Here is a 72,089-nt window from a genome sequence, read left to right as displayed (position 1 = left end):
CTGTACAATGTTCTACCCCATGCAATGCATTATTTCATGGTTTGTATTACAACAAATCAACACTAGTAAAAGACATGTGACATGTACTCAATTCATCACTAACACTTAACATGTTTATCATGTTCTTCGCCAGGCGCTAACAATATTATCACTTTCAATTTAACAATTTCACCTTATCAGAGAACACATAACGTTCATGTATCATGCAATGTAATAAGGGCACTTAAGGAATTAAACACAAATTTCATAATTCACCCAACATCAGGGACCTAACTAAGCAAGGATAAACTCTAAAAAGAATTTAGGGAATGTACATGAATTAAACTAAACATATCATACTTTAACATAATATTAATAATTTCAATCAATCAATCATGTATTCTAGCATTAATCATTCTGTTAAGGACTTAATTAAACAAAATAAAAAACTAAAAACATTTCGGGGATCAATCAGGTATTAAACTTAGCAAATGACAAAATTTTAGACAAAATTGTAAAATCTAAAAAATAGGGGCACATGGCTGTGTGAGATGCCTTAGGCCGTGTGGAAGGGTTACATAGTCGTGTGGTCAGGTCGTGTTGCAACACCCCAAACCGGCCAAGATGGTCCGAATCGAATCCAGTATGTCACATTAGCCACCGGAGTGACTCTCCATTTCATCTCCAACCAAACCTCCAACACACCATCATACCATGTGAATAAGATAAATGAAATATGAACTTTAAGATTTGATTCACCATACTTAACTTAGCAGGAAAAGGGGTTTACAAGTAGTAGTTCGCTAAATGTTAGGGTTCGCACCTTGCACAGTTTGACGACTTTGTCATTTCACAGCAACTTTGGAAAGCTCTATATAAATTAGTTTGTTTTAATCATTTCATTCTCTAATTTATGGAAAAAACTCTGTGTAGAAATTAAATACTTAAATATGAACTCATAATTTAAGGAAACATGAAACATAGCTTCGAGTGCTATTCATACTGACGAATAATTAACATACTTAACATTCAGGTATATATTTAATGTTTTACTAGTTCGCAAGCTTTGGAATAAATATAATGTAAATAACTAAGTCTTTAAAACAATTAAAGAGGTCAATCAAGTAGAAAGATATCTCTAAGCCCAAGTAGAATCCTACATTGCCCATAAGTCTAGAGTTCATTTGTGTCACCTATTTAGTATTTATGCCTCGTCTAGATCACTCGCTTTGTCGTTACACATCATGCAATCTATCTATCTACAGTGTTTAGTAAAGAATGTGTAAGCTCTTGCAAGCTCAGTGAATGTCCCAAAGAACCACATAGCATATAAAAAACATATGTCACACAATGAGTTCACCATTACATTCATACATTTATCTTCCATACATATAAGGGTTTGCATATAAACAATTTGCGTATAGATATTTCTTTGTCAATTTGAAACATAAAAGTGGACTTAATCACCATATATTGGATAAGTGGATCTTCATCATACCTTGAAACTTAAATAGTTGAACACCTCCTATAAGTGTAGCATAAAGCTAAACACTTTCCAAACGCACCTCATATATTCCCTAAGTGTAGCATAAAGCTAAACACTCTCCAAACACACCTGACATATCTTTAGGGTCTCACGCCCAAATTACAAAGCATAAAGGTGAGTACTCACAAATCCTATGGCATGTCAACGATATCCAATGGTTTTAAGGATAGCAAAGTCAAATCTATATGTATAAGCAGATCATATCATACTTACTCGATCATGTGCCATATATAGCTCACAATGCACAATACATGCTTTCACATATCATAATTCATTCACATTCATACTTACCGCGAACACATATAGGTCGCACTTGGAAAACTCACCATAAAAATATGGTTTGCACATACTAATGGTAACCCCATAACACTCACCTGTCGAGTTCGAAAGATAGTATACGAGCTTCTCTTTTTCTTTTGCTTTGTTCGTTGATGATTCTACTAGGTTCGCAATTTCACAAATATAATCCACACAACACATACATGTTAAACACATAAAAAATCAAACAAAACATAGAAATAAGCCTAGCTCACTTAAACCTATACTTCGCCAATTTGGCGGACCTATTAGACTGACTTGTTCTTATAGCTTACTATCAGTTCTCAACTTTTAATCTCTTCAGAATTTGTTGGAAAATTCTTTAAAATAGCAATTTAATTCAAGAATCTAGATTCCACCATTAACGACCTTAATTTTAGCTAAAATATGAACTTTTTGTTTTAGCAAGATTAAAACATGCTTCTAAAACGCTAGAGCTCGCCAGAAATACTAAGGAGAACTAAACCTTACCTCACACTTAGACAAAACAGTGAGTTGGTATATGCTTTTGCAAAAACTCGATAGAACAGGATGAAGAAATTGATCAAAGCTCTTTAGAAATGTAAGAGATTTTTCAGAGGTTTAAAAGTGAATAAATTATTAATGAAATGATCTGTTTAAATAGGCTATTAGAGTGATTGGGTGAGGAAAATATTTTCAAGTTCCATTAGGAGTTTAAAGGTGAGTACCTGTTTTGTTCTAGGAAAACTAGGTTGATTTTAAAACAAAAGTATAATAACTTTATGAATACTTTTAATTTTTCCCTTTTAACAATTTAGTCCTCTAAATCACTTTTCAAAATTGATTTCTTTTTTAAAACTCGTTAGTAAAATACTTTTCGAACCTCACTAAAGTCTTTAGTATTCAGAACTAATTTCAGCCCAAACCGTCTAAACTCGATTTGCTAAATCAAAACTTCTAGGCCCAATTTCGGGATGTGACACATGTAACAGACTAAGGCCATGTGGTTTATGAACTACACTAAAGTTTCCAAGGTACATGGTCATGTGCTCCACATGCTTGTCTGGCAGACCATGTGGAAAGGTTGTGCCCGTGTGAGAAGCAAACTATCCTAGGGTTTGTAAGAGACATGGTCGTGTGGTCTACCCGTGTGGTCAACACCCCTGTATGGCCCTATCCTAGACATGGTTTTACCCCTATTTGTTTGTCAAAGAATACACACCTTTCACCAAAAGACCGGGCGACATCCCTCTCATTCAAATTTGATCCGAGGTACTAAAAACGGGTCCTTCAACTGACAATTACACAATTATTAATGGTTTATTTCAAGATAAAACAATATGGTCGAAAGTTTAAACGAAAAATTGAGAAAGATCATTTAACCGATCGCAAGGTTAACGTTAGATAGAAATTTTATAAAAATTTTGAATCTAATCAAGGGAAACGAGATGTACTTACTGGTTCTTGGCAAGAATCAAGATTTTATTAATGATATTCTAAAATCGATGGAAAGAACAATTGAATGAAGAAAGTTTTAAATCAAGAAAGCAAAATAATTATCAACAATTATGATAAATATATAGTGTAAAGAGAATAAATAGAAAGATGGAAAGAAATTCTATTAGGAGTTGAAAAGGGCAATATAAAAATCTAATTAGGAAAAAAAGGTACAAAGATGGTGGAAGTCTAGTTCAAATAGGATGGGAAGGACTAAATAGTGAGGGTTTTCAAACTTTGAGGGGCTGCATGGTAAATTGCCCAATTTGGCCGAAATTAAGATGGAAATGGGAAAGGGTGGCATGCTTTGAACATGGAAAAGCAAGAACATAAGAAGAATGCTTAACCATTGGGCTGCTATCCACACTTGTTTATTTTCTACTATATTCAATATATATTCTAGAGTGACTTTCATCCTAGTTTGTTGAAAATTAAAGGAAAAGAAATGGGAGAGGTGTGGATTGAACCTAGGATCTCTAAGAAGTATACTAAACACTTAACACTAAAGCTTAATCATTTACTTTGTTATTCATTTCATCTAACCCCCTATATTTTAGGGTGTTACACTATTACTTTAATTGGAGCATATTATGATAAATACCTACAATATCAAGCATCAAAACAACAGTTTTCTTCTTAAATAACTCTGGTTGCACAACTTATTAATTCATTTGCTTGCCTAACAAAGTCTCCCTCAAATGGTCCTTTTATATTTAACTCAAGTGCTTCAAATCACATCTTTGGTAATAAAAACATTCTCTCTACCCCTATTTTTCCTTTAATCTCTTCTATAGTTACTTTAGTCAATGGTACTCAAATTGTCATTAAAAGGGTAGGGGAAATCCATCCTCTTCCATCAATTCCATTAAATTTAGTATTGTATGCCCCAGCATGTTAGTACAATCTAATCTCTATTGATAAACTCTCTCACCAATAAAATTGTAAAGTCATTTTTCATTCTAATTCTATTTTTCTGTAGGATCAAAGTATAGGGAAGATGATGGGTGAAAGACGTGAGTCACATGGTTTATACTATCTCTCTTGTGTTGCTACTCCAACCATCTTGTCTTACAATACCTCTTTTGGTCTTATTCATTGTCGCTCAGGTCATCCATATCAAGAAAACTTAACGGTCAAACATGGCCAACATTAACAAAGGGGATTGATTGATTTTTTATTTTTATTTTTATCTTTAAGGGCTCAATTGGGTGCTAAATTTTGTTGATGGCTTAACTAAATTTTTTTTTCATTGAGGGCTTTTTTTACTAATAAGCCTTTAAATTTTATTATAATTCTTAATTTTTTTTTTTAGAATTGAGACCAAATTAACCTAATGCATAAACATTGAAGGCTAATTTTTTTTTTTAGAATTAAGAATTATATTTGTTACTATATCAATTTTTAGATTATCACTACACCTAATTAATGAAAATGAATAAAAAGAAACAAAATTAAAAACATGAATAAGTATTTTATAATTTTTGATAGTTTACCATAATTAAATGATTATGGATGTAGTGTACATTAATATATAAGAAATTTGTGAATGCATTTTGTATGACCGAAAGAGTTATGGCTCGTCAAAATTAGGTATAATAATCAATCAATATATGCTTCATTAATATATTTTAAAGGTCTCCCACAAGTCTTACCATCTGGTACATCACATTTATAAATATCACTTTTTTTTTCTTAATTTAATTTTAGTATTTTCTAAAAAAATATTTGTATCTAATTTTTATAAATATAATATAAATTATAAACATATCAACATTATAAAAATAATTTAAACATATCATATTAACTATTTTTAAATTAAAATTATAAATAATAACATTCAAATAATTATAATTATAATTGAATTCAATCATTTTAAAGCACAATTAAATTAAAATTTAAATATTTCTAAATTAAAATTAAAATTAAAATTAATTTAGACATAATTTATATATAAAATTCAAATTTTTAGAAGTTCTTAAACTTCAATCTCATCCTTAAATAATTAATTTATGGTCATTAAATATATCGTGTTTGTGTGATATTTGCACACACAGTCCGAGATGACAACGTTGTAAGGTATTTTTGGGTTTTAGGTTTCATTATACGTAGAGAAACCTAAACACAACCAATTTTAATATCTGATGACCACTCATTTTTCCCATATTTTTAGTTTAGTTTTTGAGTCAAAATACCTAAAATAATATTGCCCAATAATATATATTAAATGATAATTTTACATTCAATAAGGAAAAAAATGCATAAAATTACTAATGAAAATAGTATAATAAATATGCATAAAAATAATGCAATAAATATTTAAGATTTGGACCGTAAAATGAAAAAATTGTACATGAACTGAAATTATTTACATTTATAATAAGAGATTAATTCACTCTTTAACTTATGTTGTATAAGGACCTCAACCAGTTTAATTTATATAAATATGAATATAGAGATATAACTGATTAAATATATAAAAATTAATAAAAATAAATATATTTTTATTTAACACATATTCATGTCTAACATTTACACCTGAATCCAAATAACATAAATTAAAAAATAATTAACATCACTACATTTAGTATATCATACTCTTATTTAAAATTTTAATAAAATTAATAATTGCGAAAATTACCCCATATATTTCAATGACGGAATATAAAGTATCTAGATCAAACAAAATAATGTGCACAGATATAACATATACTATAACAATTAATTACGTTAAATATGAATATATTTATTTTTTACACCTATACTTGTAAAAAAAAAAGTCAATTCTCCAATAATACCTCATTATGAAAATTGAAATGGTGTATGATGACCTAAGTTGGATCCAATAGTAGTTTAGATCTTGATTTTGACTTCTTCTTCCTGATTTATAAATGATAGCCAATGGGTTTTAAAATCCAACATTGCTTCCATATCAAAGAAGCATTATTTATCTGGCCCTAAATTAAATCATAATAATGAAAGGCGGATAAAATTTAAGGTTTTTTCTTCTTCTTTTTAATGACATATATGATATTAATATATATTAATTTGTCTGCAAAATGGCATCCATCTCATACTTTCATAAGCTAATAATGCCGTGCTCCAATTTGCCTATATCAGACCTATTCATGGTCAGTTTTAAGAAATTTTCATATTTAAACCCAAATTGAAGTCGACTTATTCTACTACTCAAATTATAAAATATTTTAAATTTATATTAATATTAATATATTTTATAATTAAATTTAGATAAAATTATTCTTTAATTAATTTAAATTTGGGCTAATTAAATTTGTAACACCCAAAAATTATAGGGTTAGAATTAAAAAACATATCAAGAATTGAGTCTTAGGCTTAGTTTAGCATTGTTTTTCAAAAGTGTTTTTAGGAAAAAGAAAAGCACTTTTGAAAAGAAGCTAGAATTTTTAGCTTCTGAAAAAAGTGTTTTGGGGCCAATTTTTGGCTTGGGAAAAATACTTTTTCTCTCAAAAAGCATTTTGTTCGTAAATGTTTTTGTCTCAAAAGTGTTTTGTGTCTCATAAGTGCTTCTTAAAAGTAATGCTAAACACTCCCTTAGTTAAGGAGAAAGAGAGCTTAGTAAACTTCCTAGAGAGTCAAGGTTTAAGTCCCACTCTTTTCACTTTTCCTCTTCTTTTATTTTTCTGCAACTAGAGAACAAACTCATGCTAGTATATATATATTTAATGTAGTAGAAAATAATCAAGAATAAGGTTGTTGGTTTAGTGGTAAAGCTTTAGCATATATTCCCCTTGCACCCAGGTTTAAATCATGCCATTTTCCTTCCATTTTTATTAATTTCGGTAGAATGGTTTTATTATCAAATCAACCCTTTAAAGTTTCCTTAACCTAGCCATTTAATCCCTTCCTAATCATAACAGAATTTTGATTCTCTTTTTCAGCCCTATTTAAAATTTCTTTTCTCTCTTCGTTAAATACATCTTTTATCTTTTATTTCCCACTTTTCCTTTTCATAAATTTTCATATTCTTTTGTTAGAAATTTATTTTTTGAATCTCAAACTCGAATTCCACCCCATTCAAACCGTTCTTCGCATCGTTTTAGCATAACACCATCAAAATTCATTTCTAACGTGCCAAGATTGGTTAGAACTCCTACTTCTAATTTCCTAGAACCTTAGAAATCTGGTATAATATCTTCCTTGTCAATTTTCCAAAATTAATTCCAAATATTTTATGAGTTTTCCCTAAAATCTTGTTAAACTTGATAAATCTTGAACATCGATAATAATTCTTGCGTTTTTTCCGATCGAAAGACTCGTGTAGGTGACTCGGATCAGATTTGGACGTAAAGATAGTCGTACAAAACAATAGAAGTCAGATGTGTGTTCTTTTATGAGAAAATTGAGGCAAAATCGAACCCAACCTGGACCACACAGCCTGTCACACGGGCGTGTCAGCAGCCTATGTGGACCATACGATCATGTGCCACTGAAACCCTAGGATTTTCACTTCTCACACAACCTAGACCCTTCCACACAGCCAGGCTACTTGGCCCTGCCTCCCCTGTAGCTTAATTTTTGTATTTGTGCATGACCTCAATTTGTTACACGGCCATGTAATGTAACGCCCTAAATTTTTTATTTTTGACTTTTTGTGATTTTCGGGCTTAAAAGTGTCTGAATTTGTGGTTCGTGTTATTTTGGCTTAAATGTATGTTGAGTTAAGTAATTATGAGCTCTGGGGTGTGTCTTGGAGGTCTTAAGTTCAAGCTGTAATTTGGGCTAAACTTGAGTTTTATTGGAATAAAGCCTGACTTGAGATCAGTGGGCTTTTAAGGAGTTGTTGGTAAAGCCTTAACAAAATGGGCCTGCTGGTCTAGTGGTTAAGTGGCAAGGGATTATGCTTAGGGTCAGGGGTTTGATTCCCTGTAGTAGTGATGAGATTATTTTTGCTGCAAGTTCCAGTAAGTGATGGGCTTTAGTAAATTTTAAGTTGTGGGCTTAAGGGAAAACCTAGGGTTTTTTTCTTTTCCTCTTTTCTGTCAACAGTTGCTTTCTCTGCCGTTTTTCTCTTTTTTTTTCCCAATTTCCCTTGTGCCGAAAATTTTCTGCTTCCTTTTCCCTTCTCTTTCGTTTTACTTTTCTTTTTCGATAAGCTTAGGTGTGTTCAAGCGGTTCTGTCGATTCGGTAAGTAGCGTTTAAATTAAGTTAAGTCTTTTCTGTTAGAGATTGTTAAGAGTGACTTTGATTGTTGTTTAGGGATTAATCAAGGCTCTATAGATCAGTAATTGAGTTCTTAGAAAATGAGGAAATACCGTTCTTCGGCAAAGGTAAGTAGATCTCGCATTTCGGGATTTGTTCATTCTTAGGTAAAATGATTTAAGTGATTGATTTGGGCTCGGTTTTGTCAATCTTAGGCTTTAAAGTGCTCGTGGTTGGATTAGCAGCAAAAACAAATCAGGTGTGTACTCCGATCGATTGGAAAATAAGTTTCAGTGAAAGCCGAAAAACTAGTCGTCGATTCCACACGGGCGTGTGGTTTGCCCGTGTGCTAGCTTGCGTCATAAGACACGGGCATGTGACAGACGATCCAGGCCGTGCGCGAGCCACACGGGCGCGACGGACATGGGCGTGTGAAGCTGGCGAGGCCGTGTGCGAGGCACGGGCTCGACCATTAGGGCTGTGTAGGCCCCACGGGCATGTGGGTCACACGGGTGAACCACACGGGCGTGTGGGTCTTAGGCCAGGCCGTGTGATCCACACGGGCAAGGCTAACTTGAGGCCGTGTAGGCCACACAGGTGTGTGAGCCCAATTTTCGTAAAATGTTCTGTAAGGTTGCACGGGTCACCTAAGTCGACTGCAACTTGCCTGTAGGGTCGATAAGTGTTATTTAGACCCGATACTATGAATGATTACTGTGTTGTATGTAAAGTATGTTACAATAAGCATGTATATCTGTCTGATTTCATATATCTATTCTGCTATGATATGATCTGATATTTGCATATAAGCATGCCATGATATTTATGATGCATTGCATTGGGTTGGGTTGTTGTGAAGAGAAGGAAGTCTGAGAGGCGATTAGCCTATTATCGGGCAGCTCACTGCATATATCTGTTATGTACTGTTTTACAGTACCACTTGGTGTGTAGGGCTGGATGGGTCGATTTTATCCCTATACTTGGTGTGTAGGGCTGGATGGGTCGATTTTATCCCCACATGGTGTGTTAGGTTAGATGGAGATGGTGTGCAGGGTTGGTGGGCATGATTTCTGTTCTCTTGTATCTGATTTGATCTGTATGCGATATCTGTATGGCTAAGGCTGAATATTTGTATTTTGTTACCTGTTTGTATACATGCTGTTTGGGGGGGATGTACACACTGAGTTTGCGAAAACTCACCTATTTATTTATTTTATGTCAGGTAATCCTCAGCAGTAGATGGATCGGTGCGACGAAGGGCTCGATGGTGACCTCTGTCGGACACTTTATGGATTTTGAGTAACATTTATTTTATCTGTTTTATTCTAAATATTAAATTTTGGGATTATCATTATGTCTTTGGACTTGAACTTTTTTTTTAGGATATTTTGGGATTTTAAACTGTTGAATTATCGTTATATGAATTAATGATGTTTTAGCTTCCGCGTAAAAGAACTGTTTTCAAATAATTAATGGAATAAAGATTTCACGATTTAAAAAAAAAGTAATAATCTGAATGATTTTGACTTACTAAGCTTTTATTAAAGCACCCTCGTGTAACGCCGCCAGATTCGGCCATAACGTCTGGGCCGGGTTTGGGGTGTTACATGTAACCTTTCCACACGACCATGTGCCATTGTTTCTTAAATTTTATAGTTTTACCCAGAATTTTATACTTTTTGCAGATTAGTCCCTGAATGGTTTTCGACCATTTTTAGTGTTTAATTTATGCAATTAAGTCCCTGATGGTATGAATAATGCTTGAATCATTAATTTAAATGACTGCATTAATATTAAATATATACTCAATTGCATGAACTGTGAGTAATCATGTTTATTATATTTGTACTTACGATTTTTCGTATAACATGCCTTAAGACACCGCTAAATTGAACAGTTGAAGAATATGTGATTTTGCCACTAAATTAATTGATTGAAAGCATATTTATTGCTGCAATATTTGATTATTTTTAATCATAATATCATAGTATTTTTTCTATTATGATATGTTTTAAGCATGTTTTATTTTGTTGCATGGGTTGAGACGATTTGTAAGGAGGAAGTTCTTGCAGACTATAAATTTGCAAATTTGGTGTTCATCCACATATTTTCTATCAATTTTTATCTACAAAAATATTGTGTATTTACAGCCATCTAGCAGCGTATTAACTTGCAATCTTGGTTGTTCGCCCACCCATTATTTGGCAACTTTTATCTGCAATTATATCGTGTATTCACAATCGTCTGGCAGCGTATTAACCTACAACATTTGGCGATTCATCCACAACCCCATGTGTAGGATGGACAAGTTCTAGGGAACTCGTATGGTGTGTAGCAGTGGGGTAGGATCTTATTTGTTAAACCGAATCTGTTTGCATCCATAAAGCATGTGCTTGAAATTCTAAGAATTTACGATATGATATGGTATATGTGTTTTTGCTTATACATTGTGAAAACTGTTATGTAATTTGAACCAATATGCTTATCGGTTGTTTTGGTTGTCTTGTGATAGAACCCACGCTGAGTTTTCATAGCTCACCCCCTTATTTTCCTTCTTTTCAGATAACCCACAAGGTTAGGACACGGACTCGACATTCAGAGGGCTCGGCTCAGAATATTGGTTTATATATAAAAGTATTTTAGACTGATTATCTTATAATTCTGATTTTTTGAAACTATATTAATATTATTGTGGCATGGGACTTAGTTTACAGTTTTTCCTTAGGCGTGCATAACATTTAAATAATTTAAGCTATTAAAATATGAGTTTTATCTAATTATGCATGAAACATGGGTTTTATTAAAATTATGTTAATATCACTTTTTCACCGCTAAATTGTAAATTCGTTTTTTTAAGAAAGTAATTTAGATTTTCAACTAAGTTTTCAATAGTAAACACCGTTATAATAAAAATGTTAAACTTAAATCATTTTTCATAAAATTCCTGAGTTTTTCTAAAAAGACACCAAAACTTCCTTCTAAAATATTTTACATGACATGAATACATCTGTGCATATTTATTATAAATTACCGAACTCTCATGATCAGTTTGGTGGTCAACGAATGTTCACCTATAGTACGCACCTAGATTTAAGCCCTCAAGGAGTTAAGTGGTAGACCTTTATTTGACAACTCTATTTAAATGTAGTGCATGTGTGTGTGATGTATGGCTTTAATTACTATGTGTGAGTACCCTATTTTAATTGTAAAATACCATAAAAATGCACTATAAATTACCAATGTTTTTAATATTTTCTTTTGTGTTCACACTTTTTTTTTTTAGATTTTTATTCTTGTTTTGAATTTTAAGGTTCCTTATTTTCATATTTTTAGGGAAAAAATAGTTTTATTTTGTTGAATTTCTATGTAATTTTTTTTAGAATATTTTTAAAATATATATTTTGAATTTTAATATAATCTGCTTACCCAATTATTAGCACATATTTGTCTTACTAGCCTAACTATGAAAGCTTTTCATTCGGTCAATATTGTTATAAAAATCAAATTTCTTGTAGCACTCAGTACATTGAACATCTATGTACCTAAGAAAAAACAAAGTTGGTTAAATATCTAACTTAATGCTGATTTGGACAATTGGACTCTTCTTTTTCTTTTATAGCATTGAATTAAAAGACAAAAATCTTAACCAAGGAGTAGCTTTAAAAATTGCTAATCTTAGGAAATTTGATTGGGAGCTTTAAGGCTTAAGTGTATAGCAGACCAATAAAGCATGGAGGAATTGCATGGATTAAAAGAGAGAGAGTCGTGGTGTAACTTGCTCTTGTTTACTCTCTTAACAAGCAATGAAATCTCATTTAGAATAAATGTAGTTAGATCGGTTGATTGTTAATCGGTTAAACTAAATTTTTTTAATGTATTTTATTTTTTATAATTTTTAATAATTTATTTAATTTAATCTACCCAGCTGCAATGAATTCAATGGCCTTAATCCACACGCTCATTTCTTTGATGCAATGATTTGTATCTTATGGACATGAAATGGGAGGATGTATATTAGTCAAGCAAGCTATGATTGAATTTTTTTTTTTTTTCATATTTGATATGAAAGTACTGCAACTACATATAAAAGTAATCCTATAAGGCTTTTGGATGGGCTTTTGGTAAAGCAAGCTTGGGCTGGATCATATTCTCCATTCTAGAGTTTTTTCTTTCATAAACATTGTCTTTAACCTAAAATTATTAAATGTATTAAGCCTTATCTATGGACTTAAAATAGTATTATTTCTTTGTTTGAGTTAGTTTGAGTTACCCATCTAATTGTATTCCAACACAAGTCTTTTGTTACATTCAATCAATTTATGTTTATTTTTATTTTTACTTAGATTACTTAAATTCCATTTCGCTTTTGAAAATATTTCTTTTTATTTTTTAAAAATTTAAGGCTTTTGGATTTATCTCTATTTTTTTATTTGTATTATGTATTTTTTAAACATGTTTCTATTATGTATAGTTTTGAGGTTTATCTCTATTTTTTTATTTTGAATTTTTGAATTTTATTTTGAAAAAATTGGTTTTTTTAAGGCTTTTGGATATAAATTTATAAAGCTTCAAAAAAAATTCATAAATATTTTTAAAAGTAAATAAAATAATCAATATTTTTAAAAGTCAGTTTTATATAGGGTTTTTTTATTTGTTTTAACAATTTTAAATATAAAATATTTATTTTTACATTATAAAAAATTTTAAAATTAATTAAAAAATAGAAATAAATTCGCCCCCATAATAGTGGTTTTTTTTAACTTATCAACCATAAAATGTGGAAACACTATAATTTGAATTAGTTTTCAGTTTCTCAATTTATTTTGCTCAACCTTAGTAGGATGTAATCAAATTGTGTTCGAAGAAGTTAAGTTTTAATTTTAAATTTTAAAATGTGAACTCAATTCAAAATGAAATTTTAAATGATTCAAGTTTATTTAATTAGTCTAAACTAAACTTGTTTACACGCTAAAGTTGAGCTTTAATTCTCATGCTACACTCGAGCTTCAATTTGAACACAAACTTCTAAAGTCAACTTTTATGACATTCGAATCCAATTCTTAATTCTATAATAACGAATGAAATTTGAGTGTTTTTCCAAATCAAACCCAAATAGCTTATGAACATAAATGTGTAAATTGTCAACTCCGGTTTGATTCTTATTAATTTAAGGTTAAGATTTAGAGTGTCGGGTTTAGAAAAATTAGACTAAATAAATTCATATATTTTTAAGTTGTATCTAAAATTATTTTTAGAAAAACTAAATAAGACGTTCTAATAATAATATTATTATATATATTATATTTTCATTTTATACCATGTAAGTATAATCACAATACATTACATAAGTATATATTTGCCCATTGTTCGATTATGAAGAAATGGTTGACAAGAACAATGATTCTGCAACTTGGAAACACAGGTGAAAGACAACATGCGAAAGGTTCCATCTGCCCCAAACCCCATTGGGAACCGCCATCCGCCATCCGCCATCCAAACCATGAATATCAAGGATTCAACCCTTTGATATTTGCTTATTTTGATCAACAGTTTTGCATATTGTGATAGACATTTCCATTGCTTAATTTTTCCTGTATTTTGCATTCTATAAGGGCTTCAGTGTATAATATAGGTGGTTCTATTTCAATGAATACCATTGTTTCTCTTTGCTAAACTCTACTTCCTTGTTACATATGCTGAATGGATTCAATTTTTTCTTTAGATGTTAAATTGAAAATCTAGTATAATTTAAACTAAGGGTAAAGCCCAAAATTTACTTTAGGGCAGTTAGAAATGAATAATAAATTTTTGAGAGTACCAAAATATAATTTTATCATTATACGAATTTATGATTTCACAAACTTTGAAGGGTCTCTATAGCAAATTTACCATAATTATGGGGTCCAAGATCGTTGCGTAGCCCTTGTCTTCTCCTCTAATCCAAACAAAGGAAAGGATGTTACTTTCCTGTACTTTTCTTTCCCTAGTTTTAATGCAATCTAAAACATAGTATAAACAAATAGAGTTGAATTTGCCAATTGAGTCTTAGTTCGGTTAACATTGGTAATGTTATCAATACAAAAGGACATGAGTTCGAACACACTAAAACGCATTTATCCTCTTATTTAAATATTGGGAGGGATTATAGGTAATTCTAAATAATGTATTAAAAAAATAGAGTTGAACCCATATTATTATAGAACTTTTATCCTCTAGTGGTAAGACTCTTAAAATATTTTCTTTTAAAATTTAGTCAATAATAAATATAGGTAGAGTGGGACTAAATTGTCCTTAGATTTGTAATTTTTTATTTTTTTATTTAAAGATAATGTAAAAGTATAAAAAGAAAAATGTGACACTATAATAATATTAAGAGTAAACTAAACAATTAGTCACTAAACAATAGGTAAGTTTTCGTTTAGTTCACTTGATTAAAAAAGTTACAATTTGGTCAATGAACTATTCGAAAGTTTTTGAATAGTGACTTAAATAAAAGAATTTGAATAGTTCAGTAACTTAAATGAAAACTTTCGAATAGTTCAGTGACCAAAACGAAAACTTACCCATAGTTTAGTGACTAATAGTATAGTTTACTCTAAAAATCAAAAAAAAAAATAGTATAGTTTACTCTGATATTAATTATAATTTAAAATATAAAGTATTATTATAGTTTCATAATTGAGTTGGTATCTCAAATAAATGTATAACTAAGTTGACATCCCGATTAAAGTTGACACCAACTCAATAAAATGTTTAAATCTAAGTGTTAGATTAAATACGAAACTAATCTTTAATTCTCTATTCATATTATACTTTTTTAACATTCAATTGTACTCTATACATACAAGGAATGCCCTTTAGCTTTTCTCAATGACACGTGTCAAGCCCAGTCCATTATAAGGTAATAGTCCATTCTAGTTTGTCTTTCTTTTCTGTGTTCACATTTGAAATTTAGTCTTTATATTTTAATTTGACATTATGTGGTTCTCTACTTTTAGAATAAAATCAATTAGTCCAAATAATTAGCATTCTTAACTATTTCAATTAAAATGATGAAGTGAAATTTTCTTTAAAAAAAAAATTCTAACACGCACATAAAATAAAAATTTATTTGGTGTGATTATTTAGACTAACTAGTGATATTATAAAAATACATTAACTAAATTATATCAAATTAAAATATCAATGCTAAATCTTAAATTAAAACATAGTAAAGGGACCATAAACATAATTCAACCTAAACTATATATATAGAAGAAACTCCTAACCTACATGATTACTTGCTTACAACTCCATCCTTTTCTCTCTCTTTTTAGGTGTTACGAGATAATGTTCAAATTCAACTTTCTTTATTTATTAAGGTGTAAGTTATATTTTAATTTGGTATAATTTGATTATCCACTTTTACAATAATATTAATTAATCTAAATAGTTAATATCTTTAACTATTTCGGTTAAAATGATTACATGAATTTTTCGTAGAAAACACATTTCTAATAATAATAATAAAATCTACTTTGGCAAGATGGATTTTTTTTTTAAATTCAATCCAACATTATAATCAAAATAATTAAGGGTGTCAATTAAAAGGACTAACTAAATGTATAACAAAAATACAATAACCAAATTTTATCAAAGTAAAATAATATAAATCTATTTTTTAAAAGAGAAATTCATTAATTCATTCAATTAATGAGACCATACAATTGGGAGAAAATAACAAACATCTGTTGTACACACTAAAGGACAATGTCCGTCAACACAACAAAAGGTTTAGTTTTAGCATCAATAGAATATTATGGCACGTTGGCAATTGGCTCTGTCATAACTCAAGCACAATATATCAAAAGTAACTATAAGAACTTAATACAATAAGGAGATTAGCCCTGAATGGTCCAAAACGGCGAGTATAAATCAGCAAAAGAACCAAACATCCAACAAACTAAATGGGATAACAACAAAATCAACCCTAAAATTACTCACAAAAGCAAGACTACATCCATAAGTAAGACTAAAAAATGTACTACAAGCATACACAAAAACTTCTAAAAGTGAATTATTAAACAATGAAAAAATAAACAAAAAAACATATAAAACTTTAACTAATACGGTCTAAACCAACTCGTGAAATAATTTATTATTCTAAAACTTTCAAAATTTCAAAATAGAAACAGGTTAAGAAGTCAACAAAGAGTTAATGGAAGACTTTATAACACACTAGGAATGGAAAGAGCGGATTCAACTAATTTATTCATATTTGAATATTTATATTATATAAACATTTTTTATTTCTTCGAGAACTCGAAATATATATTTTTTTTAGCTCCCGGGTCCATCGTTTACCAGATGAAACACAATTTTCCACCACATTTCATGTCAATAACATTTGTAACAGCCAAAGACTTGGTGTTGTAACGATTCAAGGAAGAAAAACAACATATAACCTAAAACACAATGATGAAGATAAAACTAAACATTAATATAAAGAAGTTGATATAATTCTTAAGACGGGGAGCATTCATTACCTAAAATGGTAATGTTCCCAAAAATAAACCAGATTTTTCGAGACATCAAAACATAGGTTGCAGAAAAAATAAAATATAGCACCAGCAGAAGCTGTTAATTTAGTCGACTTCCTCGATCTTAGGTCCGGCACTGCTGCCACCGGTAGGTGGGGCATCCTCATCCATGCCACCACCCATGTCAGCCCCTGCACCTTGGTACATCTTGGCAATGATAGGATTGCAGATGCTCTCGAGCTCCTTCATCTTATCCTCGAATTCATCGGCCTCGGCTAGCTGGTTGCCATCCAACCATTGGATTGCTCCATCAATGGCATCTTCAATCTTCTTCTTGTCGGCCGGGTCAAGCTTTGAACCAATCTTCTCATCCTTGACAGTGTTCCTCATGTTGTAGGCATAATTCTCCAATGCGTTCTTGGCTTCAACCTTCTTCTTGTGCTCCTCATCCTCGGACTTGTACTTCTCCGCTTCTTGAACCATCTTCTCGATTTCTTCCTTAGACAACCGACCCTTGTCGTTTGTGATCGTAATCTTGTTCTTCTGGCCAGTAGTCTTGTCCTCAGCAGAGACATTCAAGATACCATTAGCATCAATGTCGAAGCAAACTGTAATTTGGGGAACGCCTCTGGGTGCTGGTGGAATGCCAGAGAGCTCGAATTTACCCAACAAATTGTTGTCCCGGGTTCGAGCTCTCTCACCCTCATAAACTTGGATCAAGACACCGGGTTGGTTATCAGAGTAAGTTGAAAACACCTGCTCCTTCTTGGTGGGAATGGTAGTGTTTCTCGGAATCAAAACAGTCATAACACCGCCAGCAGTTTCGAGTCCAAGGGACAAAGGAGTGACATCCAAAAGCAATAGATCCTGAACCTTCTCATTTCCTTCACCACTCAAGATAGCAGCCTGAACCGCAGCACCATAAGCAACGGCCTCATCAGGATTAATGCTCTTGCAGAGCTCCTTCCCGTTGAAGAAGTCTTGCAACAACTGCTGCACTTTAGGAATACGAGTGGAACCACCAACAAGAACAACATCATGGACACTGCTCTTATCCATCTTAGCATCCCTCAAACACTTCTCAACTGGCTCCATACACTTCCTAAAAAGATCCATGTTGAGCTCCTCAAACCTTGCACGAGTTATCGTGGTGTAAAAGTCAATACCCTCGTACAATGAATCGATCTCGATGGTAGTTTGAGCTGTCGATGAAAGAGTCCTCTTTGCTCTCTCACAAGCAGTCCTCAACCTCCTCAATGCTCTGGGGTTCCCACTAATATCCTTCTTATTCTTCCTCTTAAATTCTTGAACGAAATGGTTAACCATCCTATTATCGAAATCCTCACCACCCAAATGTGTATCACCAGCAGTGGCCTTAACTTCAAAGATACCTTCTTCAATAGTAAGCAATGAAACATCAAAAGTACCACCACCCAAATCGAAAATCAACACATTCTTCTCACCAACACTGCTGGCTTTCTTGTCAAGACCGTAAGCAATGGCGGCGGCTGTTGGCTCGTTGATGATTCGCATAACGTTAAGACCAGCAATGACTCCAGCATCTTTGGTAGCTTGCCTTTGGGAGTCATTGAAATAAGCTGGGACAGTAACGACAGCGTTCTTAATCGTCGCTCCGAGGTAAGCCTCGGCGATTTCACGCATCTTGATTAACACCATAGATGAGATTTCCTCGGCAGCAAATTGTTTTTCCTCGCCCTTGTAAGTAACAACAATCATGGGCTTATCACCAGGACCGGCGATTACCTTAAAAGGCCAAAGCTTCATATCGCTTTGAACCGACGAATCGCTATATCTTCTGCCGATTAATCGCTTAGCATCTGTTAATTTCAATAATTAACAAAAAAAAGTAAATAAACTTTACAGTCAACAAAATTACAGCAGGGAAGTCAAACTCTACTAAATTCGGGCAAATCATATAATGACGTCATAAATAGCATATAAAAATACAAAAAAATGAATCTCCTCGTAGAAGCAATTTCTAAAGGCATACAAAGCCTCAGATCTAAATCTAAAATGCAATTTTTTTACGATAAAAGGGGAAATAGAGATGTACCGAAGACGGTGTTGATCGGATTCATGGCGACTTGGTTCTTAGCAGCATCGCCGATTAAACGCTCGGAATCGGTGAAAGCAACGTAGGACGGCGTCGTTCGGTTGCCTTGGTCGTTGGCGATGATTTCAACTCGGTCATGTTGCCATACTCCGACGCAAGAGTATGTCGTACCGAGATCTATACCGATCGCCGGTCCTTCTCCTTTTCCGGCCATCACTCTAAATTCCAGCAAAAATCAAAGAAACTAGAGAGAAAAAAAAAGAAAATGAAGAACGAAGAGTTGTTCTTTAGAATGAACTGTGTGGCTTAGTATTAAGGGTTAGTGCTTTTATATATTTTAAATTAGGGTCATTAGGGTTCTAGAATGTTCGGGGGGAAAATGGGGGGTTTACGGCCGTTGGATTTTATAGAATGAATGGTTGAGATTTGATTTTCGGATTTGGAAAAAGAAGTCGTGGGCTCCACCACGAGTTTTTAGTTGCGTGTTTCGGGCGGGTGAGAATTTTGATTTTTCTTTTTGAATGAAGTCGGCTACGCGCTTATGACGGGTCTGGTCTTTTTCGGGTTTGGATTCAAACTCAACTCGAATTACACATATGGACCTTCATTTTATTTTATTTTTGGTTGAAAACTTTGTTATTAAGTAAATATATTTTTAAGATGCCCAAAATAAATAAATAAATAAATATTTCTATAGTGATATACAAACTGTTTTTTTAAACAATTTTATTATAGATTTTGATCATATTTATTCTTTTTGATATAATGTCTAGAATTATTTATAGTCTCAACCCAACCTATAAATAAAAGGATAATATGTTTCAACGCACTTGAACTCACATTCTCTTGCATTGACAATAATGTCCATGTCAATCGAGTTAAAATTCAATCAGTTGATATACAAAATATTTTTAATTTCACAAGTAATTTGACATGCCATGTTTTTTATTTTAATTTTAATTTTAATTTTAATTTTAATTTTAATTTTAATTTTAATTTTTCTTCATTAGCAATTGTAATATATATTATGTTGTATGAGTCAATTTGACACCAATTCAACTGTGAAATTATTAAAATAAATTTACTTTAAAGAATAATTAATATTATTATAAGAATATTTTCATACTTTTATATAATTCTCAAATAAAATAATTGTGAAACATTATTTGAAAATTAAACACAAGATCAACAAATTCATATAAAAAGATATTGTCACTCAACTAATAATCTTTCATCGATATATTTTTATAAATATATATTTTTAATATAAAATATTTTCGCTCATCATATCGTGAGTGTAATAAAATCTAATATTTTTTATGTTTTTAAGGATTATTATTGTTTACATCTAGGTAAAGTTATACCATCAGTTATTTTATTTTGATAACTTTTTTTGTCAAATTTTGTTACCATATTTTCGTATCATTTACTTCTAAAATTAATATGATTATATGAGTTTATTGATAACAAATTTCAATGAAAAATATATCAATTTTAATTGTTAACATTTTTAAGTTAAAATATTAAAATTAAAAACTTATTTAAATATAAAGATTAAATCTCAAAATTGGAGCATAATTTTATTTCATATTTGTGGCTTTTTATTAAAATGGCCTCGATTTTTTTAATAAATTACGAAAATAACCCAATTTCTTGATTATGTATGTAGATAACTTGAAATAAATAGTAAAAGTTGGTGGAGCCAAAGAGAACGGCACCACCAACATGCCACGTCAGCCATCACAATAAAAAATTTAATTTTTTGTTGGAGTCAAATAGAATGACGCCACCTATATATATATACCAAGAAATATTGAGATTTTTTAATAATTGAGGGGCCAAGAAATAAACAATGGTTGAGGAGCCATTCTAAATGGCGCCACCACACGTGTCAATGGACTTTTTTTTTAGTTTTTATTTTAAATTTAAAAAATTGTGGAGCCATTCTAAATGGTATCCTTAATGTAATATATCACTTTTTTTTTTAAATTTTATTAGTTTTTATTTTAATTTTTTTTTAAAAATTGTTATTTTATTGAATGGCTCCACCATCATTATTTATTTTTTTGGCCCTCTAATTATTGAAAAATCTTAATATGTCTCTAATATTTATACAAGTGGCATTATTTTACTTGCCTCCATTAAAAAATTAATTTTTTTATTTGATGACTGACGTGACATGTTGGTAGCGCCATTCTCCTTGGCTCTATCAACTTTTACTATTCATTTCAGATTATTTACCTACATAATCAATAAAATATGTAATTTTCGTAATTTATTAAAAATTTGAGGTCATTTTAATAAAAAATATTTGTCAACATTAAAAATTATTGATACTATTTAATATAAATAAATAAAAATGTGTTAGTTTTTGACTGGGCTTACGCTACTGCTGGTAAAAATGCCCATGGGTTAAACAGTAGACTGAAATTTAAAAAATGGGCCCATCTGTAATGATTAAGCTACCTCACTTGAAAAAACCCATTTTTTTAAAATATTTTTATTGTTAAAATAATAATTTGAGTCAAGGTTTAGTGACCCATATTTATGTAGCTAAACAAAAAATCTCGACTATCGGATAGATCTAATTGCCAATGTACATGTTAATAATTTTATTTCTTATGTATAAAATTTGAAAATAACATATCAAATATTGCATTATAAATGATTATTCTTTGTTGAAACATAAGTAATATATTAATTAACTTTAAACATATTTTAATAAATTTAAATAAAGACACAAAAACTAAATTTTTAGCTTATTACAAGTCTAATATGATATTAGGAATAAATCTTAATATGTGACTAAAATTCTACAAATATATATATAAAATTTTAATTTTAATTCATTAATACATTTTTAACTTCTTTTTTTTTTAATTGAAACTTTATAAATACAAATATATGTATGAGCAATCATTTAGTATAGTATCAAACTATTATAGCATAACTTAACAATCCAAAGCACGAACTAACTAACTGAACTAAAACTCACACATGGCAACAGCTCATGATAGACTTGGAGACCACACATTTTAATTATATATAATAAGTCTCAAACTTGGACACTCAATATCTAAAACGGTCTTTGTCAACTGAATCGAAGCCTTATTAGCATGAACGACTTATCTATAAGTTATAATATATAAATATATAAGTACGAGTTTGAAAAAACTTTAAGTCAATAAAGACTAAGAATGTTGACTCAAGAACAAATTTTATTTTATTTTTATTAAATAAATAGAAATATTAAATTAAGGCTCCATTGGAGAATTCAAACCCAAGCATTAATTGAGAGCGATAGGGATGACAGAACTCGTGAATGCATAGGATTATATTGAAAACGAATCCTAATGATTTATTGGGAGGATGGCGGAACAAACCAAAGACCATTGCATTTTTTTTATTCTGATTCTGATAGGTCATGGGTTTAATTTTGAGTTTAATTTTATTTGATTGTTCAATTTTTGTCGATCTAAATCTGATATGAATACGATAAAAAAACAAAATAAAGATTCGTTATAACATTATAACAAAAACAAGATAAGCATTTAAATTACAATTATTAATTAAAAGTTGTACTGATTTTAAAATAGAATTATTAGAACTCTAAGCATAAAATATAGGAAAAAAGGATGTGATAATTATAATTATAATTATAATTTATTGTTATTAGTATTTATTATCACTTAATTAATATTAGAATTAATTATGTTAATTAGTTATTATTTTGAATAATGTTACTTTGTATTAATTACATAAAGTAAAATTATATTGTATGTTGAATATGTTAAAAATGATTTATTTATTATTTGAAAATTTTTATTTATATTATTTGAATTTATAAGCTAATTTATTTTAATTATATTGAATGATTAAAATAAAAAATTATTTTACGCTAATTGCTGCAATTAGAAGTACAATATTTTAAAATTAATTAAATATTAAACACTTAAAATCATATGCGACATTAGAAGTTATCTTTGTAAATGCACGAGTTTAGAAAACTTTTGAACCAACGAGAATACCTTTTAATTTCTATTATATTACTTAATTCAAATTTAAAAATATTATAATATTTATTTCAGAATTATTAATTAAAAAAGTTGAAATAAAATAGAAGTTTTGATAATTACACATTTAAAAATAATTATAATTTAATAGAATTTGTATAATTTAAAATACAATTATTAGTTAAAAAGTTGTTTTAAATTTAAAATAGAATTATTATTTGAATAAAAGTCTAAATACAAAAAAAAATTGTAATAATTATAATTTACATCCCTTATATCCACGACTCAATAATGAAGTGGGCTAAACCATGCATGAATTCGTGTTGTTTTCCTTGGGCTTTTATCCAAACTCCGTGATTAGGTTTAGGAAAATAATTTAGAAAATTCGAGTTAAAAATTAGAATCGTATTTAATTCTAATTTTTAATTTTTAATTATTTTAAATTTTTTATGATGTAAAAATAATTTAAATTTTTTATATAAAAAATATTTTTCATAAAAAAATATTATATAAGAGTTATTGGTTTTGTTTAACTTGAATTTTTTTTTTGAAATATTTATGACTTTGAAATTTTATTAGATAATATTCAAGAATCATAAAAAAAGTTTATTTTATTAAAAAAAATAAAATATTAAAAATTTAAATTTTAAAATTAGTATGAAAAAACAAAGAATTCAACTGAACCAATTGTCACATACAATTTAAATAGTCATAAAATAAAACTCGTTTTTATCAAAATAAGTTTTAAAATCTAAAATTTAAAATTAACATGAAAAAATTAAGAATTGATCTAAACTGATTATCATTGACACTTTGAAAAAAGGAAAACCAAACCAAACTTACCTCTAATATTAATGTGTATTGTATTATATAAAATTATCTCATTTAGAATATGAGTTTAATTAGACTCAAATTCAATTCCAACTCTTTGGCACATTCCTACAATACAAACAAAACTATAGAAAAACCCTAAACAATACATATTTTGGAACACTATCATAGCATTATCAAGACAACAATAAAACCTGTCTTTGTAGTTTCATATTTTTTTTTCACATAATTTAAGAAAGCAATGATTCTACAACATCTTCCATTTCATCCTCGCAAAATGGATGTTCCATCTTGATTTCATATTCTCCATCTTTACTTCTTTTTAAACTCATATTAGTACCTTTAGTTTCTTCAAGCTTCCATGGAATTAATTTCTCTTTAAATTCCCAGAAATAATACTCTTCATCGTTTTGATCAAAATATAACATAGACCCAAACCTTCCATTGTTGCTAAACCAGTTGAAACTCTCATCTTTTGAAGGTGAAATCTTGTTGAAGCTCCCAAAGCCTTTGATCCCCATTGTTAGTTGTCGAGCTCTTGATCTTTCTTCTTTGAGAAATGATTCATTTTCAAGTAATTTCAAGATTTTCTCCGATAATTTTCTCACTCTCAATCCCCAGTTGAACCTGCAATTTTTTTTTAAGATACTGTAATTTTCCATAAATATATATTGATTGAATGATGAGAAGTTAATGGATTAATAAATGAAGTTAGCAACCTTTTTTCATCAATGTACTGAAAATTTGCCATTTGCTTGATGTAATGTTCATCGTTTTGAAACTCCTCAGCAACCCTTAAAGGACCATGAGTTAACAAATATTCCAATAATACTAAAGCATTGTAGGATGCCCGCCAATGCTTTGCATCAAACTTGGACAACCTGAAACATAAAAAAAAAAATTGTTGAAGTTTGAAAATAAGAAAAAATTGATGATTTGAAGGGATGCCATTAGTTAAATATGAAAGTAAACCGAGTTAAGAATATGGTAATTTACAAGAAAATATGAGGGTTTTCTTTCCTTATAATAAAGTTTCTTACATTAGAATTCGATAAGAAGAAAAAAATTGTGTATATCCAATGGTAAAGCTAGAAAATTTATTTAGGGTTTGAGATAAAATTATAAAATTTTGGAGAGATAAAGGTTAAAGAACTTCTCATAGAATCCTTAAATTACATTAATTATATGGTTAAAATATGCCAAAAGTCTCCGTACTTTTAGAATTTTAAAAATTTTGTTCTTATACTTTTATTTTATGGAATTTAGCCCTTTTACTTTTCAGATTCCAAAATTCATGTCCAACTGTTAACTCTTCTATATTCTTTTTGTTAAATTTGTTACTATGAAATTTTTTAAAATATAAACATACTCACTTGGTAGCCATGAAGTTAAATAAATTTGTAATTAACTTGAATTTAACAAAAAGGATTTAGTAGTGTTAACAGTTGGATCTAAATTTTAAAATCTGAAAAGTAGAGGGATTAAATTCCTAATTTTCAAAAAGTACAAGGACTTTTGGCACATTTTAACCTATTTATATTTTTGGAGGGGCTAGAAATGAAAATTTTGCATCTATGCAAGAGCTAAAAAAATTAATTTGAATGATTTATATTTTGGGAGAGGCTAAAGGGAAATTTTCCTATTTAATCAGGGGATCAAAGCCACTACGCGCCCCCAACTTCACCACTATATATATCGAGAGTTGAATCTAAGGTCTATTAAATATTAAAAATGAAACAAATTTGATTAAGTTTGAGTTCAAAGTATGAGTTTGTCAAAAAAAAATGAAAAAGTCTTATTTTTTCTTTAGAATGTCAAAACTTGAAAATAAGAAAAAGGGTTAGAAAAAATTAAAAGATTATTAAACCCGAATTCAAAAGATGAGATGGTAAATTTATCAATAATCATTAATCATATGGCCTATTGGACTTCAATAATAAATAATCTCAAATGTTAGAATGAAAAAGGAAAAAGGAAAAAGTTGATAACCTCTTATGTAAAATCTTAACAATTCTCCAATAATCATCAACTTCAAAGGCAGCCCTTGATATTTCAGCCAGTTTACATGCATTTGGTGATAACATGTTCCCATCTGTGGCTTCTTCAGTTAAGCTTCAAAAACAAGGATAAAACAAGGAATTATATTGAAGAACATGGTTTAAAACTAAACTATTGTAAGAAAAAAGAAGCTTACAATTCAACTGGTGTAACATCTGTTAAAGCCAATCTTACAGTTTTGATCTGTTCTTTTAAGAAAAAAGAAGCTTGTCTCTTGAATTCATGGAAAACAACACTCCCCATTGTTTTTCTTTTTGGAAATATCAAGGATTAAACAAGCCTTTAAATAATTAGGGATAGTATATATATACACACTTAACAACTCCAATACCATAAAAAAACAGTTGAGTCACCAACTACTCTCTTGGAAGATGATTTGCATACGTAATGATGGAATATATATATGGAAAATTCTCATTTAGTTGTCGGTATTTATTTTAAATCGGATAAGTATTTATGGTCAAAAATATTTTTATAATATAATCGAAAAAAAGTTAAAGAGAATGAAATGAAATTAACTTGTTTAAGTCTTGAACTAATAAGTTTGGATACATTCAACTTCCAAATTAGCTAGAAATGCAATGGGATGTGGTGACAATATGAACATTGTTAGGCAAATTTGGGTATAGATTTGTTAAACTAGTGGTTTTGCTTGACCAAGAAATTGCAGTTTGAACTGCATTCTTCACTGATTTTTGTACTTGGATGTTAAATACCTAATATGTCAACTTAATTTAGTTTCACATGAATTTATGCATATAACTCCCTTATATTTATTTAATTTCAACATTATATTTCATATATTGTTCACATAAATCATACACAAAATTTAAAAAGTCTTCTATTTCTTTTATTCTACATTCTAATTTCGGACTCCAAAGTCAAAATATTCATTATTGTTATAAGACATTTTTGCAACAGTATCAACAAAGCCCGTCTAGCTCAGTCGGTAGAGCGCAAGGCTCTTAACCTTGTGGTCGTGGGTTCGAGCCCCACGGTGGGCGTTTTCTTTGTTTTTATCCCGGCTTTCCTTTGCGGGCCTACCTTTTTAGCCTTAAGTTTAACTCACTTTTACGCTTTCTTTGTTTTTATTCTGGGCTTTCCTTTAAATAAAGAGTGAAAATTTTGGTATTCTCTTTCCCCCTAGAATGGGACTATCTTTTTTGCCTTAAGTTTAACTCACTTTTACGATGTGCTGGAGAAGGGTGTTTATTATTTTTATTATTATTATTATAAAGAATTATGAGATACAAATATATGTTCGAATAATCACAAGTATTACACTGTTACATTACAAATGATCACAAAGTAAAATCAAACTTTTACGATACAAGAATTAAAAATTAGTATAATTTAAACCAAAGTCATTAAACTAGCTTAAAACCCATGCACAGTGGATCAATCACATAAGATAAGAGTCAATAACTCACACATATAATTGCATATGATAAGTCTCAAACTAAGGTACTCAAGACCCTAGAACTCTGCTTTTACCAATTGAGCCAATTATTTGTTTATTTATAAAAGAAAATTACTTGTGTCTAGAAATTTTTCATCCGGAATGTTTAGAATTAAGTTTTGAAAACTTAAAATCTCAAGTTTATTGTTTTAGTGTTTTAAAATAAAATTTGAAGTTTTTCTTTCTCATATGAACATATATTTACTTTACTAAGTCTCTTTAAATTTTCAAAATTTGATCATCATATTTAATGAAAATTAATAAGTTGCTTCAATTGGTAGGGCTATTAAACTTTATTGTTAAGCTATTGATTTAGAAATTAACAGTTGATCAATTTTTATGCAATGAATTAGCAAAAATTAATATTTGAACAATTTATATGCAATAAACTAACAAAAGATCAGCAGCTAAATTTTATGTATTTATCAACAATTAGACTAACTTCGTAGTTATCCTAAAAGACAATGATTAAATTCTAACAATTTTAAGTAAATAGATTAATTTTGAATTTTCATAAAATAAAGGGATGCAATTCATAATTAAATAAAAGTATTGAAACTTAGGTAACCTAAAATTAAATTTAATTTAATTTTCAACTTAATAGTTTTACACAACATTAACAATTAAAATAGAAACAATTATGCAACAAATCAAATAAACCTAATTAACAATCATGGCAATATGCAAAAATTATAGTAATTAAGGGTAATTAGGGTTATGTTTTATGTTGGAAATTCAAAATCAATAGTGTTGTTTTGGTCATATTTTAATTAGTGATCATATAAATACAAAGTGATTATGTTAGTCGGATAATATGTCATGTTGTAAAAATTGAACCATTAGTCAAATTGGTTAAACAATTGTTTGATTGTTAGTTTAATTGTAAAATTAATAAAAAAATTTAAAAAAAATTGACCATTTACCAAAATAGTAGAAAAAAAATAACAAACATAAATAAATAACAATAGAAATACAAACAATCATTTTATAAATTATAACAATAAAATTAAATATTTAAATTAGCTTTAACCAAATTCAACTAATTTTTAATCGATTAGAACGGTTTTAGTGGTTCAACCAATTTTTATTGATTTTATAGTATCAGATGAATTATTTAGACCATTGGTTCTTCATTCAATTGACAAACTAGTTCAATTCTACCAACTATGAACTAGCAATCCTATACTCACATATATACTAACATATTAGAAAAATTAAATTCGATATATTAAAAAAAAACTTGAAAAAACTTGTTAATATTAAGTTAAAAGGAAATTAAGATAGAAAAGTAATATATGTTATATACTTACATAAAATCTATGATTAAGCTAATCATATCCCATGTGATGGCTTGGTGGTAAAGGGTGTTCATCGCCTTAGGTGTGGCTTGAGTTTAAGTCATGCTAGTCACGTTTGTTATTTAGGATTTGCCTTGTTATTGTAATTTACCCAAAAAAAAAGAATTATATATATATATATATATATATATATATAAAGAAGAATGTATAAATGTTATTTAAAATAAAATTTTAAACATTTGTAGTTATGATTTTAAAATTTAAAGTGTAACAACTTGATTTTTAGTGGTGTCAGAAAAGGCAATTTTGGGACCCCATTTTCGTAAACTAAGCCTATAAATATTAAATATTAATATTTACGAGGTTGGTATAACAGTATATTAGAGTTCAATCCAATAATTTTGTCAATTAATTGCTTAATTAAGGGGCAGGGATTAAATTGTAAAAATATTATCGCTATAGATTTTAAATAATTAAAGGTTCGAAATGGTAAATAAACCATTTAAATTCATCCTATAGTGGAGAATGATGTTATATTCCACTCATTTTTATTTATTAATTATGATTAAGGTTTACATTTACTAGGATTTAATGAAGTAAGTAAAGTTAATTAAAGTTAATAAAATTTTAATCTATGTATAAAAACAAAATTTAGTGGAATCCATGGCCGAATTCATCAAAGAAAAGAAAAGATAAAAACGTTCTTAGGTTTCTAAGCTTTTGATCCTCAATTGTTAAGGTAATTGAAGTTTTTTTTCTTATAATTTTTATGTTTGTGAGGTCATGAGAGCTTGATTTAGCTAGCCCATGTGCCAATTTCTAAAAATATTAAAGTTTTTGAAGGTTTCCGTTGTTGATTTCTTGAAGATATTGGTATTAAATTGATAGATTTTAAGTTTAGATATGAAAAATGACTAGATTGTAATGCTTAAATTGTTAGTTTTGTACATAAGGATTAAAGTGAATAAATTGTGAAAATGATGTGAAATTTCAGTAATAATAGATAGTATAGGAACTATAACTAATGTAATTGAAATCAGTTTTAAAATCGAAGCTCAAAATTGAAAGATATAGTTATTTTGATTTTAGGGACTAAATTGAATAAAATTCAAAACTTTAGGGCATCGAAAAATGAAGTTCCATAGGTTCATTCATATCACGATACAATGCATAAATGTTTGGTATTGATGAATTGTCTAAAATAACTGCTTAGATCGAGAATTAGATCAAACTAGAGGTAATTAGGGAAAAGCCAAAATTGTTGATTAGTCCTTGAAGATTCAACTTGTTTGCTATTTTTTCCAGGTAAGTTCATATGATAATTTTTTATATAGGTTTTTGTAAATTTGATTTGTAATTATATATGCGATTAATTGTGAATTGAAGAAAAAGGTGAGAATTAGACAAAATTGTAAAATGTTATTACAATTGAAAAAGGGGCCCCTATGAACTTAGTAAAGGTTAGGATACAATTGACATTTCAATAGGGTTTTATGCGCACTTGTACTAGATTGGTTACATATATTACCGAGATCTAGCATTTGTTACGGACTCAAAGATACATATGACACAAGTTTAGCCTGGACTGGTAACCTGACATGTATATATATTCAGCTTGTACAAGTAATTGGATTTGTCGTTATAAAGGTTTAGCCTAGAATGGTGACCTAACATAAATATGTATTCAGCTTGAACGAGCAATTGGTGTGATGTAGTTACTTGTATATCCGAGTCCATTTACTTGAGTTCATCAAGCTAAGTGGTTAATGTAAAATGAAAAATTGAAATGACATGATATGAGCTTGATGTTCAAATAGATAAATGTTGAATTGAGCATGAGCATGATGAACTGGATTGATATATGGTTGAGATGTCATTTGGTTTGATTAAATATTAAACTCACCTTGTTACTGTTGTGTGTTACCATGACTAGCCAACTATGTCAAATTATGGTAGCATATTGCATTTGATTGTAATATAAGGTAAGCCTTATTTAATGCCTTACTAAACATTTTATATGCTTACCCAGTTTGTTTTCCCTTTTTCTTATAGATCAATATATTGCGAAATGTGTCAAGCTGGATCGACTCGAAGCTCACACTATCCTATCACTGAATTGGTAGATGTTTGATCATTTTGAACCTAGGGTTGTGGCATGTATATAGGTGTCTTGGTAAATAATTTAATGTTTACAAGTCTTAATGAGTTGAACATGGAAATGAATTTGGCTTGTGATGATGTCAAAGGTGTTTCATGACAATGGTTGATGTCTTAAGGAGATGATATATGTACCTATTTAAATTTGGTATATAAAAAACTGTGGTATGAGGTAAAAAGAATGGTTAAGTGGATGTATGAATTGGTATGTATAATGATTTTGCTTAAGGTATATGTTAATAAATGGTTATTTTGGTTCATGGTTAATTCCATAAAAGTGTTGATGAATGAATTATGTGTGTATTGAAAGTGGAATGGTATGTTATGATAGATTTGGCAAGGCATTTGAATGAATTTGGTTAGTATCCTCAAATGGTATTGAAATGCTCAAGTTAATTGGTGAAAATGTATTAGACATCTTGTTTTGAAGTTGATTATGGATGTTGAGCTTGTTTGGCATGTGCTTAGTGTGTTTTGATTCAAATGAACTTAGTGATGCATAAATTGATAGGTTTGGTTGAAAACTATGAAATAGGTACCAAATGGTCATTTTTACGAACAATAGGGGCCATGTTGTGACCTTAGATTTTGGATGTCGCACCGTTGCCATTACAAGAAGTGACGTCATGAAGAGTTAGGGCTTATCGTTTCAAAGACGGCCATGTTGTGACAAGCACTATATGAGGTCGCGACATCGATCCATACATTTTAAAAACTTTGCAATTTGGTCATATTTTATACTCAGGATGATAAAAGAGCTTTTGTAAGCTCGATTAAGGTTCATAATTGTTTGTTTAACCTAAAATGAATGTGATTGACAATGAATTGCATGCGTAAATGACTATTATATTGTGAATTTAAGGGTAGTTGGTTCGACAACGAATGTAACATCCTATAGTTTGGACTTGGTGATCGAGTCAGGAGAGGAGTGTTACATAAAGTTATTTCATACGCATGCATATTTATATATAAATTATTGATAATATGCATACAAACTAACTAAATCCTAATCTCCAAATAGAGGTGTTCACGTCCCAAGTCGAGTTAGACTCATGTGGTGATATCAACCCACTTTATGCTTATCTAAGCCTGACCCTGCTCAAAATATGGACCTCAAGTATTGGTCAAACGCACTCATATTTAAAAATGACCAACCTAAACTCAGTTTAGGTCCATCTATATTATTGTTTAATTCTTTTTTAAATATATTATTTATTAATTTAATTTTTTCTTTTACTACTTTTTTTGGTGAATTTCTTTTATTGAATTTTAATCATCAATAACTTAGCATAAATTTTTTTTACATTTATCATATCTTTTATACATTACATTTATATCATTATATATTTAATTTAATTTTATATAAATTACATATTATATAAAAATAAAATAAAAAATAGATTACAAAGTAGAAAATAAGTTAGGCTTAATCCTTGAATTTTGGAGTCCAAGCTCGACATATATTTTAAATGGATCTATTTTTTTTCAAAACCCATTTTCGAGTCCTGTACTTTTATCTAAACCCTCTTATATTTCAAATACTTTTTCGGGCTAATGTCAGTAGGCTTTTGAACAAGTCTATTTCCAAAAAAGATTGTAAAAACGAACATGTGAAAAGGTAATATATTATATATAAATTTATATTTTAAAAAATAATAATTCCTATATAGATCTTACATTTTAAGAAAAAGATAAATCTAAAAAATATATATGAACTTTGATCTAATATGCATTTTTATACATAAACTTTATTTTATTTTTGTACTTTTATACATGAAATTTTGATTCAAACTCTGAGATTTTCCAGGGGGTTAAACTTTGGTCAAACAGCGTGCTACGTAATTGAAATTAAATAATGGAAAAAATAATAAAAAACCATATTAATTTTCATATTAGATAAATATAATATTTGTGTACACCATACGTAAATTTAAAATGGTGTGATACGTAAATTTTGATTCAATGCAATTCTCACAAATTATTAACACAATTATTGATATAGTACATTTTATGTTCATTGCATACACAAATAATTATATTTATCCAATATAAAAATAAATTTATGTGTTTATTTCTTTAAATGTGTATAGTTGAATCAAAATTATGAACCATAATCAAAATTTCATGTGCAGAATTACACCAAATCAAAATTCATGTATCAAATTATACATTTAATCAAATTTTGCGTATACTTTTGAGATTTTTCTCTTTTAATAAATAATAATATTTTTAAAAAAGTGGATAGGTTTTTTTTCTTAATAATTAAAAGTTACATGAATAATAATAGTAGGTATAATTGAGAAAATGATTTTTTTACATTCTTAGTTTAAGAGTACAAGATGAGTTTAATTTAATATATAAAATAATTAAATGATATTATTATGTCTATATTTTTAATAAAACAACAATTTTTAACTTTTTCGTATTTTTATCAATTGACTTTGATGACACTAAATTTAGTCAATCATTTTATTATAGTATGGATAATTATCTTGTGATCATATACATTTTTATGAATGAAATATTCACATATGAACTAAAATTTTAAATATGTCACTTATCTTTTCGTATTTTTCTCTTATAAATTTTTTATGACGTGATCATAAATTAAACACTTAATTATAGTGATTAACAAAAAAAAGTTTAATATATTACAATATTAATTTAAAAGCAGTTATATTATGAAAACTATGTTTATATTTATTATATGATAGAGAAAATATTTTTCAATTAATTACGTTGTGTACTAATTCTATTATGAAAAACCATGTTTACATTGATCACGTGATGGGAGAGCAAAAAACAAATGAGGAAAAACCACAAATTCCATCAACAAGTGCATCTCTATAATTTTACTCATGATTACATATTATTCAGGAGAACCAACATGGGCAGGGTAGGATTCATTAAGATATTTAAATTAATTTTTAAATTTAAGCTCGATTTAGTTTGGTTTGGTTTAAAAAAATAGGTTTAATTTTTTTACTCGATATAATTTAAGAAAGATAAATTCGGATTGACCTGACTTGTTCATATTTGAATTTTTAGATTACTTTTTATTTCAAAATATTTTTTATAAAAAATATAGTATCACTAAAAATGCTAAAATAAAAGTTTTCTAACAAATTAATTAAAAATATTACTATAAATATAATAAATGTTTTATTGTATTAAATATAATTTTTAAAATTTTATATTTTGAGTTGGGTTATTTAGTTGGGTAAAATTTTTTTTTTTAAGTTTTGGGTAATGACTTTAATTATTATTGGGTTAGTAATTTAATATAAATATAAATTTTAATTAATATAATAAATTTTAATAACATAATATATTCGGGCTGGACAGGGTTAGGGCCATAAAAATCTTGCCCAAATCCTGAGCTATATAAAAGATGAACCTTAAATTCTATCCAAACCTATTCTTCGAGTATTGTATTTTATTCAAACCATCTCAATTTTCAGATAAATAATCTAATCATGAGTAGTTGTATCTATATGAATCTTTTTAATCTTTGTGAACAATAGTAACACGAGTTTGATAACCTTGGCATGACGGTAGCACTCGCCATTTTAATACTTTTATTTAAACCTCGAACATTGCACAACTAAGCCCGTCTAGCTCAGTCGGTAGAGCGCAAGGCTCTTAACCTTGTGGTCGTGGGTTCGAGTCCCACGGTGGGCGAAGTTAGAATAATTTTGCTATTATTTTTTCCTTGCTTTGATTAAAATAGAGAGCGAAAGATATGCTTTTCTATTTCCCCTGGGCCTGCCTTTTTAGGCTTAAGTAGAGAAGCCCAATTAGTTTTATTTATATAATATTTATTTATACTATACTTTATTAAATTTGTGTAATGAGTTAATTGAGTATCAACTCACTTAGACAATAACATAAATATATTTACTTTTACAAAGGACATTTTATTACTTGGACAGTGCTTTTGTCATTTTGTATCTTTTATAAAGAGAAATAGAAAACCATGTATATAATAGGGATTTGAACATATACATGTCTCTATAGTTTTCAATTTTTATATTTTACCATTTAACTAAAGCCTCATTTGTTATTTATATTAATTTTTATAAATACATCTGTTACATAATTTTGTTTTTCACCTGAGTGCCCCATAATCTAGTAAATACTTAAATTAGTTTTATACAATCAATTATTTGTTTAAAATCTCCATATATTATAATTTTTTGTACTTAAATATATATGATTAAGAGTGGCTCATATGAGCGAATGAGGTGTCAGCATAATTGACAAAGGTTGAGGCTCTGAATATTGAAGGTTGTAGCTTGTGTCTTACATTCAACAATTACACCATGTGATATTCTTCTCACCCTGCACAAAGATAATACTATATTTTCACATGTTTCAACATGAGTTCATAATAATCTAATTACAATTAATAATTTTTAACCACCCGCATAATTTATTTGTGGCAAAAGAAGATTTTTTTTGTCCTTATTTTGAAGAAGCTTTATTTTTTACAAGAGTTTTACTCATCACTAAAATTTCAAATATAAATTTATACTACTTATATTTTATTTTATGTCTAACTATTTTAAAGCATATATAATAAATAAAATTTCTTCCTCAGATTATTACACTAATAACCAACATGTCATGAATAATTCTATATTTTATATTCAAATTTGAATAATTTTTATCCTCAAGAAATTGGAGCAAAAGCTATGTTTCCCTCTTGATTAGCTTAGTAAATCAATGTAAATGAAAAAGTTATTTGAATGAAATGAAAGTACTTGCATTATCTAGATAAAATGATGAAAGGGAAGAGCTTTTATTATTATTTCAATAAAATTTTTATAATCACCCAATTCACAAACATAACAAAGTAATTGAATAGGAGTAAAAATATTATTTTACAATACGATTACTAAAAGAATTAACAAAAAAAAATATTTCATGCAATTTTATTTAATTATTTTAGTATTTCATTTTTTTGAGTTATTCACTCTCTAAAATCAAACATATTAGATTATGGTACACCCACGATGTGAGTGAAACAATTCATTTAACATATATATTTATAAAAAGTTTATATAATACCCAAATGAGGCTTTCGTTGAAATAGTAAAGTTAAAACATTAAAAATTGTAGTGCCTTAAGTTTAAATCTTATTATATGTGTATTTTTCTAGTTTTTATATATAAATGTAAAAAAAAAATACACTCAAAATAATATTGTTATTTTGTTAAAAAATAAATTTTTGGTAATTTTGTATTTGGTTTGATACTCTCTTGATGGATGACACTAATTCAATCAAACTTTTAGAAAATAGTATCGATACTTATTGTCATTGTTAATTATGGCCAAGTATAAATAAGTAACAATAAATATGTTTAACTAGTTAACATTAATATAATTAATTTACAAGAAATATTATTTAATTTATTTAATTATTTAATAGGTCAAAATATATGAGAAATTATCTCCCGCCAATAGAATTTTAAAATTATTTAACCTAAATTAGTAAAATAGCATATGATTATACTTTTAAAAATAAAATATGTCTCAAAATTAAAATACTATTTTTGGATAAAAGAGATAAAAATCGTTTTCAATATAAAGTATCAACGACATTTGAATCCAAATTAAACCAAACCAAATTCTCAAACAAAAATCTTTCCCAATTCAACTTCAAGATCAAATTTTTTGACAACCCTTGAAGTGACCTACGTCGTAAGATCAAGTCTAGACCCTTAGAAGTTTCATTGAAGAGAAGAATTTATCTAGAGATTGTAACTCAATTTCATAAATAAAATTTCTTTGATTTGCTCCAAATTTTCAAGTATTATTGTGACAGCCCTATTCTGACCCTAGTCGGAAAGTGGTTTCGGGACCACTAAACCGAGTCACCGAAATATTTGAATATAATATTTTATGTCTAAAATATGTGTTTATGCCTGTGTGAATTTTTAAATGCTTTAATTTTTGCAAATTGGTGTGAAATTAATTGAAAATGGACTTGTGTGAAAATTTTGAGAATGTGTTAGGTAAATTTTGAAATGGCCTTGTATTATGTGACTTTAAAACACAAGGACTTGCATGTCAAATTGACATTTTTTTTATATAGTGGCCGGCCATGTGGAATAATCATTGAAATGTATGTATTTTATACATATATTTGTATTATAATATAATTATAATTATATATGTTATTGGTGTTAAAATAAAATAAATAAAATAGTGAAAGGTGAAAAGAACAAGGCTTAGTTCATCTTTTGTTCTTCATTTGCCGAATATAGGAGGGAAAGCTAGGCTTTCGGTCACTCTTTGATTTTTGCTTGATTAAGGTAAAATTTTCATGTTATTTCCTTTGAATTTTTTTAAGTGTGGTTGATAGCTAAGTATTTGACTTAGCCCATTTTGAAATTTTGAATTCTATGGTGATTTGGGCATTCGGCCATGATATGGATGGTAAGAAATGGTAGTTATTTTATGCTCTTATGAGTAAAGGTGGATAAGTGAGGTTTAAACTTGTTAGATATGCATAGTAGTGGTTTAGGTGCTTTGGGGAAATTTTGGCTAGCATGTTTGTGCTTACCGAAATTGAATTTGAGGTTTTGAGCATAATTTGTGTAACTTGTGAATGAAATACTTGAAATTATGAATTAGGAACATGAATTTAGTCGGCTACTTAAGACAAATTGTCAAATAATGCTCAACATTAGTGTTATTTACTTAATTGGCAAATTGAGCTTAGAATAAGTGAATTCGTGGGTATGGGGCAAAGTATTTATATTCGGCCATTAGCTAGATTTTGTTAAGATTTGGATAATTGAGAATTTAGTTAATATGCTTAAAAAGAAGCTTTCATGGTTGCCGAATTGTAAAGTGAGAAGTTGCTAAGTAAAATTGATGTTAAAATCAATGAAATAGAGAATGGTAGGTTTAATTGAAGAAGTCATGCTTTGTGTGCTTTATTTGCTTATTGAACATTCGGCTTTGTCCCTAGAGAATGAATGAATTGATGATAATTGTTTATGGGAATTAGCTTTGCCATGTTTATGTTAACAAGATGAGAAATGAATTAAGATGGTCCTAGTGTGCCGATTGGGAGCTAGGAAATTGAGTTAAAGATAGAAGATAGTGAGTAAATATTTCATAGACATTTTTGACACTTAAGTTCACATGAATTTAAGCTTACTAAGTGATCACATATTCGGCTCTTGATGATTATTATGTCATGAATAATGAGTTTGATTAAAAGATTATGTAAACTTGATCAAATCAATAATTTAGTTGTGACTTGTAACATAGTTGTATTTGGCCGAATGTGTATGTAAAGGAAAATTGTGTGTGTGTGTGTGTGTGTCATATTAGAATGAAAGTGTAATTATTGAATGAGAGGTATGAATAAGGTTTAATATAATTAAACTTGTTTAACATAGCTCAAGAGCATAGAGGGGCAACATCGGATAAGGGAAAAGCTAAAGTCACGGAATAGCCAACCCGAAATTTCTTCAGAAAGATACAAGGTAAGTCTTTGAGTAATGAAACTTAGCTTATGATTTGATAAAATCATGATATATAAGCATAATAAATAAATTGTGACCTAATGGTTCTACTTGAATTACGTAATGAGATAAATAATTTGTGCATATGACTTGTAGCCGAATGGTTATAGAAATCATGTTGGATAGCGAAATGAAATCGTGTTCTTTGTATGTGGCTATTGAGCCTAAAGTGGAATGGTTGATAAGCATGTTGTGCTTGTGTTCTAGTAATGTAAATGAAATGCTAATGTGTTATGATATATATATTTTCATGATAATTGAGGATTATAACCGGGCTAAGACCCACAGGCCTTGTGTGAGATTTATATCTGGGCTAAGTCCCGAAGGCATTCGTGCTGGTGTTATATCCGGGCTAAGTCCCAAAGGCATTCGTGCTGGTGTTATATCCGGGCTAAGTCCCGAAGGTATTCATGCTGGTGTTATATCCGGGCTAAGTCCCGAAGGTATTCGTGTTGGTGTTATATCTAGGCTAAGTCCCGAAGGCTTTTGTGTTGGAAATGTGTGATCTTGCTGTAATAATTCCAATTAATGTGCTCACAACCCTAAGATGGTCAGGTATGTACCGTATATACGTTGTAAAATTTGATTCGGTTTAAATTATGATTATTCATTTGGATAGTGCTCTTCCGGCCATTGCTTAGGGTTGTATGAAGTCTATAGCTTATTCAGGATACATGAATTTTGATTCAAGTGGAAATATGTTAAGATTGGCTCTGAGCATGTGAGTATATTGGTTGAAGTGTGAAGTAACATGAATATGTGAATATACGTATATGTATTTATTTAGCCTTGTAATTGAATTAGATGTATTCGGCCAAATGATGAAGTTGGTTGGATAAAAAGAAGTTATCTACGTGATATGAATTTATGTTCAAGGAAAAATTTTAAATGACATGCATGAACAATAGTGGTATATTTAGTCATGGTTACATTCGGTCAAAGAAAAGATGATAAGCCTTATGAATGCTATGCTTTAATTTTAAATGATTTCATTGCTTAAAACTTACTAAGCATAGAAATGCTTACTCTGTTGTCCTCTGTTGTCCTTAATTCTCTGTTTTATAGATCTCGTTCGTTAGCTGCGGTCTCGGGAATCTCAAAGTCAAAGTCGTCCACACTATCTAAGCCCATTCGGTACTCTAGTAGCTAAACTTTGATAATGGCATGTATAGGCTTGACTTTTTGATGTTAAATAAGTATCTTTTTGATGATGTATATATGTATAGCCATGCGAAAATGGCTTGTTAAGTTACTATATGTGTTCCACATAGTTAATGTGAATGTGAGGTTGATATTCGATTAATGTTTTCCATGTTTTGATGTGAATTGAACTTAAGAATGAATCAATGTACCCATTAACTTGAGATGACTCTTTTGTATATTGTATAATTGGAAAAACAAGTTGGAATTCGGTTTTATAAGTGTGCCAACGGGAGTTATTCGAATAAAGTTAAATGGAATTTCGTGCTTGTATGGTAATACTCCTTAACCCTCCGGCGACAGGTACGGGTTAGGGGTGTTACAATTATTTTGACCCAAAGTTTGGGTTTACAATTTTGGTGGGACAATATTTGTCCTTCATATCTTTTCATCAAAGATAAAGTCTTGAAAACTCATGAATCAAGGCTCTCTTCAATCGGGTTGTATTAACACAAAAGAGATAATATTTATTTTTAAGATCAGGTCTCGATGACCTTTGAAGCCAACCACATTGACCCAAGATCAAATTTTAAAAACATCTGGATCTTACTCTATTCAAACCTATTTTTCTAGATCAAGTCTCGGTTACCCTTAATGTGCTCTTCATTCAATCAAACTCAAGTCTTAAAGACTATTGAATCCAAATCAAATCAAACCAAATTCTCAAGCAAACATGCTCATACCTAGTTTCAATATCAAGTCCTGAATTCCTTGAAACAACTCACTTCCATACAAGATTAAGTCCTTAAATTAGATTTCCATTAAAGAGTAAAATCTAAGTAGCTATCTAAAAATCATAACTCGATTTCATAAATAATTTCTTTTGTTCTAATTTTCAAAGTCTCATTTTTATGTGAAACTTGTGTATTGTGTATGCATATATATATTGTCACAATTGCAATTACAAAGAATACATTCAAATAACTATAAAATAAATTAATCATTATAAATTATGGTCAGGCTGATAATCAAAATATACCCAAATCTAAACCAAAATAAACCAATACAGAGTCCACATATAGTGGAACATAAACTATGTGATATCCCGAATTAGGGCCTAATCGGAATAGTGGTTTCAGGACCACAAATCCGAGATAGAAATAATTATTTTATGATTATTTTGAGGTCTATGATATGATTGCATGATTGTGTGAAAATTTCGTGAAGAAATTCTATGCATAAAGTGCTTAATTTGAAGTTAGGGACTATATTGAATAAGTTACAAAACTTGTATTCTAGAAGTTTCTAGTATGAAATTGCTTTGAAATATTAATTAGGAGGTCTTAAATAGCAATTTTACCAATTTCTAAGTTTATGGACAAAAATTTGACATGGATGGAATTTTTGAAAGTTTAGTAAGGAAGGGCATTTTGGTCATTTGAATATTAAATGAAATAAAATGGGAAAAATAACATAAAAATGATCATCTTCTCCATAAGTTGCTGCCAAATTTTTCTCTCCACCATAGCTAGGGTTTCAACACTTTTAAGCCTTGATTGTAAGTGATTTCTATGCCCGTTTTTACTGTTCTTTATATTTTTGAAATCATCGTAGCTCGATCTAACTATTTCTACCAATATTTTGAGCTAGGGTTTATATTTAAAATTTTACCCATGGATGATATGTATGAATTTTGATGTTTTATGATAGAATATGAAGTTTGAGATTGTGTTAAACAACTTTTGCTAAGTGATTTTTCGTAAAAACGAGTAAAATGACATAATCGGTAAAAATACCTAATATTCATAAGTACATGTTAGAGTGTGAATTTGATGTTGCTATAGAAGGGAAAAATGATCAGCATGTCATAAAATAGAAGAAAATAGGATGAGGTTTAATTTACGAGCCTTGGGGCAAAAGTGTAAATATGTGACAGTTTAGGGGCAAAATGGTAATTTTACCAAAGCTCTTATTAAGGACTGTTTTGATGAATTTGTGTATTAAATAAATTAATTTGGTATTATAGATCAAGAGAAAAGAGATTCGAGTCGAGATCGGGGGAAAAATAAAGTTTACGAGGAATAGGCTCGACTATTCTCATTTTTTATCGACGTAAGTTCATATGTAAATATTGTAATATAACCGTTATTTTAAATCATTTAATGCTATTTATACGATATTATGATTGTTATCATGCAATTCTATGCTTTGTGGTCATTGTTGGACAACATGCAAAAATTTTATGAATTATGTGAAAAATGTGAAAGACTACCGAAGTATCGTCATTGGTATTCCAAGGAGAATGGTAAAGGAGTATGAACGAGGAAAGTCCCGTTGAACCTTAGGAATAGATTAGGATATTTGGGCATCCGAGCTCGTTGAGTTGAGTCCGAGTTCACTTATAGATGCGAACGCCCGAGCTCGTTGAGTTGAGTCTGGGTTCGCTTATGGGCGGGTTACATGGTAGCTTGGCTACATATGTGGCACTTATGTGCAAACTTTCCATGTATCCGAGTTATATTCCGATGTGTTCAACGGGTAAAATTCTAGTGAAATGGAAGAATACTCAAGATGCAAGTGATGTATTGGTAAGTGTTGTGGAATGGGCACTTTGGACAGGTATGTACTTAACCCTCGGGTTGAGACTTGATACGACAATAATAATGTAGTAAGACGATGAATGATGAATAGAAATGTGATATATGTTTTGGTGATATTATGCTAATGTTGGTTGGTATAATTGCTTTGTTAAGTTATTTGTTATTTGCATGTGAACTTACTAAGCATTTATGCTTACTCCCTCCCTTCCATTCCTTGTAGTTTTGATAAGCCGGTTTGGAGATCAGGACGGTCGGAGGCACGCTCACACTATCAACGGACCATCTCGGTATGGTGGCTTGCATATTTTGGGAATATGGCATGTATAGCATTATAATCCTTTTGTGAATATAATCTTATGATATAGCTCATGGATGACATGGAAATGTTTGAGAATGATTAGCTATTGGAGTGGCTAATCGAGATTATATTTGATAATACGTATGCTTTATGTGCTAACTAACCTATGGAAATCCATAAAATGGTGAAATTGACTATAAAACAGAATCACACAACAACAGTGACGTGAGTTTGAAAAATCACTAAAAATAGTAGAGATAGAATTAGATGATGAATAAAATATTTTATTGAAGCTTAATGAATCTATTTTCATGTGGAAGAAACAAAATAGGTAAAAGACTTGTATTTTATGAAATATTTACGTTTTGGTGAAACAGGGTCAGAGCAATTTCTGAATCCCCCATTCTAAATTTAAAAATTCACCATAAATTGTAAAAAAACAATTAGGAGTTTTACCTTACATGTATGAAATCCTTATTGAGTCTAGTTTTGTGAGAAACAAACGTCATAGTCATTGAAACTCTGTACAGGGATATATCTGATCCGTAATATACAGGGGTCAGAGTAGTCAAACCCTGAAACAGGGGAGACTTCAACTAATAAACTGTACTAATTGGCCCAACCAAAAATTCTAAAAAAAATTAGTAACTATATATATGAGTCTATTTTTAGGGAAAATTTACAGAATTGGATTTTGAGTTTTGTAACTCGAGATATGGATTTTTTAGCGACTGTGACGCAGTTAGCCAGCTTGTCTAGAAATTTTAAAATAAATTGTTTGAGGTGTTTAATTAATGAATTAAGTCCGTTAACACCTTGTGCTCGACTCCAGCGATGGTCTCGGATACGGGGGCGTTACAAACTATAATAAATATAGGTTGAGAACCCACATAGGATTTACATAAAATGAGACTCGAACTTGAAATTTCAAAGTTCCTAGAGTCTCAACCTTGACATTAAGCTAAACCCTTATTGAGGGAGACCAATTCCATTAGGAGAAGTTCGTAAAGTGTTGTCTACAGAGATTTGGTGGACCCCTCACCAGGTTAATATTGTTGTTAATAAGGGTTTTGTCATCAAACTCTAATGAGAGTTGAGTGTCTAAAATGCGATTGATTCATAAAGTGGGAGTGCCTCATCAACTACTTGATAAGGTGAAGCACAAAGACAAGCATGGTCATATTAAGCTTAGCCTAGTGCAATCGCTTAAGGCTGGAAGGAGCCCAAAAAAAATATTTTTTAATTTTTAATGTGGGAAAAAATTTTCCAACTAAAATAAATAAATTAAATGCTCAAAACTTTCAATTTTTAACTATAAATGCTTCATCTCTAGGGCCCCAAAATTTTGTAACTTTTATTTTATTACATTTTATAATTTAAAAAAAAGACCTAATTTATTATTTCGCTTAAGACTCAAAAATATCAAGAAGGGGCTAGTTCATATAGTTAACGACACTATCACTTGGACAATGATAATTATACATTGTTTTTATCATCTCTTTTACTTTTTGTTTATTGTTTAATATTTTTTTCCACTAGAACCTTCTTAACAATAGAAAATAATTAACTTAACATAAAATAATCTAATAATTCATCTATAGGTCAATATATAACTTTTTGAAATAAAAACCGATGCATTTAAAACTGGAGAAAGGTCACCATATAATCGAATTAAATATTGATTTAAATTGAAGTCACATTAATTTTAAAAAAAGTGAAGCTTCAATATATAATTAAAATTTTATTATTTTGTAATTAAAATAGAGAAATAAATAAAAAAAATAAAAATACATATAAAATAATAACAATGTTATAATTATCTTTTTTTATTTAAAATTTATTTAGTAATATTTAAGCTAGTATTTTAGAGATAAATTAAAAAAATGAATTATTTACCATGATATTTTCCGTAAAAACAAATGTTTATTTGAAAAAGCTGTTTATTTGGTAAGGAATCTGTAGAAAAGTTTTAAATGGCAAAAGTATTAAAAGCAGTGAACGGTTACAAAATATAAATGGCAAATTGGGGCATCTGCAAGGAAAGAAATCCATCTGGATTACATGCATGTATGGCAGTAATTACCTATTCTCAAGTTACTTTAATACCCCTAACCATATTGATTAATTACAATATACCCTTCCGATAATGAACAAAGGACATTTTACTGTTCAAACTCCGAGGTTTTGAGGGGGTTAAACTTTGGTCAAACAGCTTCCTGCGTAATTGAAATTAAATAATGGAAAAATAATAAAAAAGAGTATTAATTTTTATATTAAATAAATATAATATTTGTATACATCATACGTAAATTTAAAATGATATTATATCAATAATAATAATATTAGAGATTTATAAAATTTAATATTTTCGATTAAAAAAAAATATATATCATATTACTAAATTAAATCAGTGATTTATCTAAATTATTACAGATAAATTTCCAGGTCACCATTTACTTTTTAACTGAAATTAGAAAATAATATATGGCAAGTGGGAACAGAAAAGAAAAAAAATCTTTCAGAGTTTACATAATTAATTTCCTAGGGGAAGCCCAACTAAAATCCATAATATTGTGAGAACCACCAAAAGTTTTTGATTAATTTCAATTTAACCCTTTAAATAATGAATATTATGATTTAAATTCAAGATTTTTAAATCATTTGATAAGAATATTAAACATTAAAATAAACAATATATTAATTTATTTTCAAACATTTCTTAAAAAATTCATTGGTAAAACCCATAAATCACACAAACAATCATAAATTTCATAAATTTAGTGCTTGTAAATCTTTGAAACTTTCATGTTCACTAATTAAACATGTTTATGGAAGATTGAATATTAATGTTATAAAAAATGGGTTGCAGTTATAGCTATGATATTCTAAATCCATTTAAAATTTAACACATAAACATGAAATATCAAATTGCTTAAAAATTTAACTTTTTGTAGCATCGCATTTCAATCAATATCAATTATGTATTTTCTTAATTTCTCGGTGATCAAGTAAAATAGAAGATCTAAAATCAACAATACGCGCTCATAAAAGTGAGTAAGTTAAGTGAGATAGCACGCGCAACATGCATTTTCATGCAACGTACATAAAAATAATCCACGCACGTTTAATAACAACTTCATTTTAAAAATAATTGTATAACAAAAAAATAACCCTAAATAAATTTTTAAAAATTATGCTCAACTAATATAGAAAGGTATATATGTATGTCCAAGGGCAAAATTGAAAATGATTCAATACCCTAAGGGACAAATGTAAAAGAAAAGAGGAAAATGAGAGGCAAATATGCAAATATGTAAAATTATCAACCCACACTGGGGCTATATATAGATAATGAGAAATGGAGAAGGGTCATACAAAACAAATTACATTTGCGGTATTGTAATACCTTGATTGAGCAAAAAAAAACAAAAAACAAAAAGCATGGCAAGTTCTAACACAGTGATGAAGGCAGAGAATGGGCAATCGAGCTCAAGCTCAAGCTCTAAGAAAAGGGGGAGACAAGCAACAACAATATTAGCACTACCACAATCGCGACCACATCAGCTTAAGGAGAGGTCGCCGTTGACATTAGCCACCTTACAAGTAGTGAGAGAACGAGCCGAGAAAAGGGGTAAAAGGACGTCACTAGCTGTCTCCGTCCGGCACTTTGATAACACTGATATTAACTATGACTGGTTGCTCCCTGGATGGGTTGCGGAAGAGCGCTATGTTCCTTCTGGCCGTAAGGGCCTTGGTAGGATTTATAAGGTATACCAAACCATCCTTGTATCCTTCATCCTACATACATGTATACAAATATTAAGTTGATAATGATGGTGGTGGTGATGTTGATGCAGTATTACTATGATCCTACTGGGCATATGTACTATTCCAAACGTGAAGTCCTATTTGCATGGAGTAAAATGAACATCATTTGCCTTGATCCTTAAAGGTGAAAACGCCATGAAATTCAACACACATATACACACAAACCCAAATTTATTTGGCTTTATATATATAAAAATTATCTCTCTCTCTTTTATTAATATTTTTTTGGGTTAATTAAATTGCAAGGTTTTTCTTTCAAACTTGTCAAGGTTACGAAGATGTTGGATTGCAACAAGAACTGGAAAGCTTTGTGTGTTGATTTAAAAATTATGTAATAGTTTACTTTTGTTTATGTTTCAGATGATTTGTAGCTTGAATATGATGAAAAATAAAAATTAAATAAATTATAAAAATTGTTTAAGCTATAAACTCAACTTCTCTTTTGATTATTAAATCAAATTAAAAAAATTAGTCTTTTGATTACAATCTCTTTAGATCGACTGATTTTTCTAAATTTCAAAGCAAAATATAAGGTGAAATCAATAATTTTTAGTGAAATGTGAGACAATTTTAAAAAGGCCAAAATAAAAAGTACATGTTAAAATAACTTAGATTGAATAATTAATTTTTAAAAAAGTAAAAAAAAATATTTATTTAATAAAAGGACTAAAGGAATTAAATTAAATTAAATCATTTAAGTTTAAGAGAGACTCAAAGTATAACCGGATGATTTAACCAAGGGGCGAAGGTCACATAGCCTGCATGCTTGACTTCACCCTTGAAAAAGGGTGTTAACTTGTAAGCAAACAATTTTAGTGTGTAGATAATGATGCTCTTAACCATCAGATCAAAAGTGAGCAAAATAAGATATTGTGAGCCCTTGATGATGCCATGTAAGAAAAATTATTTTACCTCAATACTTCACAAACGTCAGGGGGTTCTTGACAAGACATATGAATGAGATCCTCATTGTCCTATTTTCAACACTTTTGTCATTTCTTTTGAGAATTGTTTTAATATTTGATTTATTTTTAATTTCTCCTTTCCATAACAATTGTAATTTGTAGGTGCGAAATGTAATTCAACCACTCAATTATATTTTCTAATTCTTGGGGTAATTACGCGGAGAATTATAATAAATTACCAATTATCATATTATTTTCTAAATACACATAACATAATTTAAGTTTAAAAATTTAATTTTTATACAAGTTACTTTTTATAGTAATAGTAAAATATTTTAATTAGGAAATTATTTTATTTTTAAAATATAATTATATATTTATTATTAGATGAAAAATATTTTCTATTGGAACATGAAGTCCAAATATTTTATACAATTTTGGCCCCAATAGCAAATTAGGCTTATAAAGACAATATTATAAAATTTATATTATCCATATATACATATTTGATTACCTCACAACTTTTTTCTATAAAGGATATATTGTAAATTCTATATTATTATTTATCTAATTTACATGAAAGAATAACAATCGAGATATTATAAAAATATTTTAAAGTTGGTTTGCTATTGAACACCCAATCAAGTGCAAATTAAGTTTATAAAAGTTATTATAATTGAAGAATTATAACGTTAGGTTGTGACTCAAATTCTAGAGCAGTAAGAAATGATATTTGAGAGATCTTAAAATAGGTTAAAAGTTGCATCCAATAATATTATCATCACTTTGTTATAATTTTATTTTATTTTTTATATATTATCAAATTTTTTTACATGTAATTTTTTTAGGAAATATTATACAGTAGATGTTGATTATGCACATATAAAATATTTTCTTATAACATATTATGGGATACAATACAATTTGAGAGAATAAAGCTAGACACAATGATACATGCACAAATGGGTTGAAATTTACTAAACTAATTTCACCAAAGTTTTCAATTTTCATGCCTAGATGATCAATTGACTTGTGACGCATTTTTTTATGGGATCTAGATATTTCTAGGTTAAGATGTATCATACTGATGAAAGATCTATCTCTTAGCTTTGACAAGCACTTTGAATCGGCTTATTTTGACTTCAAGAGCTTAAGATATGACAATTTTAGTGAAAACTGCACAAGCATAAATTTTTGGATGAATTTATTATGAGAATTATGAATTTTGAGCTTTGATTCGAGTTTACATCATATTGGGTATATAAGACAATAATTTATTTATAAATTTTTATATTTTAGGGATTTATTTATGAGAAATTATTTTGTACACTGCCAATAGAGTTTTTAGACTCCACAAGCAGTGTCAGGGGATTGATAATGTGTTATAGGGTATAATAAAATATTAAAAAAATAAATATCTAAAAAAGAGATATGTGCTAATTTTTAAGGTTGTTCGTGGAATAAAAAAAATACAGTGCTAACGTACCAAGTACTCACCCTTTATTTATTATGATTTTTTTAGTATTTTAGACTAATTTAATTTAAGGAGTAAGGCTATGACTAGGCCAATAGCTTGGAGACAAAGGAAGAGTTTTTTCCTTGTTTTCCAAGTAGCTTAGGTCTCTCTCTCTCTCTCTATATGACATTATATGTTCTATAGCCACCATATAATGTATTTGCTTGTTTTTATTAATAAAATACTCCAAGGGAGATTTTTCTTACAAGGCTAGTTTCTTTCATGATAGAACTTTTGCATCAATTCTTTAAGATTGTGGAGGAGGTTCATCATAATTTTAGCTTGCCTAATTCAAGTCAACTGGGAGGGCTGAGTAAAAGCCATTATAGTTCTTTGTTGGTACTTGTTCATCAAAGGAGGCTAGGCTACTTATCCATTTATCTTGCCACCATTCACCTATCATCTTCTACCTTGTGTTTCATAACCATTATTCAATTTTTTCTTATTTTCTTTAATTCTAGAAACTTTTTTTTAATCTTGATATATTCCATTTAATTTTTAGGTTCTTGAAAGTCTTAAAATTCTTTGTTGTCATGGTTTTCTTCTTTTCCAGGAAAGTTTATTTTTCATTTGATTTTCTTTGAGTTGATTATTCAGGCTTCTAAATTCAATATCGAGTTCTGCATCACTATAAAAGATAGCTCATGAACTCTTAAATTTGAGACACTAAAAACTTTGAAATGTAGTTGAGAGGATATTTATTATTCTAAAAAAGTTTTCTTATATCAACAACACCACTTTAGTATAGTCTAAAAAACAGTGTTGCATCATGCTAGTTTATTGCATACTTTATAAACTTCATTTATAGATGGAATTGGGATGACCCATACTTTGAAGAGTATATGAGAAAAGAAGATCTTAGCAATCTTAATGATATAGATTCAAAAGTTCCAATTCAGATGATGAAGAAATTGGTCAAGGACCAACAAATGATGAAAATGAGTACATGTTAAATGCTAACGCAACAAATATGGAATGTTAGAGCAACTAGAAAATTGCATATGATGTTTATTTTTCATGTTATTTTTATTAATAATCAAGAACCCTTCATTCTTAAATAGAAAAATTTTTATTTTTAATTATAAAATATCATGTTTGGCTTAATAGTCCAACGTGTAAATAACTTTAATCATATGATTGTAAATATATATATAATTTGCTTTTTTATGCTATAAAATTGAATTGATAATTTTAACAATGCATGACGAAGCTCCTAACCATGTTTAAAGATGATTATCATTCGAGACAATTCAAATTTTCTTTTAAATGATTAGTATGTAGAATTATAATTTTCTTGATTTCTGTTAGAGTTGTGTGACTCGAATCCTATCACTTGTTAAAGAAATAAAATAAAATGGCAAAATAAGGGGATCTGTAGGGGCAAAAGGCCGTGGGAGCTCAGAGCGAGGGTGAAGCTCCCACGGTATGGACCATGTCACACAAGTAGAATCTGTATAGAACTACACTTCTTTTGTTTGACATTGAATAGAATAGGGTTTGTCAACCTTTAAATAGATGTAGTCGAAACTCCTTTTGTATCATTCAGTTTCCAATATTAGTGAATTTCTCCTCCTCTGCCTGTGGTTTTTCCCGAAAGGGTTTTCCACGTAAAATTTGTGTGTTTTATTTTTCTTTTCTTATTACTTTGTGATTGTTTTATTGCCATTATCGACTTTATTATAATAATTTTTAAGTTTTTAATTTGATTATTATGTAATACTAATGAACTATTTATGTATAATTAAAGAAATAACTAAAAATAATATACTTTTTTTAAGTTGAAAAAATATATTTGTTATGGAAAAAATAAGTTTAATGTTAGCTAGACGTAAAATTTGTGACTGTTGGGTAAATAGTTGAGTTCCAATTCTGGTTTGGTTAGGATGGGACCAGTTGGTCCCATAGTGGGAGACATAATGATTTTCGATGATTGGCTAAAAGGGTTTTGGAGACCATGCATAAGATATATATATATATATATAGGTGAAAGTAGACATTCTAGCAAAGAAGAAAAATTCTCTTTAATTCAGACTATAAGTTTCTTTTACTTACTTTTTCTTCTTCGGTTACTCTAGAGAAGAAGAGAACTTAAGAGAGCTTTGCATGGAGTAGAAGTTGTGAGAATTAGGGCCTGGAAGTAAAGAGATTGTGAAACTAGTAAGCTTTCTATTTCTTTGTGCTCAAGAATTTAAGGAAGAAAGAAGGCAATAACTCCTAATAAGTTTATGTTAAGTGAATTCTAGATTAAGGTTGTGTGACTTTAATTTAACTGATTTATACATAAATACCACTGAGTTCATTCTTAGCGTACGGTTTTGTTTTCCATGCGCAAGTTAGATTTTGAACGTATTCGTCTATCGATATCAACATCCATTTGTGATCCTAGACTCAACAAGTTGGTGATTTCTTTTGTTAGTTAATGACATGTACCTAAGGGAGCCTTATGGTTATAAAATGTTAAATCTGAATGATGTCTTGGAATTTCGAAGTATTATGTATATATATATTATTGCATGATTTTTGCTAATGGTATGAACTATGTAGATGAATCATGGTGTTCTTGATGTGTTAATTAGGCAAGTATACTTAATAAATTGAATAGATGGTAAATGGTATGTGATGGAATTTGATGATGTATTATATGTTAGTAGGTATACATATGGGAGATTAAATTTACTATGATTGATAACTTTAAGTTGGTTAAAAACAATTGTGCTTGTGAATAGTAGAACGCCATATTTTCCTTGAGAAATTGGGTGGAATGCTTGTATGCTAAGAGTGCATTTGGAATCTTTAGGATATTGTTCATGTGGTCAAATACTATAGGGATAAGGTTAGGCCTTAAATTGGTTGAATGCTATTGAGAATGATGATGTTATTGAATGAAATTTGGTGAGAGTCTAAGTATTGTTAATTTGGTCATTTTGAGGATGCATGTAGCTTGATTTGGTGTTGTTTTCAAAATTTCAAGTTTTGTGAGTTATTTTTGTAGAATCAGCTTGTGACATTACGATGTTGTTTGTACGTTGTCGCAACAAGAGATCCACATTGTGACAAGGTTGGGCCCAGGTCACTATGCGATAAGAATTTACGTCATTGTGACAAAATCATTAGTAAGTCTGTAACACCCTAAATCTGACCTAGGTGTCTAGACCATGTCCGAAGAGTTACACTAATGTTACTAGGAAAACCAGCTTTTACAAGTACAATTAAAACTATTTGACAAATTATAACAACTATAAAATTCAACTGATAGTTCAACAATCTTAGAAAAGTCGTAGTACTATGAAATACTAAAAATACATAATATAATAGATAAATGGTGATAAGGCAGATTAATCGAGCTCCCATTATGCCGACCCGATCAAGCCTGTGAGTTACCTGAAACTCAATCAACAACATAATGAATAGGGAACTCAGTGTATAACTAACATAGATTCAATTAGAAGCACAAATATAATAATGAATTATCGAATCTTGAGTTCCAATCAGAATAAGAAAATATCCAGGACAGATTTAACGTATCAGTTATATGGCAGAACAATTCCAATTTAGATACAGACCAGATCAGAAACATATATAGTTAATCCTGCCCACCCCCATCCACTACACACCTTCTCTGACCATTCCAACATATCATTAAGGGCATTTAATACCCATCCAGCCCTACACACCATATAGTGTCGGTCCCCCATCCACTACACACCTTATCTGACCATTCCAACATATCATTAAGGGCATTTAATACCCATCCAGCCCTACACACCATATAGTGTTGGTCCGACACGTACAATGAGATGCAAACTAGTTGCCAGATTAAATCGTGATAAAAGACTAGATTCACATATAAATTGTGGCCTAGCCAATGAGTCAGTCAGAATAGATTATTTCATCCTTTACATTATTCCCATTCAATGCAAATGCAGATTAACAATGTCAAGAGTATATACACGGTCATTCAGGTTCAACTCATAGTTAGGTGATACGGATTAGTATCACTGACAGTCACCGTAATCAATATACATTTATACAACCAATACCTTAGTCTTAGAGCATCAGATAGTTCTGATTTGACCTAATTCAGATTATAGATACACTACGGAAGGCCTACATTCGCATTACATGACACTTGTGGCCTTAGAGGTAAATTCCAGACTTTATCCACATGCCGCATGGTTCCACAAGGCCTGACACATGCCCATGTGTCTCATACGGCTTGACATACACCCGTGTCATTTGCTCGTATGGTCTTAAATCGTAATAGTGAGTCACACGGTCTGGACATACGCCCGTGTCCCTAACTCTTGTGATCCTTATCTTGTACTTAGTGAGTTACACGACCTAGACACAAGCCTGTATCCTTGGCATATGTGAACCCTGCACTAACTTGACCACACACGGCCTGGACACATGCCCGTGTCTGTTGCCCGTATTGCTCGAATTTTGTAGATAGTGTTTTACATGGCTTAACACATGGCCTGGCACATGACCGTGTGGTGTCGACAACCATGGTTTTCGGAGTCTGAAATTCATAAAAACTCAGGTTTTTGGTACACACCTGTCGTAATTCTGGCTAGGGTTTTTCAAGCTTCCAAGCTCGATTGTAAGTCCGTTCTAGCCTCGTTTTTAATGATTTTTACTTTTTTGGAGTCCCGGTAGCTCGATTAAGCTTATGCTAGCAATAATTCAACCTAGGGTTCATATTTGGAAAAATAACCATAGGTGAAATTTGTGTATTTTGGTGTTTTATGATAGAATATGAGGTTTTAAATTATGTTAGACAACTTGTACTACTCGGTTTTAAGTGAAAACGAGCAAAAGGGCTTAATCGATAAAAATACCTAATAGTCATAAGTACATGTTAGAGTGAGAATTTGATGTTGCCATAGAAGGGAAAAATGATCAGCATGTCATAAAACATAAGAAAATAGGCTGAATTTTAATTTACGAGCTTTGGGGCAAAAGTGTAAATATGCAAAGTTTAGGGGCAAAATTGTAATTTTTCCAAAATATGATTTTGGGTCAATTTGAATAATGTGAGTCCTAATTAGACTATATTTTAAATGATAGAGCAAGGAAAACTGAAATTCAGGCTAAAATGAGGAAAATACCAAGTTGTGGACGAAATGGTAAAAGTAGCCATTTTCGCATACGAGGTAAGTTCATGTGTAAATAATGTAGCATAATTGTTATTTTTAAGTTATTGATGTTAATTATATGATATGCTGATTTTTTTATCGTGAAATATTATGCTTTGTGGTTAATGTTGAGTAATATGCAAGTTATGTTTACTACTTGATAAATATGAATTGCTACCGAGTATCGGTTCCGATATTCCATGGAAGACGACAAATGTGAGATCGAGGGAAAAAGCCCGTTTGAACCTTAGGAATAGATTAGGATACAAGTGACATGTCACTAGGATGGTTGAGCATCCAAACTCGTTGAGTTGAGTCCAAGTTCACTTATGGATGCGAATGTCCGAACTCGTTGAGTTGAGTCTGAGTTCGGGAGATGTAACTAGGCATCCGAGCTCGTTGAGTTGAGTTCGAGTTCACTTGTGGATGCAAACGCCCGAGCTCGTTGAGTTGAGTCCGAGTTCGCTTATGGGCGGGTTACATGGTAGCTTGGCTACATATGTGGCACTTATGTGCAAACTTTCCATGTATCCGAATTATATTCCGATGTGTTCAACGGGTAAAGTTCTACTCAAATGGAGGAATACTAGAGATGAAAGGGACGTATTGGTGAGTGTTGTGAAATGGGTACTTTGAACAGGTATGTACTTAACCCTCGGGTTGAAAAATCGATATAACAACAATATGGTAAGATGATAAATGAAAATGCGATATGAATGTCTCGGTGATGATTATGCAAATGATGTTTTATGTTTGCTTATATAGTTGTGTTACTTGCTATTTGCATGTGAGCTTACTAAGCATTTATGCTTACTTCCTCCTTTTCATTCCTTGTAGTTTTGACAAGCCAGCTCGGAAATCGGGAACGGTCGGAGGCTCGCTCACACTATCCGTATACCATCTTGACATAATGGCTTGTATATTTTGAGTATGGCATGTATAACATTATAATCATTTTGTATATATGGTCTTATGATATGGTTATTGAGTGGTATGGAAATGCTTGGTAATGATTAGCCATTGGAATGGCTAATCATGATCATATTTGGTGTTATGTATGCTAAATTGCTAGCTAATCCATGGAAACCATGAAATAGGTAAAATTTACCATAAAATAGATTCAGACAGCAGCAGTGACGTGAGTTTGAAAAATCACTAAAAATAGTAGAGATACAATTAGATGATGAATAAAATATGTAATTGAATAATTATGAGTCTATTTTCATATGGATGGAACAAAACAGGTATATGAGTTATATTTTATGAGATGTTTAAATTTTTGTGAAATAGGGCCAGAGCGATTTCTGGATCCCCTATTCTGACTTTAAAAATTCATCATAAATTGTAAAAATATAATTAGAAGTAATTATTTATATGTACAGATTCCTTATTGAGTCTAGTTTGAATAGAAACAAACTTCATAGTCATTGAAATTCTGTATAGAGAGATATCAAATTCGTAATACACAGAGGTCAGAGCAGTCGAACCCTGAAACAGGGGATACTTTAACTAATAAACTGTACTAATTTGCTTGACCAAAAATTCCAGAAAAAAATTAGTAAATAGATATATGAGTCTAGTTTCAGGGAAAATTTACGGAATTGGATTTAGAGTTTTGGAACTTGAGATATGAATTTTTAAGCGACTGTGATGCAGATTGCTAGCTTGACTGAAAATTTTAAAAATAAATTGTTTGAGCTGTTTAAGTAATGAATTAAGTCTGTTAACACCTCATGTTCGACTCCGGTGACGGTCTCGGGTACGGGGCGTTACACCCGAAGCCTAAAGCGACCATTCAATAACTTAATTAAACAATTTAATTGACAACAATACTTAATTATGTGCAGAATAACTATGTCAAAAGTTTTGAGGCAAACCATCAAAGAAACCATACTTACCGACATAATCAACAACAATTACTCGAGTTATTACGCTGAGGATTGCTGCTTTCGATATCCTTGCCTAAAAAGAAACCAAATAGTAGCTTAAAAGTAGGTTGAAACAAATCGAATTGAGCAACTCCGAAAAAAACAAACGAAACAACCAATTGACAGAAGTTCTAGAAACAAAAAATATACATAATTAACCTATGAATTAGCAATAGTGAAGCGTGTACTTACCTGATCACACATCGGCACTATCACATTAATCTAAGGAAGAAAAGAGGAGAAAAGAAAAGAAAAAGAAAAAGAAACAAAAGAGAAATGATAAAAAAGGAAAGGAAAAATAAAACTAAAATAATTACTTTTAAAAGAAATAGATAACCAAAACTAATTCTGCAAAGAAGCAAAATACATCCCTACTTCGCTTTTATAGAGACTTGAACACAAGACCAAAGAGTAGATAGATGCTTAACCAGTGAACCAACAGGCTCATTCTTGGCACAAGTTTACACAGAATTAAATTTAAGTCAACGACCCAAAAGCAGAGATTAACTAAAATTAAATTAACAAAATTTCTAAAGATACGACTCAAAGTCTTGACCTCGAACACATAAGCAGAGCACATAACTATAGATACAAAAATTTAATTACTATAGAATCCCACAATTAAACTTCAAATTTCTAGGACGTTACAACTCTCTCCCCCTAAAATAAATTTCGGCCTCGAAATTTACCTCGAAATTTACTTGACTTAAACAGATATAGGTACTGACGTCGAATCAAATCTTTAAGTTCCCAAGTGGCTTCCTCAGTTCCATGATTTTGTTACAAAACCTTAATTAGGGGAATAATTTTCTTCCTCAGTACATTAACGTCACAATCTAGAATCTAAATAGGTTCCTCTTTAAAAGTTAAGTCTGATCGTACCTTAATTTCCTTAATCGAAACATTGTGTGACGGATTAGATCGATACAGTCTCAGCATCGAGATGTAGAACACGTCATGAATTTGCTCCAACTCTGGCGCTAATTCTAATTGATAGGAAATATGTCTGACACATTTTAGGATACGGTATGGTCCAATGAACCTCGGGCTCAACTTTCCCTTACATCCAAATCAAATGACCTTTTTCCACGGTGACACATTCAAGAACACCTGATCACCTATAGAAAATTCAATATCTTTTCTCTTTAAATCGGCATAAGATTTCTAGTGATCAGAAGCGACTTTAAGAAGATCTCAAATTAACTTGATAGTATTATCAGTTTTAGAAACTAGCTTCGTTCCCAAAACCTGACGTTCGCTTAACTCAGTCCAACACAAAGGGGTACGACATTTACGATCATACAAAGTCTCGTAAGGTGCCATTTGAATACTAAACTGGAAGTTATTATTGTACGCAAATTCAGCCAACAGTAAGTAATCTTCCCAACTACCTCAAAAATCTATTACACAACCCCGAAGCATATCCTCCAGGATCTGAATAACTCGCTCAGACTGTCCGTTGGTCTAAGGGTGATACGCAATATTGAAATAGAATCCAGTGCCTAAAGCCTCATGAAGCTTCTTCTAAAATCGAGATGTGAAAAGTGGATCTCTGTCTGAAATAATCGAGACTGGAATCCCATGCAGTCTCACGATTTTAGTAATATATAGTTTGGCGAGCTTCTGTAGTGAGTAATCTGTTCTGATAGAAATAAAATGAGCGAATTTGGTCAATTGACTAACAATGACCTAAACTGAATCTTTCTTCGTAAGGTTTAAAGGCAACCTACTAACAAAATCCATCATTACACATTCCCAGTTCCATAGAGGGATCTTAATCTGTTGAAGCAATCCTGAGGGCAATTGATGTTTGGCCTTAACCTTTTGACACATCAGATAGTGTGATATAAAGACAACCACTTCATGTTTCAGACGAGGCCACCAATAAAGTTATCAGAGGTCTCGATACATTTTACTTCCACTAGGACGCATAGTGTAAGGGCTACTATGCGATTCCTATAGAATTGGTCGCCTCAGCTCTTGATCATTAGGCACAAAAATTCAACCTCTAAAACACAAAACTTTGTTGCTATTCAAGCTAAAATCTAAAGTTCCACTTAAATCAATCTATTGTAGTTGCTAAACTAGAGACTCATCTGTTTAACCTGAATCTGTTCGACCCACGTCGATTTAACCTACAATTCAGCTAACAGTCCTCCATCCTCAGCTAAACTCAGACGAGCAAACATCGCTCTCAGGTCAGTCATCACTCTACAAATAAGAGCATCGGCTACCATATTAGCCTTACCAAGATGATACTCTAAAACACAATCATAATCCTTAAGCAATTCAACCCACTTATGCTGCCTAATATTTAACTCCTTTTGAGTTAACAAGTACTTGAGACTCTTGTGATCAGTGTAGATGATGCACCTCTCACCATACAGGTAATGCCTCCAAATCTTTAGAGCAAACACGACAATAGCCAACTCAAGATTGTGTGTAGGGTAATTACTCTCGTGTGTCTTAAGTTTTCATGACACGTAAGCTATCACTTTGCCGTTTTGCATCAAAACACATCCTAGAACAACATACGACGCATCGCCGAAAACCACAAACTCCCAGCCTGATTTAGGTTGAACTAGAATAGGAGTTTGCATTAGAACAGACTTGAGCTTTTCGAAACTAGACTGCTGTTCCTCAGACCACACAAGCGGAACGTTCTTATGCAGTAGTTTCGTTAGAGGTAACGAAATCAAAGAGAATCCCTCGACAAACCTTCTATAGTAACCTGCCAAGTCCAGGAAATTTCGAAGCTCAGACACATTTCTCAGTTGTTTCCATTCATTTACAACTTCTATTTTCTTGGGATAGACTTGGATCCTTTCAGCAGTCACCACATGCGTCTGCCTTGGCATAAATTAGTATGTTGTTGATAAAGAATACTACAAATTGATCCAAATATGGTTGGAATACCCAATTCATTAAGTCTATAAATGCTACTGGGGTATTTTTCAACCCAAAAGACATCACCAGAAACTCGTAGTGTCCATAACGAATCCTGAAGGCAGTCTTGTACACATCAGTCTCTTTAACCTTGAGCTGATGGTAACTAAAATGGAGATTGATCTTAGAGAAAATAGATACCCCACATAATTGGCCGAATAAGTTTTTGATCCTCAGTAGCAGGTACTTATTCTTTACTGTCAACTTGTTCAACTACCGGTAAACTATACACATTCTCATTGATCCATCTTTCTTTTAACAAATAGTACTGATGCCCCCACAAAGACACACTCAGTTGGATGAACCCTCTATCTAGAAGTTCCAGGAGTTGAGCTTTTAGCTTCGTAAGTTCCTTCAGTGCCAATTGGTAGGGTGCAATGAACACACCTGATAACAAATCGATGCCGAATTCAACCTTTTTATCCGAAGTTATTTCGAGTAATTCCTAGAGAAAGACATCTGAGAAGTCCCTCGTAGTACATATATCTCCTATAGAAAGCTTTGTAGGAACAAAATCGGATATGAAGGCAAGGTATGCCTCGCACCCTTTTTGAACTAGCTTATCAGCTACCAGGGCAGAGATTTCACTAGAAATGTAATCTCGACGCTCACTAACCATAAAAACCTCGTTATTCTTATCTGTCCTCAGAGTAACTCTTTTAGATACACAATCTAGTCTAACCTGATACTTTACGAGCCAATCTATTCCTAGAATCAAATCATATTTATCAAAAAGCAACTCTATTAGGTCTACTGAAAACACCATACCCTGAATCTTTAAGGGTACTCGTTTATAAACCCTATCAACACGAACCAACTGACTTAAAGGACTAATAATAGAAAACTCTCTTGCAGTATTCTCAGCAGTTATACTTAGATGTGCAGAAACAATACTAGCTATATAGGAGTGAGTAAATCCAATGTCAATGAGAGAGAAGTACATAACAAAATAAATAAAGAATGTACCTGCTATGACATCAACATCATCACTGTCCTCTCAGTGTTTCGCCATATAAACCAATGTAGATTGTCGTGCCTCAGTCTGACTCGCACCTGTAGCCAGTGCTCTCTGACCTTTACTAGAACCATTACCTTATCTAACATTACCACGACTTTTAGATGGTTGCTGACCTACTCTCGGGGGCTGAGCAGGACCCGGAATGGAAGTCGGTTCCACAACTGGAACCTGGTCTGGTCAACAAGGACAATCCCTGACTCGGTGCTCCATCAACCCACAACGGAGGCATGCTCCTAACTTTCTCCAGCACTCGCTCGGATGGCGCTTCTCGCAATCGCTACAGAGCTAAAGCTCGGTCACTGTAGCTGGTGTATTGGAACTCAAAGGCTGATTAAACCTTGCCCATTTCTTAGGGCACTGTTTAGAACTAGATGGACCCGAATCCCTTTTTGTCTTACATTGATTTATCTAGCGGTTACGCCACTCATGCTTATTGCGCTTCACTATCTTAGCCTTATTAGCCAATGCTGTAAAAATCGGCTTCCTTTGAGGAGCTATCAGAACCCGCAGCTCATAACGGAACCCTTCCTTAAACCTCATACATTTATCATAGTTGGATGCTACTAGAGCTCATGTATACCGGCCTAGTCTCAAAAAGTCAGCCTCATACTTGGCCACATATCGATCACCTTGAACCAGACTTATAAACTCGTGTCAATGAGCCTCCACATAACTCACCTTCACATACTTACTTTAGAAGGCAATATTGAAATAGTTCCAATCAACCTGTTCGAGCTGAACACCTTACTCAACCATCAGCCACTACTGACAGGGTTCATCCTGGAATAGGGATACAATACCCCTCAATTTTTGCGTGAGAGTGCGGTTAATGTTAGTTATGATACACTCAGTGGCCTTGAGCCAATATTTAACAACAGTAGGGTGACTCTAATGGCGCCATAAGCAACTTAACACCATTCGATCGGAGTCGTTCAGTAACCGACCCTCGACCTTCAGATTCAAAATAGGTCTCAACGATCCTTTTTAATGCCCGAATCATGGCTTGGGACAGTGCATCGTCCCTAGCCGTCGAAGTCTGAGACCCCGTCTTAGCAGTAGGTGTACCAACAGTCTCATTGGTCTCCAGATCGGGCATACTACCCATGAGGATGACTCTGCTCTGGCTCTTCCTCGGTGTCCTCGGCATCCACAACACCCATGAGACCCATGTCCACGACCACCACACGAAATCATTATGTCAGTTTATCTATAATGTCAGAGTGTACATATCAGTTATGGGCTTTAACATAGTGCCCCTACCAGTTCATATAATAGTATTTAACCAGATAACAGTTTAATTACTACAGTTTTTCTACTAGTCAAGATAGTGAAACCGAAATACTTACAGTTCGGTGTCGGAGGCTCGGTCATTTATAAAAAAAATTAGTTTTCAGAATGACTCAAATTCCTATTTTATTTAGCTATCTTTCAATACACATTATTTGCCTAAAACACAGTCTGAATGTTGACTAATCTGGCTCTAATACCACTAAATGTAACACCCCAAACTTGACCTGAGTGTCTAGACGAAGTTCGAAGAGTTACACTAACATTACTAGGAAAACCATATTTTATAAGTACAATTAAAACCGTTTGACAGACTATAACAACTATAAAATTCAACCGATAGTTCAACAATCTTAGAAAAGTTGTAGTATTACGAAATACTGAAACTACTAAGGTAGATTGACCGAGCTTCCAGTACGTCGACACGATTAAGCCTGTGAGTTACCTAAAATTTAATCAACAATACAGTAAGTAGGGAAGTCAGTGTATAGCTAACATAGATTCAATCAGAAGTAAAACTGTAATAATGAATTATCAAATGTTAAGTTTGTAATACCCCTACCCGTATTCATTGCCGGAATAGGGTACGAGGCATTACCGGAGTTTACGAATTAATTTTTTTTTCAATTCAACATATTTTCATGATAGATTCATGCATTTATATAAAATAACTTCATCACATATCTATAACCAGGTTTGTTAACCATACTAATGGCTAACTTTACATTTATTTTGTTTTAACATTTACTTTGTTAGCTTATACATGCCATTGATTTCCAAAATAAAGTTTCTTTATATACCGAAATCCTGAGGTTGACAGTGTGATGTGTCTCCGACCAAATCCGACCTCCGAGCTCTTAACACTACAAAACAGGGAAAAAGGAAACGGGGTAAGCACTTTGTGCTTAGTAAGCTCATGTAACAAGAATTATACTTACCTAATATTTTCAATACAATATAATAAACATTCATATATCCATTCAATGCATTATTACCTTAACATGCACAAACTCAACATTCAAGTTAGTACAATAATTTCCATGTATCAATAATATATATATACCATGATTGATGTACTCATCAATACCATGATTTTCATTCCCTTATTATTTTTCATATTTATCCCATTGAATTTATCGAAATTTCGATGGATTTTCAAAGGTACACTTTTAGTGTACAATTCCGGGTCCGTCAATTCATATTCATGTGCGCACATTTCCATTTCAGAGAGCACACTCCCGCGAACCTCAACCTTGCAGCGGGATTACCAGTCCAAGCTAAATCCCCTGCAATATAAACTCATAGAGTATTGTCGGGATTACCAGTCCAGGCTAAATCCCCTGCAACGACAATTACTCTAATGAGCTTGGATCTGAATTACCAGTCCAGGCTAAATTCATACCCTAATTCGGATTACCCGTCCGGGCTAAATCCATTTTACACATATTCTTCGGGAGGGCTATATTAGGATAGGATCACCCGTCCGGGCTAGATCCTTTTTACCGTCAATTCCTTTTCAGAAATCCATCGAATTTTTCTTTCATTCAAACGAGATTTCTTCCCATTTTATCAAATATATCAATGTTTCATAAATTTTCATACAATGAACATTCAAATCATATTCATATCAAAAACATGCATTTCAAGCATTTAAGAATATAATTCAAGTTACATGAACTTACCTTGATACTTGTTTGTAAACAGTAAAAATCTATTAATCCTGAAATTTTTCCTTTCCTCGATCTAGCTTCGTATTTGAATCTTCTGGATCTAAATAAATAAATTTAATTATCAATTTAATACATTTCATGTTCATATGCAACATTCTCTATAATTCAACTATTATTTATAGTTCATTCAAAGCTGTCTACTTGAGTCATAGTCACTAAATTATTTATAACTTGAGCTACGGAACTCCAAATTAAGATCCGTTAATTTTCCATGAAACTAGACTCATATATATTTTTACCATAAAATTTTCAGAATTTTTGGTTTAGGCAATCAGTACATTTTATTCTTCAAAGTCACCCCTGTTCTGTTGTCTAACAGTTCTGACCCTTCTTCACTAAAAATAAATTATCTCTTTATACAGAATTCAAATGATGTTCTTGTTTGTTTCTATTAAAAATAGACTCATTCATAATTCTATACATATAAATTTAAGTCCCTAATTATTTTTATTCAATTTTTTATAATTTTTCAAAGTCAGAACAGGGGAACCCAAATTCATTCTGACCTTGTCTCACAAAATTCATTATATCTCAAAATTTACAAATCCATTGCTTACAATATTTCTTCTATGAGAAACTAGACTCAATAAGCTTTAATTCCATATTTTGTTCATCTTCTAATTCGATTCCTACAAGTTTTGGTGATTTTTCAAAGTTAGTCTACTGCTGCTGTCCAAACTGTTTTAGTGCAAGCTGTTTATTACCATTTTTCCCCTAAACTTTTAATAAATGATAATTTCATCCCTACTCAATTAGTCTCTCAATTGAGCTGATTTTTCTCAATTAACATTTTATTCTATCACCTTAAACTAGTTTACAACCTTTAGGAATCAGAATTTCAGCAATAGACTTTAATTCCAAACATTTTCACAATTAGGTCCCAAAAAATCAATTTCCATTGAAATTGACTAATAAAATCATCTCATAAACAAATTAAAGCTTTAATTTCATTCTATTTCATCATAAACTTACAGCACTCAACCATGGTGACTTTAAATTTCATCCATGAAATCAAAAACTAATGAATTTAATAGTAGGATCTAGTTGTAAAAGTCTTAGAAACACAAAAATTACAAGAAAAAGGCAAGGATTAACTCACTTGGTGCAAAAATTATGAAATACCAGCTTAGAGAACTCTCATATGGCGTTTTTAGCTGCTGGAATTGAAGAGAAATGAAGAGAAATCTAGATATTTCCTATTTAGTCCTAGTTTTATTTAGTTAATTTTGCAATATTCCAATTTTACCCTTAATTTATCAATTTTTCTGCTGATTTCATACCCTTTCCGTCCAGCCCAAATAAATTTTGGGTCTAATTGCCTTTTATATCCTTTCTCATTAGACTAAAAAGCTATTTAATCACTCTAGCAACTTTTACACCTATTACAATTCAGTCCTTTTCATTTAATTGATTACCCAAACATTAAAATTTCCTAACGAAATTTTAATACCACATTAATAACATTTCATAAATATTTATAAAATTATTTTTGACTCGGTTTTACGAGATAGAGGTCCCGATGCCTTATTTTACCCAATTTCTTCAATAATTTCTTTTTCTAACTAATCACTAAATTGATAAAATTTTCCTATCAATATTTTCATACGATTTTCCTATCATATAAATTTTCAAGCAAAAATATTAAAATAAATTTCTCTTTAAATCGGATTTGTGGTTACGAAACCACTGTTCCGATAACATTGAATTTACGCCATTACAAAGTTCCAATCAGAATCAGAAAATATCTAGTACAGATTTAACATACTAGTTATATGGCAGAACAATTCCAGTTCAGATACAGACCAGATCAGAAATATATATAGTTATTTCTACCTACCCCCATCCGCTACACAATATCTTCGACCATCCCAACACACCATTAAGGGCATTTAATACCATCCAGCCTTACACACCATATAATATCGGTCCGACATGTGCAATGAGATGCAAACTAGCTACCATATCAAATCGCGATAAAATACATGATTCACATATAAATCATGGCTTAACCACTGAGTCAGAATGGATTACATCATCCTTTACATAATTCCCATCCAATGCAAATGTAGATTACCGAAGTCAAGAGCATATACACAGTTATTCAGATTCAATTCATAGTTAATTCCCATCGAATGCAAATGTAGATTACCGATGTCAAGAGCATATGCACAGTTATTCAGATTCAATTCATAGTTAGGTGATACGGATCAATATCATCGACATTCACCATAATCAATATACATTTATACAACTAATACCTTAGTCTCAGAGCATCAAATAGTTCTCATACGTTCTAATTTAGATTATAAATATGCTACTGGAGGCCTACGTTTGTGTTAGACGATGCCTACGACTTTAGAGATGAATTCTAGGCATTACCTACACACTCGTGTCCCTAACTCGTGTAGTCCTTATCTTGTACTCAGTGAGTTACACGACTTAGACACACGCTCATCTCCTTGGCCTGTGTAAACCTTGCACTAACTTGACCACACAGCGCCTGGACAGATGTCTGTGTGGCTCGAATTTGGCAGATAGTGTGTTACACGACCTAACACATATCCTATCAAGTGGTCGTGTGGCTCACACGGCCTGACACATAGTCGTGTGGTATAGATAGTCATGGTTTTTGGTGTATAAAATTCATAAAAATTGGGTTTCCAATACGCTCTTGAAGTAATTTTGAAGTAGGAGCAACGTGGAAGACTCCTGAAGCCTAAAACGACCATTCAATAACTCGATTAAACAATTTAATTGACAACAATACCCAATTACGTGCAGAATAACTATGTCAAAAGTTTTAACATAAACCTTTAACGAAACCATACTTACCGATAGAATTGACAACAATTACTTGAGTTATTACGCTGAGGATCACTACTTTCGATATCTTAGCCTAAAAAGAAACCAAACAGTCGCTTAAAATTAGGTTGAAACAAATCGAGTCGAGTAACTCCGACAAAAACAAACGGAACAACCTATTGACAGAAGTTCTACAAATAAAAAATCTATGTAATTAACCTATGAATTAACAACAGTGAAGTGCGTGCTTACCCGATCATACACCGGCACTATCACAACAATCCAAGGAACAAAAGAGAAGAAAAGAAAAGAAAAGAAAAAAAATGAAGAAAAGAAAAGAAAAAGAAAAATGAACGAAAGAGAAACGATAAAAAAAGAAAGGAAAAATAAAACTAAAATAATTACTTTTAAAATAAATAGATAACCAAAACTAATTCTGCAGAGCAGCAAAATACATCTCCGCTTCCCTTTTGTAGAGACTCAAACACAAGATCAAAGAGTAGACAAATGCTTAATCAGTGAACCAGCAGGCTCATTCTTGACACAAGTTTACAGAGAATTAAATTTAAGTCAATGACCCAAAAGCAGAGATTAATTAAAATTAAATTAATAAAAGATCTAAAGATATGTCTCAAAGTTCTAACCTCAAACACATAAGCAGAGCACAAAGCCATAAATACATAAATTTAATTACTACAGAATCCTAAAATTAAACATTCAAATTTCTAGGGCATTACAAAGTCATGTCGTGACGAGGAATTCCCTCACGTCACGATGTTGACCCTAAAGTTTTGAAACATTTCCATAAATACATAAATTTAATTACTACAGAATCCTAAAATTAAACATTCAAATTTCTAGGGCATTACAAAGTCATGTCGTGACGAGGAATTCCCTCACGTCACGATGTTGACCCTAAAGTTTTGAAACATTTCATTTTAATCCTTCTTCGGTTTCAACTTTGCTTTAGAGCTGTAAACTCATACAAAGATCGAAAATGATTGTATTTCACATTGAATGTATAATTCATGATTTATTTTAATAAATTGCATAATTTGATCGTAAATTAATTGTTGTTGCTCCAACAACGAATGTGGCATCCCTTAGCTCGTACCCGACAATCGAATCAGTTAATAGGGTTTTACAGTTTCTTAATAGAATTATTGAACCAATTCTTCAAGACTATGGAGAAGGTTCATCATTACTTCAGTTTGCCTAATTCATGTCAACAGGGAAGGTTGATTAAAAGCCATTATAGTTTTTTTTTCTGATAATTGTTCATCAAAGGAGGCTAGATGTAATGCCCCAAGACTTGTATTCGTGATTTGTTAGATTTGGTCATAATTAAGTATTTGTATCAGTGGATAAGTGCCTTAATTCTATGTCTAAGGTTTTCAGTTTGAATCCCTGCGTGAGCAAATCAAAATATTTTTATGCTAATCACTAAAAAAACTGAGTACTTAGTAGGATAAGATTTGATTTCTTTTGAAGATAAATTGGTTGTAAATTAAATTAATTAAAATTCTATTTTCAAAATATCCCACATTTCCCTTTATTTCAAAACATCTTTGTTTTATTTTTTAATTAATTTTCTTTCCCTATTTCCCACGTTTCATTAGTTACTTTTCTTTTTCTTTTAATTTTTCTCCCTTCCTACGTTTTTGCTCCTATTCGTTTCTTTTTGGTTCGTTTGTTTCTTTTGTTACCATCATTTTCAAATGGTTTTGGTTCTTTGGCTTCATTTAGTTGGGTTCATTTCACAGAGGTAAGGTTTTATTATTTTACTCAATTAATTTGTTAGAATTGTTCATTGGGTTTTTGGCTATGCTAAAATTTCAAGATTTTACGCAAAGATTCGTATTTTGGGTTATCTAATTAATTTGGTTCGTTTTAGGGGAATTTCATGAGATGATTGATGATCCTTCAGTATCCTAAAATTCGTGTGATTGCTGTCCGTTTAGTGGTAAGGGTTTCGAATGTGTTTTTGGAAGTTTTTTTTGTTAGTTCATTTGTAAGAAACTTTCTGTAACACCGCAAACTCGGCCTGGACATTATGGCCGATCTGGCGATATCACATGAGAGTGTTTTCTTAGAAACCATTTGGAATCAGGAAAACCATTCAAATTGCTATCTTTTTCGTAGTCGATATCGTGTAACAGTCTAACTGTTTGAAAATATTTCTTTATCGCGGAAGCTTTTGAAAACAATTTATTATTTATTTCGAAAACTCTTAGTTTGTTTCGGGAAAACCGTACTTGGGCATTGTAACATATAATCCATATTCACAACTCAAAAACCCAAATGAAAAACTTAAAATTCCAAGTCCAAATTACATCAAAATATTCCCAAAATAATGAATAAAACAAAAGTAGTAAGTTTATAAACCAAATGTATGTGAGCATGGTCACCGTCGAGTCCTCCACTGCACCGATCCACCTACTACTGAGGATTACCTGAACAGATAAAACAAATAAGGGTGAGTTTTCGCAAACTCAGTGTGTACATTCCCACAGTTCAACATGCATACAGACGGATATCAGAATATAGTCATAACTCAGGCCTAAAACCTTTTTACAGAATCAGTGTGGGCCTTGGCCCACTCAGAAACAACATTAGATATAAACTTAGGGCCTTAGCTTAACAGATTAGTATAGCAGAACATGCCCACCAACCCTGCACACCAACTCCGTCCAACCTAATACACCATGTGGAGATAAAATTGACCCACTTATCCCTGTACACCAAATATAGGGATAAAATCAACCCATCCAACCCTACACACCATAAGGTGCCGTAATGCGGCACATGTCATAAATACGCAGCTTAACTACTAGATAACAGGCTTATGAAGCCTTCAGATACTTCCTTCTCTTCATCAAACCCACCCCGATGCAATGCATCATGCAATATGGCATGTTATAATGCAGCTAGATAGATCATACATTTATATTTAAAACAGTATAGCTAGCTGTAACATGGTAACACATACATCACAATATCATGCCACAGATCAGGGGTCTAAGTATTGCTTACCAACCCTTCGACAGGTTACAGTCGACTTGGGCGACCTGTGCAACCTTACAGAACATTTCTGAAAAATAGGCTCACACGCCCATGTGGCTTACCTGTGTGGGCCCACATGCCTGTGTGGCCCACATGGCCCAAATTAGCCTTGGCCGTGTGAATCACACGGCTTGGCCCATAATTTCACATGTCCATGTGGTTCACTCGTATGGGCCCACACACTCGTGTAGCCCACACGGCCTAATTGGCTAAGCCCGTGTTTTGCATACGGCCTCGCCAGCCATCACACGGCTGTGTCCATCGTGTGCGTACGGCCTCGTTCGTAGACCACAAGTCCTGTACTACCACACGGCCTACCAAACGGGCGACCACACACCCATGTGGTGTCGACAGAATGCTTTTCAGCTTTTACTGAATCTCATTTTCGGTGTAATTGGAGTATACACCTGGTATCAATATGATGCGAAACCACTCCCGAGCTTTTCGAAACCTAAAATCAGAATACCTCATTCTTTTAGAAACTAAAATAAGTTTGAATCTATTAATTCACAAAACGTAAAGTCAGCTTACCGCTACCCAAAATGAACGCAATTCTGAATCAAATCGACAACGAGTGATCTCTAGCTTTACGACCTTCTCCTAAACGCCAACATATATAGAAGAAATATGTTACCAATTGTTCGTTATAATTTCATGATAGAAAAAGAAGAGAGGCACTTACCGACCCGCATACGTGCGCACAATGTTGTGAAACAATAGGAAAGACAAGACCTAAAAATAAAAATGGTGAGAGGGAGAGCAAAGAACTTTCAGCAGAAGAATAAAAGAAAAGGCAAAGAATGGAAGAGGAGATGGTCAGTTCTTTTTCTGTCAAGCGAATATTTGAAAGCTGATTACTCAAATCCCACTACCTACTTTATCTCAACCACCCACTATTCAAATTCCCATAACAACATAAACTCTCAGGCACCAACTCGAGAAAAAATAATCTCTTCCGCCCATGCATGGATTCGAACACAAAACTTCCAGCAGACTAACACTCTGCTTAACCACTAGACCAACAGGCCTATTCTGATATGGTTTTACAACAATTAAACATAAGCCTATTGAACCAGATTAAGACTTTATTCAGAAAAACATCAAAATTTGCCATATGGAAGGCTTAAACTTGAGACCTCTCATAAATACCCAGCACACTTAACGACTGAAGCAGATACACAAGTACGCCATATTCTAACAGAATCATAAACATATAAATTTTGGGGTGTTACAACTCTACCCCTAAAAAAAAATTTTAGCATCGAAATTTACCTGATCAGAATAGGTAAGGATACTACTTTCGCATCGAATCCTCGGGCTCCCAAATGGCCTCCTTAGTGCAATGATTCCGCCACAGGACCTTCACTAAGGGGATAGATTTCCTACGCGGAACCTTAACGTCGCGATCTAGGATCTGAACCGACTCCTACTCGAATGTCAGATCTGGTCTAACCTCAATCTCTTCAACAGGCACAATGTGCGTGGGATTAGAGCGATATCATCTCAACATTGAGACGTGGAACACATCATGTATATGATCTAACTTTAGAGGTAGCTCCAACTGATATGCGACTGGCCCCACTCGTTTCAGAATCTGATACGGCCCAATAAGCCGAGGGCTTAGCTTGCCCGTGCGACCGAACTTCAAAACCTTCTTCCAAGGTGAGACCTGAAGGAAAACCATGTCCTCCATAGAATACTCGATGTCTTTCCTCTTCAAATCATCATAGGACTTCTGTCTGTCAGAAGCCGCTTTTAGTCGATCTTGAATCAAGCAAACTTTAACCTTAGTCTCCGATACCAACTCTGGATCCAGAACATGTCGCTTACCCAACTCAGTCTAGCATAAGGGATTGCGACACTTATGACGATACAGTGCCTCGTAAGGTGCCATCTGTATACTAGACTGATAGCTATTGTTGTAAGTGAACTCTACTAATGGCAAGTTAAATATTAGGAACGCTCAATTTTTATTACTTTAGCCATTTATTTTTCTTGCGATTTAATTTAATTTAATTTAATTATTATTATTTATTAACTTACTTTTTCTTGGCAGGTTTTTATAGTTTATGACTAGAAGAAACTCGTCAGGGCCATTACTTTTTGACGAAGAAATCGATTGTACAGTTCACAGAAATCAAAGAGAAATAAGGCGAAGCTTACAATACACAGAGAATGAGCAAGAAGAAAATACTCAACCCCCAATCGAAGAGATGGCTGAAAACCAAGATAATCAGCTACCTCCTGCAATTGCGGTTAATCAAAATCCTGCTCCACGCACTATGTATGATTATGCTAAACCTTCTGTAACAGGAACTGAATCTAGCATAGTTAGACCTGCTATAGCTGCAAACACTTTTGAATTAAAACCTAACACTATTTAGATGATACAACAATTTGTTTAGTTTGATGGTTTGCAGGATGAAGATCCCAATGTTCACTTAGTAAACTTTCTGGAATTTTGCGATACATTTAAAGTCAATGGCGTTTCTGATGATGCCATACATCTTTGGTTATTCCCTTTTTCATTAAGGAACAAAGCTAAACAGTGGTTGAACTCGTTACCACGAGGGTCAATTACTACTTGGGAACAAATGACCGAAAATGTTTTATTAAAATATTTTTTGCCGACTAAAACGGCTAAATTACGTAATGATATCTCTTCTTTTGTGCAAATGGATTTAGAAATCCTCTACGATGCATGGGAGAGATATAAGGACTTACTGAGAATGTGCCCTCACCATGGGTTACCGCTTTGGCTCCAAGTTCAAACATTCCACAATGGTCTGAATCCTTCGACTCGGCGAATGGTTGATGCAGCTGCTGGTGGAACCATCAACAATAAAACACCTGAAGATGCCTATGAGTTTATAGAGGAGATGTCACTAAATAACTATCAGTGGCAAGTCATGAAGACAAAGCCAACGAAAATAGCCGACATTTATAATGTCGATTCGGTCACCATGCTCTCTAATCAGGTAGAACTCTTGACTAAAAAGATTGATGATTTTCTTAGTTCTTCATAGGTTCACCCAGTAATGCAATGCGAAGCAAGTAGCGGTAGAACAAACCATTCGGAATATCAACCTTATAGCCATAACATGGATAACGAGCAACTAAACTACATGGGTAATAATCCTCGGCCTCAAATCAATCTATTTAGTAACACTTACAATGCAGGTTGGAGGAACCATCCCAATTTTTCGTGGGGAGGCCAAGGAAATCAAAGACCATAACATCCTCCGAGTTTTCAGCAACCATTCTACCAACAAGAAAAGAAGCCAAACCTTGAAGAGATGCTCTCAAAGTTCATATCAGTGTCAGAAACCCATTTTCAGAACACCGAGACAACACTTAAAAATCAACAAGCGTCAATCCAAAGCCTCGAAACTCAGATAGACCAGCTTTCCAAACTAATCTCCGAACGACCACAAGGTAGTTTACCAAGTAATACAGAACC

General features: G+C 31.3%; 3 protein-coding genes and 3 non-coding genes across 7 annotated transcripts; 3 read left to right on the top strand and 3 right to left on the bottom strand.

Annotated features, from left to right (window-relative positions):
• Positions 1–16,717: 16,717 nt before the first annotated feature.
• On the bottom strand, positions 16,718–19,375 carry LOC107900472 (probable mediator of RNA polymerase II transcription subunit 37c). Its single transcript, NM_001326889.2, has 2 exons — positions 19,074–19,375; positions 16,718–18,837 (listed from the first exon to the last, which is right to left on the bottom strand). Exons 1-2 carry the CDS (start codon positions 19,285–19,287, stop codon positions 17,105–17,107), a joined length of 1,947 nt encoding a protein of 648 aa, NP_001313818.1. The 5' UTR covers positions 19,288–19,375; the 3' UTR covers positions 16,718–17,104.
• Positions 19,376–23,933: 4,558 nt separating this feature from the next.
• Positions 23,934–34,457, bottom strand: LOC121230552 (ENTH domain-containing protein C794.11c). The gene is made up of 5 exons (XM_041115459.1): positions 34,432–34,457; positions 26,112–26,225; positions 25,907–26,029; positions 24,637–24,798; positions 23,934–24,544 (listed from the first exon to the last, which is right to left on the bottom strand). The coding sequence occupies exons 1-5, from the start codon at positions 34,455–34,457 to the stop codon at positions 24,148–24,150; spliced, it is 822 nt and encodes a 273-aa protein (XP_040971393.1). The 3' UTR covers positions 23,934–24,147.
• Positions 26,907–26,979, top strand: TRNAK-CUU (transfer RNA lysine (anticodon CUU)). Its single transcript has one exon. It is a non-coding gene; the product is annotated as a tRNA-Lys (tRNA).
• Positions 34,458–34,497: 40 nt separating the features above from the next.
• TRNAK-CUU (transfer RNA lysine (anticodon CUU)) lies at positions 34,498–34,570 on the top strand. Its single transcript has one exon. It is a non-coding gene; the product is annotated as a tRNA-Lys (tRNA).
• Positions 34,571–45,843: 11,273 nt separating this feature from the next.
• LOC121230742 (uncharacterized) lies at positions 45,844–46,704 on the top strand. 2 transcript variants are annotated; one of them, XM_041116064.1, is made up of 3 exons: positions 45,844–46,236; positions 46,326–46,420; positions 46,566–46,704. In XM_041116064.1, the coding sequence occupies exons 1-2, from the start codon at positions 45,910–45,912 to the stop codon at positions 46,416–46,418; spliced, it is 420 nt and encodes a 139-aa protein (XP_040971998.1). In that variant the 5' UTR covers positions 45,844–45,909; the 3' UTR covers positions 46,419–46,420; positions 46,566–46,704. The 2 variants fall into 2 exon arrangements, with proteins under 2 accessions (XP_040971998.1, XP_040971997.1); XM_041116063.1 differs by having other exon boundaries at positions 46,543–46,703.
• Positions 46,705–71,271: 24,567 nt separating this feature from the next.
• LOC121231396 (small nucleolar RNA R71) lies at positions 71,272–71,378 on the bottom strand. The gene has a single exon (XR_005929454.1). It is a non-coding gene; the product is annotated as a small nucleolar RNA R71 (small nucleolar RNA).
• Between the last annotated feature and the right edge of the window lie 711 nt (positions 71,379–72,089).

This window comes from Gossypium hirsutum, chromosome A06 (assembly GCF_007990345.1).
Source record: "Gossypium hirsutum isolate 1008001.06 chromosome A06, Gossypium_hirsutum_v2.1, whole genome shotgun sequence".
In the NCBI taxonomy this organism is placed as follows: Eukaryota; Viridiplantae; Streptophyta; class Magnoliopsida; order Malvales; family Malvaceae; genus Gossypium; species Gossypium hirsutum.
This window is presented reverse-complemented; position numbering and strand designations above follow the sequence as displayed.

Excerpts from the sequence above, each read along its gene's own strand:
- LOC121230742 (XM_041116064.1), top strand. The coding sequence starts at position 45,910 with ATGGCAAGTTCTAACACAGTGATGAAGGCAGAGAATGGGCAATCGAGC. Across the intron at positions 46,237-46,325 it reads GCCTTGGTAGGATTTATAAG|TATTACTATGATCCTACTGG; the intron begins GTATACCAAACC and ends ATGTTGATGCAG.
- LOC121230552 (XM_041115459.1), bottom strand. The coding sequence starts at position 34,457 with ATGGCGAGTGCTACCGTCATGCCAAG. Across the intron at positions 26,030-26,111 it reads GATGTTACACCAGTTGAATT|CTTAACTGAAGAAGCCACAG; the intron begins GTAAGCTTCTTT and ends TTGTTTTTGAAG. Across the intron at positions 24,545-24,636 it reads CAGTACATTGATGAAAAAAG|GTTCAACTGGGGATTGAGAG; the intron begins GTTGCTAACTTC and ends AAAAAATTGCAG.
- LOC107900472 (NM_001326889.2), bottom strand. The coding sequence starts at position 19,287 with ATGGCCGGAAAAGGAGAAGGACCGGCGATCGGTATAGATCTCGGTACG. Across the intron at positions 18,838-19,073 it reads TCCGATCAACACCGTCTTCG|ATGCTAAGCGATTAATCGGC; the intron begins GTACATCTCTAT and ends TGAAATTAACAG.